Here is a 72,089-nt window from a genome sequence, read left to right on the forward strand (position 1 = left end):
TCCATGAAAATAAATCAATGGAAAGACTCGGCCTGGGGAACCAGGAAAATCTGTAGGGGAAACGGGTAGATCAAAACAAAGCTTAAATACTCGAATCAAACAGAAAAAGGAGATTCCTCTAAGGAAATACGCGCTCAAACTCAACTAGGGAAAAATGAACTTCAACACAGGAGTACCAAAAGTATATTATCTATTACCTGTTACTGGGTAGGAAGATAATTTACTCTGACAGAGGGACATCCCTTACCGGTTAGGATAAACATATCAAGGATGACTCGCTGAGAAGAAGGAGGTGTATTCAATACCGGTTACTGGGTAAGAACAACCTGTTGGAGAAAATATCAAATAGGATTTACATCTACCGGTTACTAGGAAGAAGACCAAAGAGACAATATCCGTCACCGGTTAAAGTGAACATATCAAGGATAAACTCAAAAGGAAGAATATCTGTCATCGGTTAGGATGAACATATCAAGGATAGACTGCCGATGAAAAATAGGAATTATATCTATCAGTTACTGGATATAATACCAAAGAGAGAATATCTGTAACCGGTTAGGGTGAACATATCAAGGATAGGCTCAGCAGGGGAAAGTAGGACTTATAACTACCGGTTACTGGGCAGAAGACCGCAAAAGGGAGAAAATCAGTCATCGGTTAGGATGAACATATCAAGGATTAACTCTGAGGGGAGAAGTAGGATTTATATCTATCGGTTACCTTATAGAATACCAAAGAGGAGAAAATTCTTCACCGGTTAGGATGAACATATCAAGGATTAACTCTCTGGGGAATGAAATAGGGATTACAACTACCTTTTTACTGGCATACAAGGATTTATATTTAGGTATTACATCTTCATGGAATAGATGACGAGATGACTCAACGGACAAGTATTCCCTTTGTATTTTTCAAAGTCTGGGACCTTAAATTTCACGGGAATTTTGACATTTGGAATCAAACACAGTTCAACAGCACTCTTCCCAAACAAATTATTTCCTCTTAGAGTCTTCAATTCCTTGCGCAGCTCAAGAAACTGATCCTTCATTTCGTCCATCTTCTCATAAACATCTGGACCTTCAGACGGCTCAGAGTGGTAAATGGTGTCCTCAACATGAGGTAGAGTGTAAACAATAGGAGGAGGCACAATCAGGACCGAGCTAGATATCGACACAAAAGCAAAAGTAGGCACATACCCTTTAGGTACAAAATTAGGTGGCATTCCCCACAAGAATCCAGATGGAATGGAAGGAATAGACTGGCTATCCGCCACAAGAATAGTTGATGAAGTAATCTCTAAAATGGCAGTCCTCTGAGGAAGAGGAGTTGCAGGAGGCGGAGATGGTTGGTTCTGAGCAGCTATCATAGATTCCAGCAAGACTGTAAGACACCTGTTATGCAAATGATGCATGAAATGCAATGTTTTTTATTGGTTTTAATTTCAAGGAACATATGAAGTCTTATTTGCAAATATAATAATAATAATAATAATAATAATAATAATAATAATAATAATAATAATAATAATAATAAACAATAGTAATAATTCAATTGATCATAAAATCTCTTTTTATTCATAAAATTTGGAAGGATTACACTGAGTACAAATCCAGAAACCAAAAATATAAATACAAGAGAAAATGAAAATGTCATCCTAAGGATCCTTAGAAACTGCATCAGATGATCTGGCTATGGGAGTATACTTCCTTCAGATGCGTCGAATCTCAGACTCAAAGGATGTTTTCATCTGAGCCTTCTCTAGGACAAGCTGGTCAACAATCTTCTTCCAAGCATCAGAGCGCTGAGGCATACTAGAGGAAAATAAATCCTTCGGCTCTCTCTGTCTCTTCACTGCACGCTCTTCAAGAATCTCAATAAGTGCATCTTTTTCTTTCGACTCAAGTTGCAACTCTTCATGCTTTAGGTTCAAAGCATGGAATCACTTTTCCCATAAATCTCTATCTTGGTTCATCTTGGCAAGTGCGTCTTCCAACTCCTCTAGATCTTGGTTAGGGAGGGTTGATGGCTCTGCCACAACCAAAGACATAGGTCTTTCACAAACGTACGACATCTTAAGCTCCAAAGCTCTCTTCTTCACCCAAATAGTGTAAGCTTCCAAAGTTACACAGTTGCATGGACCAAGCTCGGATATTCCCTTCTTATGCATATTATGCCCAACATGCATCATCCTTTTCTTCAGAAGTTCGGGATCTTTGCCCTCTTGATAGAACAGACCTTCTAACTGAGTGTTATTAGGCTTATCTCTCAAGGGAAACCTAAGTTGACAACGGGCCAATGCTGGGTTGTAGTTGATTACTCCTTGTGTACCAATAAGAGGCACATTAGAGAACTCACTATAACTATCAATAATGTCCAAACTACCCAATACAGAATCATACCAAATAATATCATCATTAATGAGAGACATAAGTCTCTAGGACCACCGTAGACATTGTCGGTTCTCCATGAAAGTGGGCGTCTGAGGCAAGTGAGAAATAAACCACTTGTACAGGAGAGGAACACAACACACAATAGTCACACCACCTTTAGAATTCCTCAAATGCAAAGAGAAATACATGTCACCCAACAGAGTAGGAACAGGGTTCCCAATAAAGAAAATTCTAATAGCGTTAACATTAACAAAATCATTAATGTTAGGAAACAAAGTCAAGCCATAAAGGAGCAGAACAAAAATAGCTTCAAAATCATCCACGCTACCGGCTTGATCAAAAACAGTAGCTCTACCAATGAGGAACTCAGAAGTCAACCCAAGAATACCCCCTTTCTTCACCAAGTGAGCATCAATCTCAGATTTCTTCAGATGAAGAGCTTCAGCTATGACATGAGATCTAGGAATCTCCTTCAATCCACTGAAAGGTACCTTGTTATAAGACCCTAATTTTGATCCTAAGATCCCTCATGCTATCTCATCATATGCATTAGCATTGGGATCACACCTTGACATCCTCCTTACCCCTCATTCATTGGGTTTGCATTGGGAGAGATCACCAAGCATATTTGATTGTATCTAATTTCATTTTTCTTTATTTACTAACCAAAATACCAAAAATATGTCAATGTATAGTTTGTTGCCTTTGTAGGTAGTGTGTATGTTCACCCATGCTCGATCAAGCTCATATCTAAGGTTTAAGACCCTCAATGCAAGGAGCACAATCAATAATTGGTTTACATTGGTTCTAAGAATCATATATGGATCCTGGTCGGGAAAATAGCAAGTGTACTATTTTTACCGATGTAGTAATGAAAAGGAATTATCCTGAGTATTGATCTCGAGGACTGCGTAGGAACTATCGGTGTTGATAACGATTCAATTAAACAAAAGAACCTGTGGTTGGTTAAGTGAAGAATAAATTTGCTCTGTAAAATATAAAGGAAAAGTAGAGAATTTGTAACGCAGTATAGTTAAGCATGCTAGGTCCGGGGTGTATGAATTTCTTTGAAATAAACTTAATCCTTATTTTATAACATCTATGTTAAAGTGATTCAATATGATTCTCAAGAGTAGTTTCTCCTAATTCCTTAGCCAGAAACCATTAACATTCAATTTTAAATCCTAATTTCTTAGCCATTCAAAAGACTATTAATCATATGTATGAATATCAAGAATTTCACATCATCACTATTAGATCCTCATTCCTAAGAGAAATTAGCGATGTCATTATACACATAGTGATAAAGGGATTTGTCCGATCTCCTTTACCTCCATATCAATACCTAATTTTCCAATACGGCAAGCATTACACTCGTGTATAACAAATTGAATTCATAAAAACATAAATATTCATAAAATTGTGGGAAGAAGGTTCATTACAAAAGCAATTCAGGGACACCCCCCTAGCATTGGGGGGTTTAGCTCGTCATACTATTCAAAGAAGGTACAAATTTAAGATTAAACATTACAAGAGATTAGATAGCTTCGATCTTCAATTGCTTCCGCGCTTGATGATCTCCGTTCTCCAAAAATCTTGATTCTCTTCTCTTTCCCGTCGTTCCCTTGGTTCTTCTTTTCATTAGGTCTAAATAGTGCAGTACACATTACAGCCAAGCCAAAACGTCAAAAATGCCCTCCGGGATCACTTTCATGAGTGAACACAAGAAAATAGAAAATTCAGCGCACCTGCCAACACCGGCCGTGCCAAGCAACACGGTCGGCCGTGTTGGCTCTCTGGTTTTTGTATAGGATGCTGTTAATCTTGCAGCACGGGCCTTGTCAGGAGACACGGGCCGTGTTTGGCTCCAGGATTTTGCTTTTCTTATTTTATTTTTTCTTTACTCTTCCATCCTCTTCCATTGTTGCCTTGGCACTTCCGACTCTTCAACTACTTCTGAAACATGCACAATACCACGGAAACGACATCAAACGCATCTAAAAACTTAAATTAACACCAAAAGCATAAAAAATACTCAAATATGAAATACTTAAAAATCAAACACTAAAACTCAAAATAAAGTGTTACCACATTGATGAATTTGGACCGAAAACATGATGAAAATCAAGTAAAATGGTGATCGATCGCAACCCCAAACTTATTTCATTTCTTGTCCTCAAGTGATGCAAGAGACAACAAACAGAGGTCACCCCAGAATTCCTCTTCACCACTTTACAGTCGATGTTATTCGCACCGAGTTTCCTACCTTCATGGTCAAGATTTCGGCCACCCGATCCGAACTACCCGCTACACTTCACAATCCAGCACCTTTTTACCTGCAAGCTTTTCATACATCTCACACAATCTCTCAGGGTTAGCACTCAAGATTCAGCATATGCAATATCGACTCTTAGCTTTTGAATAAATTCTACTTCTATTGCACAAACATATTTCACAAACTTTAGGAGGACTTAGGGTTGTAACGGGGCTTAGGACGGGTGGGATAAATAACAAACGGATACACAAGGGTTTTTGGGCTCGGCATTCATGCTATTTTTCTTGTACATGTGCTTATTTTGATATAAAGGGGTTCGACATCGACTATTTAACTTTACTCAACAGATTGAGTATTTCAAATGTACTCAAGTCGTTTAGTTGGGACAAGTGCGTTCTTATCAGTTCTATTTTTCTTTTCTCTCCTTTTTTCTCGGAGCATTCAAAAAGCCTCCAATTTGTTTTTCTTTTTTTCTCTTTTCTTGTAACAATTTTTTTCGCACGCTTGTCCCTTTTGTATTAGACTCACCACCCCAAACTTAGAATTCAACACAGTTTCAAAATCCACAACATTTATGCCGAGCAAGGGTAAAATAGATTATTATATTTTTTTTCTTTTTTTTTTCTGACCCTAGGGTAACATAAGTGGTTTAAAAACAAACAAAATGTTTAAATGCTCAACAGGGGTTTGCAACGGATAAAACGTACAAGGGTGGCTGGAAAGGCTCGAGGTTAACAACAAAAATGTGCCTCAGTGTGTGTCTTAATGCAGTGCTATGTCAGTAGAACGTACGCAAAATCAAAGCGTTAGAGTCATACCTGGATTAACTCTCATGATGATATCTTAGTATTTGGCTTTTTTGTAGTTTCACCATGTGGGGTAAACTTGCAGGTTCCAAAGCACTCTCTGTGTAATGTAGCTTCTTTTTGGTTCGGGTGTACCACAATTCTATCTCAATCCAGCTTTCATCACACTGCGTCCAACAATAGTTTTTCTTCGGTTGCATAAATTTCCAAGGTGCCTTGGGAGAGTAAGTTCGGGTTGTGTCTTTCATCCACTAAACATCATTCCATCACTCCTCTGGTTTTTATCCATCAATTTGTAACCCAACACCCAAATAGTTGAAAACAAAAGAAATCAAAGTTAACTTCAAAAATTGAAAAACCAAAACGGAAAATAAATAAAACTGAAACAGTGAAACAAAAACTAAAACAATGAAAAGAACCCCCCCCCCCCCCACACACACACACACATGAACTAAACATTGACCCCAATGTTTAAGCCCAAATGCAAGAGGGACTTACAGTGCCTACTGTAACACCTCAAAATTTGCCCTCCTCTCTTGGGACTAGCTTAGCATATTGCATTTTCATTTTGTAGGACATTAGGCATTACATCTTTGCATATCATGTGAAACAAGCAAGTCATCCTCTAAAGTCTTGCTCAGAAGATAGAGAGGTTAAGAGATTCAAGCCTGAGGGTATTGTTGAATTAATCAATCATTTGAGGGTTGCTCTTCAATTAGGGTTTTATTGGTTCCTCAAGGAGGTTGAGTATTATCTTGGTTGAAAGGGTATGTCACTATCATCATGGTCTTATCATCACCAAGGGGTTCATTATGCCTGATCATGTTCTTTAGGATTAGGGTTTTGACCTCTGGTCAACCCTAATCAGTTGCATTCTACCAGTCAGGGATTTTCAAGGAGATGAGGTCTTTCTTGAGAAGGAGATCATCATATGATGTTATTGAGCTTGTACAAGCTAGGGTTTCATTTTGGAGCCATTTCATCAAGTGGTTGAGGCTCAAAGTCATATGTGCATGTTCAAGTCATCTGAGGACCTAGGAAGTCAACTGCAAGTCAACTGAGGGTTGTGAGGTGGAGAAATGGTTTTCAACATCTCATTCATGTTCAAAAGAGGCTTATTTGTTATTACAAATGCATATTTTGAAGAATTTGAGGTCAGATCAAAAGTTGCCAAAAATGGAAAGTGACCTGTAATTGAAAGTTCCCAAAAATGGAAAGGTTTTGGTTCAAATTCAACTTGATCTTACATCATCAAATAAGCTTCAAATGAATTTTTGTCCAACATGAAAGTTGAATATCTCTCTCTCCCATTCCAAAAAGTCCAAGATCATGAATTTATGATGAATAGATATGATCAAATCATTGCCAAGGATGAATGGAACTTCAAATGGCCATATCTTTTGAACCAAGACTCCAAATTGAGTGGCTCTTCTTGCATTGTTCTCCTCTTGACTCATACTTTCCAAATACCTCATCACATTGCATGAATTGTCAGCACATGATCATTTGTTAATCCATGCCTTTTTTGGAGGGAAATTGCAAAATTCAAAAATGGTGCATTGTATGGACTTTCTACCATTGCCATTGTGTTTAAAAGATGATTTTAAGTGACTTTGATGAAGGAAGTGGTATTGTTCACGTGGGTTTACTACATGCACCATGCAATTTTGATTTTTTTGCAAAACACCTTATTTTCATTAACCAAACTAATTATGGATTAGCAAGTTGATTAGGACTTCATATAAATACTCTAATCTAACAAAATTTGGAGGGGTTAATCACAATTCACCATTTCTAGATCTAGTTTTCATCTCCCTCCAAAATTTTCTTCAAATCAAAATTCAAAATTCTTCAACATAACACCTTGTTTTTGTTGAAGATTCATGATCAGTGAGTGTGATTGAGTGTGAATTCATCATTTGTTTGGAGAATTGAAGCCATATTCGTGCAGTTGAAGTTCAAGAACCTTGCCATGGAAGTTGATTATTAAGCCAGATCTACACGATTTCAAGCTTCAATTCCTTCACCAAGCATCATCATAAGTATTCTGGAGTTGCTTTGGATCATTTAGAGCTCTAAATCGTGCGAATCCAGAACCTGCTCTTCAAGAGGTAGGTTTTTCGACCTTCATAATTTTCAAATCCATGTGTATATTCATGTAGATCTCTCCTTGTTGATGATTCTGGTGGAAATTTCGTGTGATTTGGTTAAAAATTGAGTGAGATATGATTGATTGAAGTTTTGAATGTTAAAATGATTTTGATTCGTTTTGCATGATTAATGATGAATTAGCATGAAATGTTTGTTGATCTATAATCTACATGACATGAGGATTTGAATGATGTAAATTTTTTTGAATTCTGAGCAATTCTGGGAAATCTGGAAAATTCTGGAAAATGTGTATGAACATTCATACTGTTCATCTTCATCTTCATGAGGAAGATGAAGATCTTCATGGTAGCGACGGCTTTGTGACGAATTAGCGTCCGTTCTGGGTTCGCTAGGGTTTTCAGGCAAAACGGCAGCGTATTGGCCTGGCGCGCGTTCATTTGAATCTGAACCAAGTTCGATTCCTGGCGCAAGCAAATATTTCAAATCATTTCATCATTTTCACTTTTCCCTCCATATTTCATGTATGCCTCATTTGTTTGTTTTCAATTTTTTTTCCAACTTCAAAAATCCATAACAAATTGAAAAATGGCTCAAATAATTCCAAATTTTTTGTAGCATGATCCTCTGTTTGTCTAGTTTTTTATGATGATGAATTTTGAAGTTGTGCATGGCTGGTTTTTGATTTGTGTCAGAATATGTGAACATATGTGCATATGTGACCTTGCCTTACTCTTTCTAATGTGAAATGTTTGACATTGATCCAATTGCTACCAAATTTTGCATGATGATTCTTGACATGATAATTGACATTTTGGTTTTGGTTTGACATTTTTCCCATGCTCCATTTCTGTTTTATGTACATGTTAACATGGTGTGACAATTTGTGTCACACAATTGAATGATCAACTTGTGCAATTTCATTTCCATATCAAATGAGCTTCTCTATTTATGATTTTTGGTCTGATGATTGATTTGGATGTGTTGAATGCTCATGAATATTTCCAGAATTATTTGAATCATTTCTGTTTTGATTTGGAATTTTCATTCATGATGATCATATGTGAGCTTTGAAATTGTCTTTGACTTCCTTTGCACATGAAATGCTTTTGCTTGATGATTTTGATGTGTTCCTTTTTAGGAAATATTCATATGTGTTTGAAGTTGCATTGTGTTGAATTTCAGCTCCTGTTTTGGATTTTTTCTTCACTTTTGACCCTAGGCTCTGACCTAGTGGTTTGTTACTTACATGTGAGCTTTGAATTTCAGGTTTAAGCATCCAAATGCCATGGTTGATGATGCTTCATCATTTGAATGTTGATATTTGCTATTGATTGCTAACATTTGCTGTTTCGTAGGTTGATGATAACTCACTTGAGTTTGCCTTATGGTTTATTTGTTGTACATTGGGATTGTCTGTTTGATATTGACTGTTGTCTGTTTGTCTGAGTTCTGTACTGATTGGTTTAGTTGTTTCCACAGGTACCTAAGTTGCTTTAAGTTCATTTGAACTTTGCTTTGCTTTGCTAGTGGTTGGCATACCACTTAGGTATAATTCCTTGACCTTCATGTAGTCTGGAAGACCTGTCATGTTACTTTGGCAGGCACCTGTCTGAAGCCCTCCTTAAGAGGCAATGTTTGTGGTTGTTTAATTTTGTGCCAAGCAGGTTAAATCCTCTTAAGAGGCAATTGGCGGATAAAAGGGATGTGTAATCCATCCCCTGCTATTCAATTGTGTCATTCACTTTGCTCACACCGTGTGTTGATGCACTTTGAATAAAAACCCAAAATCTTGTTGTGTCAAGTCATGTGGAATAGAGTCCCACATTCTGGACTCCCACACATTCTTTGATTCAAGCTCACCCAAGCCTGGGTTAAGAGCTATGAGGCATAACCCTCATCTCCATTTCATCTGCTCACCCTAACTCTCAATGTTAGAGGTTAAGAGCCTGACTACCCATTCCAGTATTTGGCTTGTTTGTCAAGGTCGATATGACCCCTTGACTAAAGCCTAACCTTGATTGAGCCCCCTTGGTTGTATATAGTGTGTGCTATTTGCTTTTGATGTTTATCTGCTTAGCTTCTCATCTCCTTTCTGTAGGAGTCGTATGATCAACTTTTGAGGAAGTTGACGTACGTAGAGATAAACTTGAGTTGACTCACTGCCTGTGTGAGTCAAACTCTTGTTAGAAACCTCAACCTAGGACTATTGTGGATTACATGATAACTATTAGGCTCGAGTCAGTCTCCCTTTTAGTTTGTCATTTCCCAGTCTCTGATTAGGATAGAAATTTCTCCCCTGTTCAGGGGAACTACGTCGCCCTGATCCTCATACCAGATGAGGTACGTAGGCAGGAGATGAGCGGATCTCTCCGAGCGCCCTTTTCTTTTTTCAACCCTCTTGTGTGTGTTTGGAGTCTGACGTAAGTCCAGCGATTGGCAGTCGGTTTCCTGTGTGTGGTTGTTTGCTTGGAGTCTGACGTAAGTCCAGCGATTGGCAGTCGGTTTCCTGTGTGTGTTTGCTTGTTTGGAGTCTGACGTAAGTCCATGCGATTGGCAGTCGGTTTCCTGTTTGCGTTTCTTTTGTGGAGTCGGATGTAAGCCCAGCGGTTGGCATTCCGTTTCCAGTTTGTGTTTGGGTGTTTGCTTTGACGTCTCAGCGTCCCCGTTTAGCGTTTTGTTTGGCGTGCGTTAGCCGAACTACGGTAGCTCTGATTCTCATTCCAGATGAGATACGTAGGCATAGGATGCGATATCCTAGCGAGCCCGTTCCCCTCTCTTTTCATCTGTGTTTTATTCTAATGTGTGCATTCTCTGAGCGGTTTTAGCAACCTTATTCTATTCTTTTGAGCGTGGATCCCGTCGAGTACGACGGACGTGAGGGGTGCTAATACCTTCCCCTTGCGTAACCGACTCCCGATCCTTGCAATCTCCGGTCGTAAGACCATTTCCTTTCCAGGTTTACTTCGAGCGTTTCCTTTCCCTCTTTTGGGATAAATAACGTACGGTGGCGGCTCTGTTTGTTTTGCTTTTTCCCGCCGGTTGTTTTTCGCGGTTGTGACACCTACTGCGGTGGAGGAGGGTGCAGTGAAAATTGCAACATCATCTGCTGCATCATCCTTTGAATATCATCAATGGCAGCCCCTTGACGGAGCTGCTCTGTCACGATCTGATCAATCTCCGCCGCTGGCGAGCCTGCTCGACACGGAACTGATCAATGTCCATGGGTGTCCATCCAGCAGAGGAGGATCCCATACCTCGGCGGTGAGAGTTGTAAGGGTGAGGAACACCCCTCTCCCTTGCCGGTGCATCTTCCTCCATTGTTTCACTTGCACGAAAATCATCTTCTCCCGCCTCTTCGGGGTTAACAGAAGTATACAACCAATTCTCATTATTATCAACATTAGCTTTATCAGTGTTCGGTAATCGGAACAGCCGGCGTGTCCGACTTACCAACACATAACCATGACGGCTCTGTTCGAGCATTCCCTGCGTGCACAGGGCATTGAGGTCAAGCTTACCCAACGCCTGCATCGGGGTCTCTCCGTCCAAAACCGACCTACACCCACACCATTCAGCAATTTGTATGATCATACCACCCACCGAAATGGCACCTGAGCTGGCACGCCCCATGGTACCTAAATGGTCGGCGGAAAATGCCGCCACATTCACGGGTTCCTCATTAACCATGGCATGCATCAAATATAACACTCTCTTTGCCGTTACCCCTGTACTATCTCCTCGTCCGAACAAGGTGAACGCTAACCCTTTTTGAGCATATCGGAAACACGGGTTTTGAATCCATGAAGCCTTTGCACTCCGGGGTTCATACTGCGGTAAACCTGTAATCGAAGACCAAAAGGAACCTGCAGAAAAGTCATTTGGCACTGCCCCGGGTCCTACCAATGGTAACCGGAGGCATTTCCCAAGTTGAATAACCAACATCAAATAATCTTCGTTATAAAGCCGGAAACTCATAGTACCAAAATATTCATAAACATGACCAGTCCAATTCTTTTCCAATTTAAATTTTACAGTGCTTAGGAACTCTAGAGTGATGCGCTCATAGGAAGTTACATCAGCATGCATAAATTCAAAAATACCTAAATTGTGGAACATTTGAGATACATCATCTAGAATTCCTAAAGCACTCATAGTATCATCACAAACATACCTAGTAGGTACAAGCTTCCTTTTAAGGTGAGTTTTGTACCTTTCAACATGGTCATCATCCTCAAAAATAATTTCGTGTGCATTTGGCATCCTCTGGGCCCTTTGTCACGGCCTTGAGGGCTCTACCACAGCCTTTCCTCGCTCGACTCTTTTGGGGGGCATAATGGTCACCTGAAAAGTTAGCGGGAAAAAAACAGTGGAGATAGAGAAAAAGATTACCGTCACGGTGTAGAGTGCGAGAAACGGCCCAACTTTTGTGAAGGGACTTTGAAAAAAGATGGTTGGATGATGATGAAAGTTGAGGTTTAAAGTGAAGGTGGTTATGGAGTTTGAGAGGTTTGAGAGAAAAATAGGGTTGGAGAAGATGGAGTGGCTGAAAAGTGAGTGGGATAGTGGTAAAAAGTGTTTAAAAACGTGTGGGCCCCACTTCAACGTCTTTTAAATTTAAAAAAATTCCGAGTTACGCACTGCAACACGGCCCGTGCTGGCCCACACGGCCGGCCGTGTTGCACCTTTGGAAAATGTATGGGATTCTGGCAATTGAGCAACACGGCCCATGCTGGCCCACACGGTTGGCCGTGTTGCACCTCTGGAAAATATATGAGGATTTTGCACGCACAGCAACACGGCCCATGCTAGCCCACACGGCCGGCCGTGTTGCCTTGTTTTGTCTTATATTTTTCTCTTTTCAAGTGTACGGCTGAACACCTCAGTTGTTACCCCATTCGAATTTTCCACCTTCACCAGTAGCGAACTGCGACTACCTACAAACATTCAAACTCAAAAACATAAACAAAAAAATTATTAGAGAAAAAAATGAAAACCCGTGGGTTGCCTCCCACGAAGCGCTTCGTTTAACGTCGCATGGCTCGACGGTTGTTCATCTCACCCTGTGAGACGAACAACATGTATTTGGCCACTCTCTTTCCCTTGGTAATACGGCTTTAACCTCTGACCATTAACTTTGAAGGTATCCCCGTTCGCTTGATTCTTTAATTCAATCGCTCCATGAGGGAAAACTTTGTGAACAACAAACGGTCTTGACCATTTGGATCTCAGCTTCCCAGGGAATAACTTTAATCGAGAATTATACAAAAGGACCAGTTGTCCTTCATAAAACTCTTTTCTCACTATTCTTTTATCATGCCATTTCTTCGTTTGGTCTTTATAGACCTTAGCATTCTCATAAGCACGATTCCGAAATTCTTCTAATTCGTGGAGCTGAAGGATCCGAGAGCTTCCTGCCTTAGATAAATCCATATTCAAAAATTTTGAAGCCCAGAATGCCTTGTGTTCTAATTCAAGAGGTAAATGGCATGCCTTGCCATAAACTAATTGGTACGGCGACATACCAATTGGCGTTTTGAAAGCCGTTCGGTAAGCCCAAAGTGCATCATCCAACTTGCTTTCCCAATCCTTACGAAATGAGTTTACGGTCTTTTCAAGGATTTGTTTGAGTTGCCTATTTGACACTTCCACCTGCCCACTAGTTTGAGGGTGGTATGGAGTAGAAATTCGATGCTTCACATTGTATTTCAAAAGTAGCTTCTCCATTAGATGATTCAGAAAATGTGTTCCTTCATCACTTATTAAAGCTCTTGGCACTCCGAACCTAGCAAAGATAGTCTCCTTTAGAAACCTGATCACCACTCGAGCATCATTAGTTGGTAAGGCCACGACCTCCACCCACTTTGAGATATAATCTACCGCCACTAAGATGTACTGCTTCCCAAAAGATGGTGGAAAAGGACCCATGAAATCGATACCCCACACATCAAAGAGTTCAACTTCTAGCATGGCATTTTGGGGCATCTGATTTCTTTTTGAGATGTTGCCCGTTCTCTGACATTTGTCGCACTCTTTAATTATTTGTTGAGCATCTTTGAGCAGAGTTGGCCAGTATAACCCAGATTGGAGAACTTTGGCGGCAGTTCTATCACCACTAAAGTGTCCTCCATAGTCGGAGTCGTGGCATGCTTTTAACACATCCCTTTGTTCCTCCTCTGGCACACATCTCCTAATCAGTCCATCCACTCCTCTCTTATACAAGAAGGGATCGTCCCACAAGTAAAACATGCAATCATGCAAAAACTTTTTCTTCTTGTTAGAATCAAAATCATCGGGAATTACCCCACCTACCAGATAGTTCGCATAATCTGCGAACCAAGGCACTCCATTGACAGCGAGGATGTGTTCGTCGGCGAACTCATCCTTTATTGGACGCTTGTCTTCTGTCTCTTCTATAGGTGACATTCGGGAGAGGTGATCGGCAATAGTGTTTTCACATCCTTTCTTGTCACGAATCTCCACATCAAACTCTTGAAGGAGTAAGATCCACCTAAGAAGTCTTGGCTTAGAATCCTATTTAGCAAAAAGATACTTCAAAGCAGCATGGTCAGTATAAACAATGACTCTAGAACCCAACAGATATTGCCTGAATTTATCAAAGGCATACACAACAGCTAACAACTCCTTTTCAGTAGTTGCATAATTCATCTGTGTGGGGTTCAGCACATGACTAGCATAATAGATGACATGTAACAATTTTTCTCGACGCTGCCCAAGAACTGCCCCGACTGCAATATCACTTGCATCACACATTATCTCAAAAGGTAGAGACCAGTCCGGGGCTACAACAATTGGTGCTGATACTAATTTTCGCTTTATGGTTTCAAACGCTACAGCACACTCTTTATCAAAAGCAAAGGTATTATCCTTAACTAAAAGAGTCGTTAAGGGTTTTGCTATTTTAGAGAAATCTCTTATGAACCTACGGTAAAAACCCGCATGCCCTAAGAAACTTCTAATACCTTTTTGATTCATCGGTGGGGGAAGCTTTGAGATGACTTCAATCTTTGCTTGGTCCACTTCTATTCCTTTGTAGGAAATTTTGTGACCCGAGACTATGCCTTCACGCACCATGAAGTGACACTTCTCCCAGTTGAGGATTAGATTTGTTTGTTGGCACCTTTCTAACACAAGAGCAAGGTTAGTCAAGCAATTATCAAAGGACTTACCAAAAACTGAGAAATCATCCATGAAGACTTCCATATGCTTCTCAAGCATATCCGCAAAGATTGATTGCATGCATCTCTGAAAGGTTTCTGGTGCATTACATAACCCGAATGGCATCCTTCTGTAGGCAAAAATACCAAAGGGGCATGTAAATGCGGTCTTCTCCTGATCCTCTGGTGCAACAGCCATCTGATTGTATCCAGAGTAACCATCGAGGAAGCAATAATAGTCATGACCGGCTAACCTTTCCAACATCTGATCAATGAATGGTAGGGGAAAATGGTCCTCCCTTGTGGCAAGATTCAATCTTCTATAATCGATGTATACCCGCCATCCAGTGACTGTCCTTGTGGGTATCAACTCATTCTTCTCATTTTTTATCACAGTAGTTCCACCTTTCTTTGGCACCACATGAACTGGACTTACCCACGAACTATCAGATATTTGGGATAAATCATCCCTGCATCTAACAGTTTAACCACCTCTTTTCTGACTACTTCCTTCATTGCTGGATTAAGTCGTCGTTGAGGTTGGACAACCGGCTTGTGATCATCTTCCATGAGAATTTTGTGCATGCATATTGTAGGGTTTATTCCCTTCAAATCTTTAATAAACCAGCCGATAGCACTCTTATGTTTTTTTAAAACTTTGACAAGCTTATCTTCCTGAAGAATTTCTAGATGTGAACTTATGATGGTCGGGCACTTACTCTCTGTGTCTAGGAAGACATATTTGAGGTTCTCCGATAGTTGTTTCAATTCAGTCCCCTTCTTTTGTTCGTCTTTCTTTTCTTCAACTAAGGGTTGCCTTAAATCTTCCCACCGGTTGTGTCGATAACCTTTAAAAGGTGCTGATGCTTCCATCATGGCTACTACTTCCATATCTTTCTCGTCAACTACTTCCTCTTCGTTAAAAATTGATAAGCTCAACACCCTTTCCAAGGGTAATTTCTGTGTTGTCAAGCAATCTTTCTTCTCACATATTTGATCAATTGTCTCGATATGTTGACTATGGCAACCTCATCCTTGTACTTCATGGTGTTTCGCACATCAATTTTTAACTCTTCATCATACACTTTCAAAGTCATCGTGCCTTCTTCTATGTCAATCAAACATCTCCCGGTCTCTAAAAATGGTCTCCCCAAAATGATTGGTATCTCTTCATCTTCCGGCATTTCCAAAATGACAAAATCCACCGGAAACACAAACTTGTCGATCTTCACTAGCACATCTTCTATTATCCCATACGGTCTCTTCACAGAGTGGTCAGCAAACCGGAGTGTCATTCTTGTATCTTGAACTTTACCTATCCCCAAACTCTTATAGATGGATAGCGGCATAAGACTTACACTCGCTCCCAAATCAATTAGAGCTTTCTTGAAGGATCTATCTCCAATGGTACACAGAATAGTCACAGACACTCGATCCTTCTTTTTCACCGGAACCTTCATACCCTGCAAAATGGCACTACAAGTTTCCGTTAGAATAATCGGGTTAGTCTCTATGGTCCGCTTTTTCGAGATGATATCTTTCATGAACTTTGCGTAGGTAGGAATTTGCTCAAGCGCCTCCAAGAATGGAATGTTTAGCTCAAGCTTTTTAAACATCTCCAAGAACTTCTCAAAGTTTTTCTCATGCTGCCCTTTCTTCTTATTTCTTGTTGGGAATGGCAGTTTGACGGCCGGTTTTGGATCAATAACTTTATCTTTGACCCCTCTTTCATCACTAGTAACCTCTTCATTTGCAACCTCATTTTCTTTTATCTCTAGATCAAGTTCAAGCAATAAGTCTTCTTCTTCAGAACTCTTCTCAGGTACTTCTTTCGACTTACCATTCCTTGTGGTCACCGCATTCACATGATTATTTTCTCTTAGATTAGTAACCATAGAACTTGGTAAAACGCCCTGTTGTTGAGAACCCGCTAGTTGTTGGGCTATCTGACTCATCTGTATTTCAAGATTCTTAATTGAAGCACCTGTGTTTTTTAAATTACTTCGAGTTTCTTCTTGAAATTGAGAGCTTTGAGCGGCCATCTTCTCAATGGCAAGCTCCCAATCAGCTTTTCTTGGTACCTGTTGCTGAAACTGTTGGTGAGGTTGTTGATACGATTGTTGTTGCTGAGGTCGAAATTGTTGTTGCTGTGGTTGGTTCTGCACATTTCCTTGTTGATCCTTCCATGAGAAATTTGGATGGTTTTTCCAACCCGGATTGTATGTATTTGAATAAGGGTTGTTCTGCCTTAGAAACTTGATCTCCTCAATTTGTTGTGCGGTTGCAATGCAGTGTGCGGTAAGATGAGGTCCTCCACAAATTTCGCAATTACTAGCTTGAGTTAGTTGAACCGGTTAAACCTGTGCCACAGTTTGAGTATCAATAGCCATCTTCTTCAGTCTCCTTTCTACTTCAGCTGCTATTTGATCTTCCATCTTCACCACTTGACTTGCCAATTTCAGGTCAATTATCCCTTCGGGTTGACTAACACTGCGGTCATACAACTCCAAGTGCTCATTGGCTGCAATGGCTTCGATAATCTTTTTAATACCAGTGGCTGTTGTAAAGTTTGTTGAGCCACCAGCTGTTGTGTCAATGAGTTGCTTAGTCTTCATCCGAAGACCATTTACAAAATTCTGCATTTGCTCCGTTGCATCCATATTATGAGTAGGACATGCAACCAACAATCGTTTGAACCTCTTATACGCATCTCCAAGTGACTCTCCTTCCTTCTGTTTAAAATTCACTATGTCGTACCTCTTTCGGATGTATACAGAGGCCGGAAAGTACTCGTTGAGAAAAGTTGTCTCCATTTATTGCCAAGTTGTGAGGCTTCCAGCAGGTAAAGAGTAGAACCACTCTTCAGCGTCTTCTGACAATGTAAACGGAAACATGACCAGCTTCTTGGCTTCCTCAGAATGCCCCTCAATCTTTAACGACGTAGTCATAGTCAGAAACCTTTGCAAATGCTTGTTGGCATCTTCGTTAATTTTTCCTGAGAAAGGTCTCCTTTCTAGTTGCCGTATCGTTGAGGGGTGAAGTTGAAAGTGGGCAACATTAACTGGTTGATTTACGATTGTCATCCTTCCAAGCGGGGCATTTGCTCCGCCATAATCACCTAATAGTCTCTCCACAGGAGGTGGGGCAGCTGCCATAGTTTCAGACTCGGTATCCGAATTTTCAGAATCAGAGTGTTCCTAATGAATTGAAACGGTTCCCTCTTTCTCAAAATCAGAAACTATCAGCGGTTCTTCTGTCGCTTCCAGTCTGTCGTGTCTGGCTTTTCTGATTCGTGCTCGCAATGATCGTTCTGGTTCTACAACAAAAAGAAATTCAGTTGAGGCCTTACCTCACATAAAAATATTAGACAATTGTTAGGATAAGCAAAGTGAAATAAACAAATAAAATAAAATAAAGTAAAATCTTAGTTGCAGAGCAACAAAATTCCAATTGAATAATTATTAACAGATAGTTTGGCAGTCCCCGGCAACGGCGCCAAAAACTTGGTCGGAAAAATAGCAAGTGTACTATTTTTACCGATGTAGTAATGAAAAGGAATTATCCTGAGTATCGATCTCGAGGACTGCGTAGGAACTATCGGTGTTGATAACGATTCAATTAAACAAAAGAACTTGTGGTTGGTTAAGTGAAGAATAGATTTGCTCTATAAAATATAAAGGAAAAGTAGAGAATTTGTAACGCAGTATGGTTAAGCATGCTAGGTCCGGGGTGTATGAATTGCTTTGAAATAAACTTAATCCTTATTTTATAACATCTATGTTAAAGTGATTCAATATGATTCTCAAGAGTAGTTTCTCCTAATTCCTTAGCCAGAAACCATTAACATTCAATTTTAAATCCTAATTCCTTAGCCATTCAAAAGAATATTAATCACATGTATGAATATCAAGAATTTCACATCATCACTATTAGATCCTCATTCCTAAGAGAAATTAGCGATGTCATTATACACATAGTGATAAAGGGATTTGTCCGACCTCCTTTACCTCCATATCAATACCTAATTTTCCAATACGGCAAGCATTACACTCGTGTATAACAAATTGAATTCATAAAAACATAAATATTCATAAAATTGTGGGAAGAAGGTTCATTACAAAAGCAATTCAGGGACACCCCCTAGCATTGGGGGGTTTAGCTCGTCATACTATTCAAAGAAGGTGCAAATTTAAGATTAAACATTACAAGAGATTAGATAGCTTCGATCTTCAATTGCTTCCGCGCTTGATGATCTCCGTTCTCCAAAAATCTTGATTCTCTTCTCTTTCCCGTCGTTCCCTTGGTTCTTCTTTTCATTAGGTCTAAATAGTGCAATACACATTACAACCAAGCCAAAAAGTCAAAAATGCCCTCCGGGATCACTTTCATGAATGAAAACAAGAAAACAGAAAATTCAGCGCACCTGCCAACACGGGCCGTGCCAAGCAACACGGATGGCCGTGTTGGCTCTCTGGTTTTTGTATGGGATGCTGTTAATCTTGCAGCACGGGCCGTGTCAGGAGACACGGGCCGTGTTTGGCTCCAGGATTTTGCTTTTCTTATTTTATTTTTTCTTTACTCTTCCATCCTCTTCCATTGTTGCCTTGGCACTTCCGACTCTTCAACTACTTCTGAAACATGCACAATACCACGGAAACGACATCAAACGCATCTAAAAACTTAAATTAACACCAAAAGCATAAAAAATACTCAAATATGAAATACTTAAAACTCAAACACTAAAACTCAAAATAAAGTGTTACCACATTGATGAATTTGGACCGAAAACATGATGAAAATCAAGTAAAATGGTGACCGATCAGATCCCCATTATCTTCACATGTTATTGTGATCAAGAAATTATCAAGAGTTTGGAGTTGGTTTGCCTTGGAAACCCTAATTCATCTGGGTATCTTGTGTGACTTCTTCAACAAGTTTCTTCAACAATTGATCAAATTTTTCAAGGTGTACTTCACATTAAATCCTCTTATGCATATATGATCCTCCATGAGTCCCAAAAGTCAATATAATGTCAAGCTAGCAAGATGGTTCATGGTGGTTGACCAGAGAAAGTCAACTGGTCAAAACTGGGGTTCCCTAGATCCTATCTCCTACAATTTTTGTCATATGAAAATGATTCCAAGAGAGAAATTAATCAAGATGACATTTAAAACAACTTTCATGTTGAATTATAGATCTATTTTTGCTTGAAAAATCATGTTTTATGGTGAAAGACTATAGGTCATTTTGTCTGAACCCTAGTTTGGAGGTCAACTTCCCAAGATCATAACCTGCTCAATTTTTATGATATTAAAGCCATTCAAATTCCATGACCAATTCAATATGTCTACTTCAACTTTTATGCTTGGAGGAAGTGAAAATTCAACATGCAACTGCATGTTCCAAGAGGAAACATTATAGGTCATTTTGGGCCAATACTATTGAACAAGTGATTTTCCTCAACTTCTAAAATGCATAACTCCTTCATTCCAAATTCAAATAAGGTTATATTTATGACTAAATTTAATAGGTTTGAAATATATACAACTTTCATGAAGGAACTTTTCTCATTTGAAGTCCATAGAAAAAGTTATTCAAGGTGGAAGAAGTGAACATTTGACTTGGGACTTAGAAAATTTTCAAATATGTTTGATTTCCCAAACTTCCACCTCAAAATTAATCATTCTCCAAGCTTAAAATTAAAAAGTATTAAACATGAAAATTTTTCCCCTTGATCTCACCTTTCCAAAAAGTCCAAGATCATCTCATTTGGATCATAATTGAGGGACTCGCACATGGTTCCATTGTGGGAAGTGTTTTGGCAAGTTTTGAACTCAAATGATCATTCTTCTTTGCATGCTTCCACATGATGAATTCAGTACACTTTGCACACGAATTGGAAGTGGATTACATCATTCCTTAGGCCCAAACCATTGTCCATGCACCCATGCAAGAAGGTTTCCAAATTTGGCCAAAATTCAAGTGGTGCAAAAATCAAATGCATTGCCTATTTAAACAAGCTCAAGGCTTCAGAATCATCATCAACACCTTGCCCAAGCTTTGCTAGACTAATTCAAACCCCCAATACCATACAATTTTTGAAGATTTCTCTTGCAATCGAGCTTGAACTTCATCTTCTGTTTGGAAGTTCAAACTCCAGAAATTCACTTCCCGTTTCATCTCAATTGGTTCATGCAAGCAAGAGGAAGAGAAATCAATCAAATCCAGATCAAGATCAAGTGGAATTGGATCAACTCGAAGGTGATTTTTCAGAAACTTCATCTCTTCGATTCTCTCTCGATTCTTCACCATTCTTTGTGATTTTTGGTTGTCTGAAGTCCTATCAATGTGGGCAAGAAGATTGAGTTGCTTTGAGGTCAAATTGAAGCAACTCAATTCATGATCCTCAAAATTCAAATCCATGTATCTTTTTATATACTGAGAATTGGAGAAAATTGAGGCCAGATTCGTGTTCATGAGCATTTTTCATTCAAATTAATGTATTCACTTTTCATTTTCCATTGAGTTGAACCTGAACCAGACCGGTGGTGCTCACCGGAGAAGATGACCGGAGTCCTAGCTCCGGTGGTGCGCTGGAACAATCCAGGCCATCTGATTTGGTTCTCACGTTTTAATCTCATTCATCCAATTTGATTACCACGTGTGTAGCACAGTTGACTGGGGCATTGGTGGAACATGCGTTTCTGGCCATCTGATCTGCCACCTCAATTAATGAGGGAGATCAGATGGCTCTCCTTTTTTTATTATCTCATTTAATCCCTTATTTTTAATTAATTCATATTTTTTTTTAATCCAAAAAATATGGGACTTTCGCCAAAAAATTTCAAACATTTTTCTCTTTCATTTTCTGAATTAAAATTATTTTTTGAATTAATTTTGATATTTTCATGATTTAATTGTTTTTGTGCATATTTTTAATTGTTTAAAAATACTTCTGACTTTTAAAAAATCATGAAATTTTTTGTCCAAAGTTCTTTGACCTTATTTGACCTATGATAAATCTCTTGACCATTTATTTGGTATTTTTAAGAGGTTTTAGGTTTTTGATCAAACATAATTTAATTTAAATGCATTTTAATTTGATTTTTAATTGATTAATTGTGTAGAAATTATGTTGAGTCATTTTTATTGACTTGTGAAGTTTGACTATGTGTTTTGGTCTTGGTCAAGGTTGATTTAACTTTTGTTGGATTAAAATCATTGGATTTAGGGGATTGATGAAATATACATTTCATCTCCCAAAATAAATGAATGATTTTAATTTGATAAAATTCCTTTCATGACCAATTTGTGTTGATCCCATCTCCCCTCCCTCTTCATGTTCAATCTCAATCTATCTCATCCCTTTCATTGACCAATGAAGTCTCAATATCCTAAGGCTAATTGGTTCATCAATAACTTTGTGTTAGATGAATTAATACAAGTATGAATGAGATTAGGTCCATCCTTTGATCATTTTCTTTTTGTGTGTGGTATGTTTTAGGAGTATGGTTCATTATACCATATCTCTAACATGCATTAACACCAAAATTTCTATTGCCCGACCTCAGATAGTTGTGACTTCTACATAAGTCCAATTACGATTGCTTAACATAACGCTAAATTTTGACACAAAGGCATAACATTCTAGTAAATGAGATTGTAAGTCTTCCCCCTTTCATGGTATTGGGAAAAAATGATGACACATCTGTCAAATACCGCTGGAAGTTCCTCCGGACCTTCATACCAGTCATCATTCGATTTGATCAACATACAAAGACCCCAAACACCTCAAGAGAATCGTGGGAGACCTCGGAGACAAACTAGCACACCTGGATGTGGAATAGGGGGACGTTTCGATCGGGTCAGTCATTAAATTTTTGTCAATCAAATGTAACATTAATTATAGCATAAATAATTTTTTTTACATTATTTTTTATTATTTCATAAAAAAAATTAAAAATTAAAAAAATAAAATAATACAATGGTGTATGCGTCAGATGAATTGACGTATACACCACATACACAATGCATGCGCCATAGGCATTGACGCCTCCTCATGAGGCACAATGCAAACGCCATGGGCACTGACACCTCCTAATGAGACTTCCAATGCAGGCGTCAAGGTCTTAGGCGCCTCCTCTTGGTACAATTACGATGCGACAGTTCATCTGACGCATCTTTTTTAAAATGTGGTTATTTCGAAAAAATATTATTAAATTTATTATTTTGGAATTAATTTTGAAAATGTTGATTGTTTTAAATAAAAAAAATTAATTTTTCAAATTGTTATACTCATACGATAATCCCAATACTAAAAACATTCTTTAGGGAGAAATGAGAAGATATTGTTATTAGACAATGGTAGAAACGTAATTTTAGACAAAATAACTAAACAAATACGCAAGTTGGTAAGTAGTAGTAACCAGCTCAAATTATTCTTGTTTATTTATTTATAATAAAGGCCAAGCTGATGATAAGAGTGAAGAGCTTCTCTAGCTTGTAATTGTTTTCTCGCGAATTGAATTCCTATTTTCTTCTTGACTCTTGTTTCATTTCAACTTTCATAAAGAATCATTCCTATGAACATTAATATCAGCATCGGTCATGGCATTCTGATTTTGTTGCGCTGTTAAAAAACAAATCAAGAATCCATGGCATCTTCAACCTCAATATTCTATCTTCTCGCAATGTTATTATTATCGGTAATAGTAATGGCTTTGGCGACCAAAACGACTTACATAGTTCTCATGAAACACAACCACAATGCATATGATTCTATGTACTCTTCCATTCTCCAATCTTTTTCTGATTCCATACTATATACCTACACTACCTCTTACAATGGTTTCGCTGTTTCTCTTGATACTCAACAAGCGCAAACGTTGCGTAGTTCTGAATCTGTTCTGGGGGTGTACGAAGATACCGTGTACGAGTTACACACTACCCGCACCCCTGAGTTTTTGGGTCTGCTTCAAATTCAAACCCATTCACAGTACCTTCATCAACCTTCATACGATGTTGTTATTGGTGTGCTTGACACTGGAGTGTGGCCAGAATCACAGAGCTTCCATGATTCTCAAATGCCCCCAATCCCATCTCGATGGCGTGGAAAGTGTGAGACTGCACCAGATTTTGATCCTTCGCTATGTAACAAAAAGCTTATTGGTGCTCGAAGCTTCTCCAAGGGTTATCTTATGGCTTCTAACCGAGGTGGTAGAAAGAAAACCACTGACCTTCTTTCACCTCGCGACAGAGAAGGACACGGTACCCATACGGCCACAACTGCTGCTGGCTCCGCCGTTTCTAACGCTACTCTTCTCGGTTATGCTACCGGTACAGCACGTGGTATGGCACCTCAGGCGCGTATTGCCACTTATAAAGTCTGCTGGAGTGACGGTTGTTTTGGCTCTGACATACTGGCAGGTATAGATCAGGCGATGCAAGACGGTGTTGATGTTCTATCGATTTCCATCGGCGGTGCAACTTCCACTCCTTACTATTTCGACACCGTCGCAATCGGAGCCTTCGCGGCGGTGGAGAAGGGGATATTCGTTTCTTGTTCAGCGGGGAATACCGGACCTCGCAGTGGTTCTTTGTCGAATGTAGCTCCATGGATTATGACCATCGGAGCAGGGACGCTAGATCGGGATTTCCCAGCTTACGCTACAATCGGAAACGGAAAACGTTTCTCCGGAGCTTCGCTTTACAGCGGAGAAGGAATGGGAGACGAACCGGTTGGTTTGGTTTATTTCAACGAACGGTTCAATTCATCAAGCAGCATATGTATGCCCGGTTCACTTGACCCGGACATCGTGCGCGGGAAAGTGGTAGTTTGTGATAGAGGTGTGAACTCGCGTGTGGAGAAAGGCACGGTGGTGAGCATCGCCGGCGGAGTTGGGATGATTCTCGCAAACACGGCGTCAAGCGGCGAGGGATTGGTGGCCGACAGCTACTTAGTACCCGCCGTAGCTGTGGGAAAAAACGAGGGCGATGAGATTAGAGAATACGCATCGTTGGATCCTAATCCAACGGCTGTCCTTAGCTTCGGTGGAACTGTATTGAACGTGAGACCTTCACCCGTGGTAGCATCTTTCAGCTCTCGTGGGCCCAACGGTGTGACTCCTCAAATTCTGAAACCGGATGTTATTGGGCCTGGCGTAAACATCTTAGCTGGATGGACCGGCGCTGTTGGGCCCTCGGGCTCACACGATAGTCGCAAAACCCAATTCAACATCATGTCTGGTATATAATTTAACACTATGATATTTGATATTATAATTTATAATTTATAAATATATATATTTTTAAATAGTTTAATGACTAAAATTCCAACTTTCAAAAAGTGAGATCTTGCCTATTTAAATCCACTCTCTGCATTTCATATTTCTGCACATGCGCAGCTACCATTTGAGCTGATTAAAAAAACTTAAATAACTTGTATTGAATTGTCAATTTTGTTAATGTGATTAATATGTTAAGGTACATCAATGTCATGTCCGCACATAAGTGGAGTAGCTGCGTTGTTGAAAGCGGCACATCCAGAATGGAGTCCAAGTGCCATCAAATCAGCTTTGATGACAACAGCATACACACGTGACAACACTGAGTCTCCTCTAAGGGATGCAACGGGAGAGGCTTCATCCACACCATGGGCTTATGGGTCCGGTCATGTCAACCCACAAAAGGCCCTATCTCCTGGCCTTGTTTATGATGCAGACACCGACGATTACATTGCATTCTTGTGCTCCTTAAACTACACACTTGACCATGTGAAACTCATTGTCAGGCGTCCTAATGTTAATTGTTCTAACTCTTTGTCCGATCCTGGTGATCTCAATTACCCATCATTTTCTGTTGTTTTTGGAAACAATAGTGCTGTTGTTCAATATAAGCGTACTTTAACTAACGTTGGGGAGACAGAATCCGTTTATGATGTGGCCGTTAGTGGACCATCCACGGTGGGGATAACGGTGAGTCCTACAAAGCTTGTGTTTGATCAAGTTGGGGAAAGGCAAACATATACGGTGGATTTTGTCTCCAATAAAGATACTTTTGATGATTTGGTTACGTCTGAATTTGGCAGTATTACATGGAGCAACAAACTACACCAAGTTAGTAGCCCAATTGCTTTTACATGGACCAATTTATGATGTTTTGGCTCTCTACAAGCCCAATTAGCAGTAACCTAGTTCTTACACGACATAAGAAAAACAGTTGATCTGAGCTGAAAGATGTCGGCATCAGTATTATAGCATTATGATGAGATTAATTTGTCACACCCTGTAAAAGCTAATGTAACATGACATCTATTATAATAAGTGTAATATATTAAAAACAGCTTCCAAATTAATCACTGACACATTAACTATTTATATGCCATGTAATCTCATATGTACCACTTCTTTTATAATTCTAAGTGTCATCTCTTATAATCACTCTCTTTTCATTTTTTTTTCTTTTTGTAAAAGACATATTTATTAATAATTAACGATGATAAAGACGCAAGAGAGAGAAAAATCTATAACAAACTTTCTAACAAAATTGATAGAAAGATATGGATCAAGAGTTATTTCAAAAACTAAATCACACTTATACTAATAAGAGCTTAAAATGAAATTTAAATGCAATTAATATGTATTTGGATTATACTTTAAGACTAAAATCAACAACATCAATTTCATCTCTCAAATGAATAAAGTATCCAGTCATGATTGTCTTGGTCAGCTCATTTGTCAGCTGCTTCTGAATGCTATAGTGAACAACTTCAAACACTCCACTCTGAACTTGATTCCTCAGAAAATAAAACTTTGTGCAATGTGATAGCTTATTCCATGCAACACTGAATTCTTGGAAAGTCTTATAGCTGATTTGTTGTCAATCATCAGCTTCACATGCTTGCTCACCTTGATCTTCAAACCCTGCAGCAAGTTCAGAACTCACACAGCTTGACAAGCAGACAATGCACCTGCAATGTACTCAGTTTCACAAATTGACAATGCATCCACTGATTGCTTTTTGGAGCACTAAGATATAGGACTTCCCAGATACTTGAAGAAATATCCAAAAGTACTTCTTTTGTCAAGTATGTCTCCACACCAATCAAAGTCTGAATAACACATCAACTTTGAATCAGATTTAGCATCAGAGGGGAACAAAACTTCTTACCTCAGAGTCCCCTTAATATACCTCAGTATCTTGACAACAACTTGGTAATGTGACCATTTTTGTTTGTTCATAAACTTACTCATCATTCCAACTGCATAACAGATATCAGGTCTGGTATTACATAGATATCTCAATGAGCCTGCCAACTGTTTAAAAATTATAGCATCTACAGCGACACTCTCAACATCAGAATCCAACTTGTGATTTGTTTCAGCAGGTGTAATTGTAGACTTGCAACTCATCAGCTCAAATATCTTTAGAAGCTCAAGTTCATACTTCGGTTGATGCATGATTATACCCTTATCATAATACATAATCTCCATCCCTAGAAAATATGTCACATTTCCTAAAAATATGTCATCAACATAGAGACACACCATAATCATACTATTATTAGATGTATGCTGAACATAAACACCATACTCCATCTCACATTTTCTAAATCCTTGAAGCTTGAAAAATGAATCAATTTTCAGATTTCAGGCTCTAGGAGCTTGTTTCAGTCCATACAAGGCTTTATGAAACTTATACACCATCCCTTCCTGATTCCTTTTCACAAATCCAGGAGGTTGTGAGACATAAACTTTCTCCTGTAAAGAACCATTGAGAAATGCAGATTTTACATCTAAATGCATCAGAGGCTAATTCCTATTAATAGCTATAGCAATCACCAGTCTGATTGTTTCATGTCTAGCTACAGGTGCAAACACCTCAAAGTAATTTAGTCCAGCTTTATGTAGAAATCCTCTAGCTAAGAACCTTGATTTGTGTTTGCCAATTGATCAAGACTTTAGTTTCACCTTTTACACCCTATGACACTGATGGATTTATTATTCTTTGGAAGCTTAGTCAACTCCTAAGTATTGTTTCTTTATATAGCCTTAAGTTCTTCTTTCATGAACTTCAGCCGCATTTTCTTCTTGAGATCTTCTTCAGTACTGAATGGTTCAGAGTCTACTAACATGGAACATTGGATTACTTCTCCTTCAAAGTTTATCTCAGTATCTTACAATATGTCAAACTCTGCAAATCTTCTTGGTATTTGTCTGACTCTTTGTGGTTCCTGAACTTGTTCAGAATCTTCTTCAGATGCTATAACATTATCAAATGTTGGACTACCTTCAAATTCTGGTCCACCTTCAGAGGCATGATTACCACTAGAGTCTAAATCATCATTAGAATCTATATCATAATCAGAAACACCTCGGGTTCACCTTCAGACTCTCCTTCAGACTCTGACTCATCTTCAAACTCGGAATCTCCTTTAGAGGCAGATTCTTCTTCAGAGTCTGAAATATCTTCAGAAGTTAACTCAGGTGTTAACATTGCACCAGAGTTGGATTGAGGCTTATTCCAATCCCACACTTCTGATTCTTTCACAATGACATCTCTTATGAATTCAACTTTATTGGTAACATGACAATAGAGCTTAGAAGCATATGTGATGTGATACCCTGCAAGCAACATGACCCTGCTTATGTCATCTAACTTCCTTCTTTTAGCATCTAGGACATGTTTGTAACAAACAAAACCAAACACTTTCAGATAGCTCACACTTTTCTTATCTCCAATCCACTTCTCCAAAGGAACAATTTCCTTCAACTTCTTTGTTAGACACTTGTTTAGCACATATGATGCAGAAGCAACAGCTTCTCCCCACAAGGTGTGAAGGAGGTTCTTCTCCTTCAGCATACTCCTTGTCATATCAAGCAAAGTAATGTTTCTTCTTCAGCAAGACCATTATGTTAAGGAGTGTATGTAGCATTCACCTCATGCTCAGTTCCATTCTCCTCACAGAAGCTTCTAACTGTAGAGTTATACTCACCTCCACCACCAGTTCTAAGAATTTACAGCTTCTGACCACTTTGTTTTTCAGCCTTTACCTTGAACTTTTGAAACTCGGCAAACACCTCATGATTAAACTTTATGAGTACTACTCATGTCATTCTTGTGAACTCATCCATAAATGACATATATTACTTGTTTCCTCCAAGTGAAGGTACTTCAAATGGTCCACATACATCATAATGCACTACTCTTAAAGCATGTTTTGCTCTCTGAGCTATTTCTTATGCAAATGGCAATCTAGGTTGTTTTCCTTTCATGCATATCTCACATGACTTATCAGGCTTCACAATCTTAGGAATGCCATGTACCAGCTTCTTAGAACTCATATGCTCTAAGCTTCTGAAGTTCAGATTCCCCAATATCTTGTGCCACAACTCACTATCACCTTCAGTACCTTTTCCACTAAGGAACTTAGTTTCAGCTGTTTCCACATTAATCTTGAGTGTTCTGTTGCTTCCCTATTCAGACTGCATAATCACCTTCTGATTAGAATCATACAACTTCAAGAGATTGTCCTTCATAGTAATAGAGAAACCTTTCTCAATCAGCTGACATACCCTCATCAAATTGCTCTTCATGCCAGGAACATACTGTTGATTGTAATTTTAAGTGTCGGGTTTTTGTTATCATCTCCACAGGGATTGTGAGATATCGCCGCCTTTCGACAGTTGTTTTAATTCTTAGCTTAAGGTAACAATGGTTTTTGGTTTTAGTCACGGTATCTTGCATAAAAGTGTAAGAAAATGCGGTAAAAGATTTGGTTTTAATATTTGAGAAATATTGCCAAAGTTAGGGTTCGACAATCACTTTGCATGCATATGTTCGATCAACAAGACTTATAAACTCCTTTAGATGATAAACTATTTCACAAAGTCCTCCCAATGTGTTTATCTCTAACACACATTGTGGGTTTTCCCATTTTGATCCATTGTTTATCTCTAACACAATCTATCAAAATGACAACTTTTTGGTTCAACTTTATGGTGAACAAAATCATTCATTATTATCTCTAGCTAACAAACAAGATTGGATGAAAACCTAGGTAAAGAGTTGGTAAACATCTCTCGATCATAAACCAACACAAAGAGTTATCGATAAAACAAAGTTTTCACCATATATTCATCATTAAAGAGTTTACAAATGAAGATCATCCCATTTACATACAAAGCTAATGATTATCTACATCTAACCTTGACAAAATGAAGAACTTAGCTACTCATTTTCATGGTAGCTTGGTCAACAAGTTTCGGAAGAAGGTTGATCAACATCCGAGTCGAATAATCGAGATTGGATGGGAATCCACCTTCTTTTTGTGAAAGATTGTTAAGAGATGAAGAGAAATGATAAAATGGGTTTCTATGTCACACGATGATCCAAAAAGCAATGCAGGAAAATATCTAGGAAAATCTAAGTTTTTGTCCAAAAAGTAGCCCTTGCTACTTATAGTACTATGGTCTGAGCTGTCATGCTCGCTAGGCGAGCAGAATGGCTCGCCTAGCGAGCCCCTAAAATAGGCACCAGAGGCACCTGCGCCCAGAAATATCTAACTTCAGACTTCACATGTTCGCTAGGCGAACAAAACCTTCGCTAGGCGAAGCCCACGCTTCCACCTTTGCTCCAGCGAGCTTAGGAGGTTTTGCTACTGGAATTGCTCGCTGGGAGCTCGCTAATGGCTCGCCTAGCGAGTGAGTGCTGGCTACGTTTTTGACCAAGTCTGGACGTGTTCGCTACCACCTTCGATGGTTGCTCGCCTAGCGAGCATGCTGATGAATGCTTTCTTTTTCTTGGTCCCTTGCCATTTTCTTGTGCCTTCATTTTCTATTATTTCATGCCTAATTCCTGCACAATAACGCACAAATCAAAGGTACCAAGATCGTTTAACATTGTATTGCGATTCATCTAAAACAAAGGCGGTTTTGAACGTTTTAGCAACAAAAAGGAGTGAAAAATGCCCACATTTGATAGCTCAAATAAGCACTTTTGGGCATCTAACACATACCAAACAACCTTGATCAGGACAGTTTTTTCATTCTTCACTCTAACCTTGACATTTTTCATTCCTTCAACATTCAGATACTTATCACCAATACATCTGATTTTTATCCTCTTTCTAGAGTCAAAATTAATCAGCTATTGTTTGTTTCCAGTTAGGTGATTTGAGCAGCAAGTGTCCATATACCACCAGTCTACCAAATATCCACCATCATATTCATAAGCCATTAATAACACAGATTCATCATCAGATTCTCCTCTAGCTATGTTTGCTTCTTTTTATTTCCTTTCCTTGTTTGACCAACAGTCAGAAGCAATGTGGCCAAGCTTCTTACAACAGTAGCATTGAACCTTCTCTCTGTCAAACTTCTCATTTCCCTTTTGATGTTTCTTCTTATCAGAGTTGGAGACGTTTTACTTTTGATAACCATCACCGTGTCTCTTCTTGGCCTTTGACCAAGACTGTTTTTGGTTCTTCTTACCATAAGACGCCTTCAGAGCATGCTCTACCTCTCTTTCAGAGGTTCTCTCAGTCAGACGCAACTCTTGTTCCTCTAGACTGCTTTACAGCTCTTCAATTCTCATTGTGCTTAGGTTATTAGAATGTTCAATTGCTACAACAATGTGATCAAAGTGAGGATTAAGTGATCTCAGAACCTTTTCAATGATTTCTTGTTCAAAGAGAGTCTTTCCCCCATATTTCATCTCATTTGTGATCAGAATTACCCTGGAGATGTAATCTAGTACCTTCTCATTGTTCTTCATGTTGAGATTCTCGTACTACTTACATAAATACTGAAGATTCACCTTATTCACTGATGCATGACCTTCATAGAAACGTACCAATATGTCCCATACAGCCTTCGTCGTTGTCGAATCAACGATCTTCTAAAAAACACATTCACATCCACACACTGAGTGATGTAGAACAGAGTTTTCTGATACTTCTTCCACATATCTCTATACGTGTTCCTTTGTGCTTTAGTTGCATCTACTACAACAACTGCATAATTGTCATTGACAAGATCAAGAACGTCTTAAGCGCGAAATAATATACATATCTGGATCATCCACCGATTCCAATTCTTTCCATCAATGACTGGAAGCTTCGTGTTAAAGCTACCATTTCCATCATCCATCTTTGATATTATGCAAGAATTCACTCAGATCTCACCAAAAACTCATGTTTCCCAATCCCTCATAATCAAGAAATATGATTTTGTTACAATTTTGAACTTCAATTCACTATGAATTTCAGAATCGAAATCAATAATATACGCCTCACGTTCACTCCTGTTTCCCTTGGTGTTTCCCTTGGATATGAACCAGAGCTCTAGATATCAATTGTTGGTGCATAGGAGGAAGAAGATGAAGATGGAAGAGAGAGACAAAAATCAGTAACAAACTTTCTAACATGATTGATAAAGCAGTAATGGATCAGAGTTACATTACAAACTAAACCACACTTGATTTACATACTAATTAGAGCTTGAAATGTAATTCAAATGCAAGTTAAATGCAACTAATATGAATTTGGATTACACTTTAACAACTCATCAAATAATCTTCATGACAACATTTTTATGTGTTTTGGATTTCTCATCCATTACATTTCATAATTTAATGACTCATAAGTTAATCTTCATTATAGTATTTTTTATGTGTTTTGGATTTCTCCCCCACTACATTTCATAAAATGCATATAGCATTCAATAAAGAAATATTGTCTTAGTATCACTATCTTTTCAAATAATCTATTTACACATAATTATATTATTATTTATTATTATTATTATTATTATTATTATTATTGTTATTATTGTTTTATATATATCATGTTCTCCTTTGGAACTAGATAATGATTGGAAAGAATGGATCCACTTCTGGTAGTTCATTGTTTTCAATGCAGTAGAGAGGGAGCTGATATAAAAAGTTAACACTTTAATGCTTAAAAGGAGTGATAAGTAGAGTTTGAATGGTGAAAGATTTGAATATCTGAGAAGTGACACGCTTTCTTCTTTAAATTTGAGAACTGGTTAGCAATCAAATGTGAGTGATGAGGTGCACTATGCGATCATCCATTGGATCAATTTGGACGCTTGAAATAACGCTTAAGAGGAAAATTTCCAGTTCTTAGGGGAGAAGAGGTCCACCCGCTCTTTGTTAAACATTTCTCCATGTTTTTATTGGGCTTTCGTATCCTTGGGCCTTGTTGGAGGCCTATAACTTTTGTCCCTAAGCCCTTGTCTCTGCTTCGTAGGGCGAGGGTTTGCGAAACGTATTTTTGCACGACCAAGGAATCAGAGGACATTGAGGTCTTTGATGGGACATTGTCCTTATCAGGAATGAACTCATTAAATTCTTCCCTCGTAAGATATATCATGGTGATATGAATGATTGACACGTCTCCATACGCCTGTCAGTAATGATGTTTCTCTTACTTAGATTGCTCACGTGCCTTTCAAACTATTTTTAAGGAGATCTCAACCGTTGATATAGTGGATAATCTTACTATTTGGGATTCTCGAATAAGGTATATAAGGTTTATCAAGCATAATTTTATCTTTACATTTGTTGTTGATCTGTAAAATATTTCTACTTCTTTTATCATTCTTTGAAGGGAACTCTTTTTGCTCAAGTGCAAGATAAAATTCAGCTGATCTTGTGGAATGGTATTGGCCTTGCATGTTTGGTTTTTCTTTCCCCTGAGTTATGAATTTCAAGATTCTTCTTTGCCTATGTTCAACTTCTTAATGTTTATGATAAGAGTACATTTTGGCTCGCTCTCTTACCACATTGTACCTACACCTTTTTATAACATAAATTAACTATGGTTAATATAGAAAATTCAACCAAGAATTTCGGTAAAGATATTCCGGAGAACTCAGTGGATTCCGAGATATTGGATATTTTTCCGCCTTTGTTCATGAGGAAGCCTTTGACCAACCTGTAACTGACGATGGTCCTGCGATTAACTGAGGAGTGTTCCCCTTAGACAAGGATAAGTGCATTCAATATGATGGGTGTGCGATACCTTTCCTAGAATCAATGTTTTCTCACATAGAGTATCACCTTCCCTTTAATGAGTTTGAAGTTATTATAATGAATCATCTACTTATCATCCCTTTCGTAGTTACATCCGTTGAGTTGTACGTTCGTCAAAGATTTTCAACCATTTCAAAACTTAAAATAATGCCAACTATGCGAATGACTCTAGTTTTCTTTCTTAGAGGCAGCGCATCAGATACTTTGAAGCTTATTTTGATAGTGTGAAAAATTTCAAGGATCACTTTTTTTCTAGTCACTCCTCTTAGTAAGGAGGTTGATGCGAAGATATGTCACCTAGAGTCAAGTCATATGTCTGTGTGCATGAATATCTTTCATAAGTATTCGACCCAAAGCCACTACTTGACAAAATCCATGATATATCGCTGCCAGGAATGGGACTTATCCCAGGAGGAACTATTCTTGAAGAATCAGTTGGTGGTCTTGTCACATGAACTTGGCTATGTTGGTGGGTTATCCCTCTGATGTGACGTCCAAAAACGATTAAAAAGGTGTATTCAAACCCGTTGGGTGGTGGATCTCAAATCAAACGAGGAAAGGAAGAACTTGTTTGGTAAGTTTCCTCAAGGTCTTTCTTTTCTATTTCATATCCTTGAATCTTCCTTGACGCCTCCTTTCTTGATTGTATAGATATGATGAAAAGAAAAGATGACATGTAATGACTCTAGAAAAAAATGTTTTGCTGCCACTTTAGTGGGTATTATGAGTAAGCCTTCCCTTAGGGTAGCTTCTACCTTGGGTGCACCTATCGGGACGCCCTCTGGTCTAGTTATAGACCATATAATTCATACTACTACTCCTCCAGCTCGAGATGAGATATGGGTTTCCCTTAATCGGGCCATGGTATATGAAGTTTCACTGTCTTTTTGTCAAGGAAGGGACGAAACATTGGCCTCCATTCCTGAGTTAGAAGATATTTGAGCTGATAGTCCTCTTCATAAGTGTCTTCGACCTAGGTCTGCATGTGGGTGGGCTTCTATGCGGTTTGAGTTAATCCCTATGTTATTTGAACATCTAGGTCTAGGGAAGGATAAAAAAATTATATCCTTAATTTTTTATGAAGATTATACTTACTTATTGAGGCTCTCTAAGGAAGTCTATCAAAGGGAGTTAGCCAAAGTTGAAGGAGAATTGCCATCCAAGGCGCAACAGAATTTTAAAAATTTCTCCTTTAGTGATCCTTACGAATGGGCATGATCAGTGATAGAATCGTTACCTCTTGTGGCGATTCAAACCTTTGGTGCAGATCTCTTGTAACAATCAAAACCTTGGATACAGATCCATGGGGCGATCACGAACGTTGAACGATGACAACGTCTCTACTCAGTCCACACGAACGGGTTCCTTCAATCTCAGTGCTAGCTGGTACGAATGAAGGCTTTGAGAGAGAGAGAGAGGGAAACGAAATTCCAAGTCTTCACTTGAGTTCTAGTCTGAGTGGAGTTACAATGCTTCTACCCAAGGGGTTCTATTTATAGAACCACTTTTGTGGGCTTCAAGCTAAAAAGCCCACTTAAGTGTATTTTGGCCCATATCTCATAATATACCAAAATCACTTAAGTATTTGGTACCTTACCATATTTCATATTCCACTTAAGTGCGTCGTACCTTACGATGTTCCTTAGTTACTCTATCTCTCATCAATCCGTCCTTTGTGTGTGACCCTGTAGGTTTTCACGACGTTGGCAATTATATTAAATCACGCATTTAACATAATAAACAGTGAGCGGTATCTAGCAACACATCACTGCTACCCAAGACACGAAAATATCATGTAATTTGACAAAACCTCCTGTGATAATAATTATGTGTATAATTACCCCTTTGCCCTTATGTCTATATTGAACACAAGGTATAGACCGTGTCATCCTTATCCAGTTCAATATTGGGCCCTTAGACATTTATCCTATTACGCAGGATGGGAAAATTCCATCTAGGACACTCATGTCCCTCAACATGCTTTGTGGAGTACCCATCAACTGTCTTTATGGTTATCCAGTTACGGACAACGTTGGATCGGCAATAAAGCACTCGACTCTACATCTAGGGTCCATAGTGGTTTCAGGTCGAAGAGTGGTATACACTATTATCACCATGAGAATAACTTATGACACTTTGCATAACTTTCTATATAGTATTCTCATAGCGGGTCAATCCGGTATAAATATTACTCTTAATATTCATACCTATGTTTAAGACTTGATAACTCTTTATCCATGATCCATGAGATGTGATCATCAGTCTACAAACATAATAGTCTTAATGCTTTAATGTTATCCCACTTCATAATAAAGCTCGACTACGGATACTTTAAGAATAGTATCCTTATGTTTAATGTGGTCTCATGATCAAGTCACACTTGATACATTAAATGGACTATCTATTCTAGGTACTTTATTAAACAACCATAATAAAGAAAAAGCCTTTTATAATTCGATACAAGTACCAAAAATATTCACCTTTAGGGCTTACACCAATAATCTCCCACTAGCACTAGAGCCAATCAGGCATACCCCTAATGCCCATTGATCTAGTATGGTCATCATGCTTCTGCTGCGCAAGAGGCTTTATTAGTGGGTCAGCAATATTGTCAAGTGTTGGTACTCTACATATTTTCACATCTCTTTTATCTATTATCTCTCGAATGAGGTGATAGCGCCTGAGTATGTGTTTGGATCGTTGGTGAGATCTAGGCTCCTTAGCTTGTGCGATAGCACCATTGTTATCATAATAGAGACCAATGGGATCCACAATGCTAGGGACTATGCCAAGTTCACTAATGAACTTTTGATCCAAACAACTTCCTTTGCTGCACTTGAGGCAATAATATACTCGGCCTCGGTTGTAGAATCAGCAATTGTATCTTGCTTTGAACTTTTCAAGCTCACAGCGCCATCATTTAAGCAAAACACATAACCATTGGAATCATTCATATTAAAGCGTCTCAGCACTTTGTCTATGTACTATGAATTAGGCCAATCATTTTATGATCTATCTCTATAGATTCTGATTCCTAATATATAGGCTGCTTCACCTAGGTCCTTCATAGAAAAGCATTTCCCCAACCAAGACTTTACTTGTTGCAGGGTAGGGATATCGTTTCCAATGAGTAATATGTCATCTACATATAATACCAGGAAAATGATCATGCTCCCACTAACCTACGCTGGTCTTGTTCTACTTGAGCAGGTTGCTCTTACAGAACCATTTGTGTTTCCTGCTCTAATTCCTCCATAGGTGTATCGATGCTTTGTGATTCTTGAATTTCTTCAAGCTCTATTTTCCTCCCACTGATTCCTTTGGAAATAAAATCCTTTTCTAGGAAAACTCCAGTTCGAGCGACAAACACTTTGCCCTCAGAAGGATTGTATAAGTAATACCCTCTTGTTTCTTTAGGATACACCACAAATAAGCATTTGTCAGATTTGGGCTCAAGCTTAGTTGAAATTTTTCGTTTCACATAAACTTCGCAACCCTAAATCTTCATGTAAGACATATGTGGTTTCTTACCACTCCATATCTCATATGGTATCTTTTCAACCTTTTTGGATGGAACACGGTTAAGTGTGTAAGCTGATGTCAATAGTGCATGTCCCCAAAAGGAGTTTGGAAGATCGGCGTGACTCATCATGGATCGGACCATGTCTAACAGGGTTCAATTTCTTCTCTCAGATACACCATTCCATTGGGGTGTTCCAGGAGGAGTGAGTTGGGATAGGATCCCACACTCTTTTAGATGGTCATCAAATTCTAGGCTTAAATACTCACCACCTCGATCTGATCGAAGAGTTTTAATATTCTTACCTAGTTGGTTTTTATACTTCATTCTTGAATTCCTTGAACTTTTCAAAGGACTATGATTTGTGTTTCATTAAATACACATAACCATATCTACTGAAATCATCAGTAAATGTGATGAAGTACTAAAAACCTCCTCTGGCTGGAATATTTAGTGGTCCACATACATCAGTATGTATGAGGGCCAAAAGATCATTAGCTCTTTCACCTTTTTCTATGAATGGAGACTTTGTCATCTTTCCAATTAAACAAGATCTGCATGTCTCATATGATTCATAATCAAAAGAGTCCAACAGTCCATCTTTATGGAGTTTGGAAATGCGTTTCTCATTTTTGTGGCCTAATCGACAATGCCAAAGGTAAGTTGGATTTAACTCATTAGGTTTCATCCTTTTAGTATTAATGTTATAAATAGGCATTTCAAGATCAAGGACATATAGTCCATTGTTCATTTGTGCAGTAGCATAGAATATATCATTCAAATAAATTGAGCAACAATTGTTCTTTATTATAAATGAAAAACCAAACTTGTCCAAACAAGAAACGGAAATAATATTCCTGCTAATTACAGGTACATAATAACAGTTCTCTAACTGAATTATTAAACCACTAGGTAAAGTCAATACATAAGTTCCTACGGCTAAAGCAGCAACCTTTGCTCCATAGCCAACTCGTACGTCGACTTCACCTTTTGCCAAATCTCTACTCCTTTTTAGTCCCTGCACATTTGTACAAATGTGAGAACCGCATCCAGTATCTAATACCCATGATGCAGAAGTAGATAAATTAATTTCAATAACAAAAATACCTGAAGTTGAAGTCTCTACTCCATTCTTCTTATCTTCCAGGCACTTTGGGCAGTTCCTCTTCCAGTGTCCGGTTTTACCGTAATGGAAGCAGATGCCTTCTTTTGCTATGCCTCCACTAGGCTTCAAAGCAACAACGGTGGGTTTGGGTTTGGCAACTTCCTTGCCTTTCCCTTTATCACCCTGCTTAGTGGGCCTTTTGTTCTGTCTCTTTCCATTTCCGATCATCAGAATGGACTTCCCTTTTGACTTCAGATTCTGCTCGGCAGTTCTTAACATGGCGAGCAGTTCAGGAAGCGATTTGTCCATATCATTCATATTGAAATTTAGGACAAATTGACTGAACCCATCTGGCAACGATTGCAAGATCAAATAAGTCGCAAGTTCCTTTCCGAGGGGAAAATCCAATCTCTCAAGGTTTTCCACATACCCAATCATCTTGAGCACATGGGGACCTACAGGGGCTCCCTCAGCTAACTTGCCTTGAAAAAGGGCTTTTGAAACTTCAAACCTCTCATGCCTTGCTTGCTCTTGATAGAGCATTTTCAGGTGTTCGATCATATCAAACGCTGCCATGTTCTCATGTTGCTTTTGCAATCCTGAGTTCATGGTAGCTAGCATGAGACAAGCAGTTTCATTGGCATCATCGACATGCTTCTTATAAGCATCTCTTTCTGCCTTAGGTGCAGAACTAGGAGGTTCCTCTTCAGGAACAGGTGTCTCCAAGACATACAACTTTTTATCATGTTTGAGGACAATCCTCAGGTTTCGGTGCCAATCCAGAAAATTTGTCCCAGACAATTTTTCCTTATCAAGGATTGATCGCAAAATGTTGTTAGAGGTGTTTGCTGTCATGGTGATCTACATAAGGATTAATGAAAATATAAGTATCAATGACATATTTAATTAGGCCTTTAATTAAATATGCTCCCACTATTTTACTCAAAACAAATGATCCTCATCATCTGATTCGGAAAATCCTGTTGGAAGATTTTCTAGTGGGTCGAGATCCATATATCACTTCGTTCTAATTCCGCGTTGGCGGATTACACAAAACTAGGTTATTTAGGTAGGAACTCCTTCCAATTGTATCTCATACAACTATCGAAATTTCAGTTGGGTGAATAACTCCTTATTACAATGCATCATATGGATCATTCCCAACTCTTGCTTCTAAACATATATAATAAAATTATAATTAATTTTCACTCATCGTTTTAGCAGTTGGATATTACAATTATCCCATCGCACCTTAACTAATACAAAACATGCACCTCGCGTAGGCGAAACCTACATTATTCGATACTAGTCTTGATGAGTGCTAAAACTTGGAAAGCAAACATATATAATATTCTTATAATTTGTTTAGTTAAGTTTGACCCATTGTTTTAACAGTTGGATATTTTAATTATCCAATCGCACCTTACTAATATATAGATCATGCACCTCGCATAGGCGAAACCTACCTTATCCGATATTAGTCTTGATGAGTGTTAAAACTTGAAAAGCATAAACTTAATATTTAATTTGAGGGAATTGCAATTTTTCTGATCTCACCGGCTTGTTTATCATATAAACCGTCTCTCACATGCATCAACATACATTCACATGCATCAACTTACATACATACATAATGAAACAGTTATGGCCCCTAATGCAATTGTTCTCCCAAGCCAATGAGAGAACCTAAGCTAACCTAACAACGATCTAAGCTTCTCCAAGCAAGATCTTCAAGGTTGTCCTCCTTTGGCACTGACTTCTTTGCTTTCTTCATATCATTACATTACATAAAGAAACTCGTTTTACATACGAGGGAGTGAGATGAGAAAAGAAGTTACATTTGGGAGATTAAGAGAGAGGCACGACACGCAGGTCGTATTTTAAAAACCCAAATCAGAATAAAGGAAAACTAAGGCCATAACCGATCACCACAAGACAATAATAAACACTTTATTATTATTATTATTAATTCCTTTAATTAATTAAAATCAAATTAAATTTTGACGACCGATCACACTACGCAGAGTTAGTCGGGGGTCCGCTGCCCGGTCAGCGGGAACGGGTGTTCGTATCAACACTTGTGCCTTTAATACTTTTCGTATCAACGTCGCTTTTCGTATCAACACTTGATACTTTTAGAGCACTGAGTTAGCCGAACGGGTGAATTTTGCCTTGCGTTAACCGGTTAACCATATGCGTTAACCGGTTAACAGTGTTTGAAAATCTGTTAAAAAATTGTTGTTAATACCTTAGGATTGGCATTAATTTTGTAAAACAAATAATGTAATCACTTCTGTTGTTTTAATATGTTGGGTTGAAGAAGTTCAACATCTGGACCAACATGTTATGTACGATGTCACGACATCGTGACTGTGACATCGTACATGTGTAGAAAACTGAATTAGTTAATTCAGGTATATATTCTAGGATTAGTGAGGATATTTGGTGAATATCCTAACTCCCTTGTGAGGTCTTAAAGACTCAATCAGAATATACAGTTTCTAACTGTGGAGATATATATGGAAAAATTAGAGGTGTGTGAGATAAACCTCCCAACCTGTGGGAAGGTTACCATGTGTGTCTCAGTGCTCAAACCTGAGATTAGTTGTAACTCAAAGCCTGTAGGTAAGAGTTTGTTATGGTCTTGAACAAAGCTGTGAAGCAAGTTCAAGTTGTTTAGCATTACATTGTATTTGTAGTGATAGGAATGGAAACTGGAGGTTTCTATCTAGGAGTTCCTATGTATAGATTGCATTGGGTAGGGATTAAGTGAAGAGTTGTAAACAGAGGAGTTTAACTCTGAATTAATACTACTGATAGTGGATCTTCTTCCTGGCTTGGTATGCCCCCAGAGTAGGTGATGTTGCACCGAACTGGGTTAACAATTTCCTGTGTGTGTTTTCCTTCTGCACGTTATATTCATGTCTGTTATAACTCAGCATGTATCTCAGTCTGTTTATCAAGAGAATAACAGACCTAGTACATAGCATACTGGTTGAATGTCAATCAGAATGTTTTAACATTCATCATTGACAGCATATACTGAATAATAGGCAGGTTGGTTTTTCTGCTTCAATTCAGTATTTATTTCAGTCTGTTCTTCAGGAGGATAACAGACCTGGAAAAAGGCTCATTGTGAAAATGTCAAACTGGATGTCTTGACATCTATTACTGTAGGCTGATACTGAAGTATAGACTGGTTGGTCTTTTACAGTACAGCATTTAGCACAGTCTGTTTTCAGGAACAGAACAGACTTAGCATGTGGTATATGTTCTGGTTGACAAACTGAATGTTGTGACATTCATTCCTGACAGCATGTGCAAAATTGTAGGATGGTTAGTTTTTATGTTTCAGTATTTTTCTCAGGCTATTCTTCAGGAATCCATCAGCTGAGCTAAAATCCAGGAAACTAACAACTGAGCTACAATTAATGAACCTAACAAATAGCCTATTTGTTAGCACCCTAATATATGGAAATTAGGTTAACTTGTTCAACCTTTATTTTAGGAAGTACAAGTACAAGGCCAGCAAATTGTACTATTGTACCAGGTGATGTTCAACTCACTATCGAGACATCATGCTGATAACTGCGCTGGCTCAATAGGAGTACGTTCTATGTTTGATCACCCTTGTGTCTTTGTACCAGATGTACAGAACTGGGTGTTCTTCCACTCCATGGTGATATAGTAGCAGATGTCGTGACATCTGTGAATGTGTGCACATTAGTACTGGGGTTTAATTGTATAACTATCTTGCTGTATTAGTAACGATGTTGGATCAGATGTCATAACTTGGAGTAGAACATCTGAACTCTGACTACACCAGAATTTAAATTGGTATCAGAGCAGGCATCCTGTTCTGTTTATGGATGAGGTCCATGGGTGATACTTTCTGGTATCTTGCAAGGAGTTATGTTAGTACTGATGTTGGAATCTGTGAAGGCTCTGTGAGTTCCCTGAATGGTCCCTTGAAGTAGGTGGATGGACTATTCATGACAAGAACTGTGTGTACCTGTCTCTAGAGGTTGGCAATTGGCCCTTGTGTGGGACAGCTGTGCTAGTATTGAATCATATTCAACCTTGGTATGCTCTTGAAGGCTGATCTGATGAAGTCTGTGTTCATAGGTTGAGTTGTATTATGATTTCCGCTGCATAATAACTGGCAAAACTCAAACTCTGATGTAGTTTCCCCTCATGTGGATGAAAGGCTATTGTTTTCAAGATTTCATCATAACCCACTGAAGATGTCAAAGATACTTGAGTCTCCTCAAGTCCACTCATCATGACGTTCTCACTTCAGGATGGTAAGAATCACCAGAGCATTGATTCTTTTACTCGCTTGGGTAGCGTATATGAAGACCTTGAAGATCTTCAAGGAGGGTTTGTTCCAAGGAGGTGGAATTAATGTTACATGCGATGTTAGAACATGTTGTTCAACTAGTATGCAGCTACTGGGTGAAGAGCTGATGACTTTAGGTGACAAACGAAGGGATACTTTTGTTTGGAACCTACTCCTGACCTGGAAGAGGAGACATCTGTGTGTGCGAAGTTGACAAGGGTAGGGTCAACTGGGTGTGTGCTCGAGAAGATCACTTTTAGAAGCCTGATATCTAGAAGTGGAGCCTGTTGAGATGTGACTTTATGCAAATTCCTGATGCTTGTCTTATTCCTGTAGATTGATCAGGGTTGGATAGTTGTTCCCTGAAGTACTATGTTGGTTTGGAAGACAAGTCCCCTGGATGTTAGAAGTCAATAATGGGGTAACCTGACTGCTACTTCATTTAAGAGGATTGGGACCATGAATCTTGTTATTCAAACACCATGCTCAGAAGTGGATGTTCTTTCAAGGAGTGAGAATATGAAGATTCAGAGGTTGGTTGAGGAAGTATACTCTGGCAATGCATATTTACTATTGACTGGTTTTTTATGGTCAGCTGGAGTCTGATTGGTGTGATTGGAGTATGTATAGGTATAACTCATAGAGTTAGTTACCACTGGTAGGGATGATGTATGTCATGTTGAGACATTTGTATACAATGCATGGATATTGGTGTGGAGTTTCCATGATTGTTAATTTGAGGGGGAGTTTTGGTTAACCTCCTCACGGTTGGTCAACCTAGGGTCTGGTTGGCTGTAGACCTGTGTCACATGGGTTCTGGTTGTTGGGTGACACATTTGCAAGGAAAGATTCATCTCTCTCTTTCCTAAGGGTGAATCTAATCTGGAAAGATTCTCAAAACTGTTGAGGTGCTCGCAAGCAGAAGATGTTGACACAAGAAGAGTATTTTCAAAGTATTCTTATGGTGGAAGTATCTGAAAGGATAAGTAGGAAAGGATTTAAGATCAATGTCCACTTGTGCCAAGTACAAGTATTTAATTGATTATCCTTGGAGCTCAAGATAACTGATGTTCTTAAAGATGTTGGAACATCTCTTCTTCAAGACCCTGTGCAAAGTCACAGGAAGGATAGTACATTGGTTTATGATCTATCTCTTTGATGGAAGTAAACATGTTCAGCCTTGGTGTGTACAAGAAGAAGAAGACATCATAGTCTTGATAGTGGTTACGTGGATCAGTCTATTTCTGATCTAGGTAAGGAAGTGCATTGGCTAATGCACACTGTGGAGTTAAGAACAAGTGGCAGCATTCTTGACATCATGGAAACAACCTTGCTTTAGGAAGTGGAATCCTTGGTATAGCTGAAGGGTTAGTTTCTAACTGGTCCTTCTGAAGACTCATGCATCAGAGTGTCTGATGTCTTTGGAGAAGAAGCAGGGATTCATCAAGGTGTGAGCTTGGATGACGTAACTGCAAACCTGCAAGATGGAGGTTGTTTACTCAAACTTGGTTCCACAATCAAGTCTATGAGAGCTTTGAACTCTTGTTCTATGTAGGGAGGAAGTTCCTTCAAGTGGGAGAAGAAGGAGCTGAATTCAACAACTAGATGTTAAAACACAATGTTGTGACATTTGGTTCAACATCAGAATCTTAGTTGGTGAAGTGGCACATCAACTTAAGATAGAAGGGTCTACTGAGTTGTAGATTGGGTACTTCAAAAAGATCGTTCTCATTGCAGTCCGTTGGAGTTGCTGGATGGAGAAGATGTTACATGTTCAGGTCTTAGAGAATCTAAGTTTTGTTTAACATGTAGCTTGAAGTTCAAGTCTCACTTGGAAGGTCAAAATATCTTTGGGAGAAGTCTGATAAACTTGGAGAGGTCAATAAGTGACACTTGACTCTTTCATATGAGGATTCATGAAGGAGGTAATCAACCAGTGGCATTTGGTCCCTCTCAAAAGTGAGTTCGAAGAATCAAGACAATCAACATATGGCAGCTGATTATTCTTGAGGAAAGTCTGAGACAAATTTCTTTTGAGCAGAAAAGTAGTTAGTTGAAGACAAAGGGAGGTGGTGTCTATTCATCTCTTGGAGCTTGTGGTAGGAGTTCTGAGCTATCTATGGAAGATTATCTCTTGTAATGGGATGAGAATGCATATGTCCCAATTTATGTTTGGATTCTTTTGAATCAAGCTGGTGACTCAGTGATATCTGAAGATTATCAGATGGTGTTCTTTGTTGTGAAGGATGTCCTAACTAATGTTATAACATTTTGTGAAATGACTTTCTGTTCTGGTTAGAAGAGAGATTGACACAGAGTGTGGATGTGTTCAGCCAAGAAGGTTGAACAGAGGGAGTGCTCTTGAAGACATGAAGATGCGTCTTAAGTTTTCCATTCATCAAGTGGTCTGAGTTCTCTTTGAATCAGGAAGTATGTGAAGGTCTAACTTTGGGGTGTTGGATATGTTCATGTGTGATCTCCAATTTTCAAGAGGAGAGTTGGTTGTTCATGACAGGGGGAGTTCTATCTTTGCGCTGCAAGTAATCATCAAGCTTGTGGTCTATGTGATATCAGATAACTAGGTATGGACCCTTGTTGGTCATTGGGATGATGTGGTGTGTGTCAAGGCTGAGTGAGCAGAAGAATGTCTGACCGGATGTCATGACATTGTCTTGGACAATATTGTTAGTTCCTTCTGAAACTTACAATCATAAGGAAATATGGATGTGGTGTAGTAGAATAAGCCCGAGTGTTACAGTTGTGTGGTACAGGGGGAGTAACCACCTACTGGTGTTTGTGATTTTGGCTGTAGTGGTGCCAGATGTCAAGCTACCACTGGAGGTACGAAAGTGGTCTTAGGAAATGATGATAGGAAGAATACATGAAGAATGCAGACAAAAGCCGCGTTGAATGTTAAGACATCGCGTGCAACGTGTCTGACTGCATATATGGAATAGTCTTCATGTATTGGAAATGTTGTTTCGGAAAAGAAACAGTCAAGAGCTATAAAAGGTATTCAAAGATAGTCTGAGATTTTGTTGGTGATTCTCTGACTGTTTCTCAGCAAATATTAATGAATCTTGACCAAGCATTTATTCCTACCGTTAATTCCTAAGCACGGTCTGGTCTATTTAAAGGATGCATCAGCGCTCCTCCTCTCAATAGAGCGACATTCCATTCTCTCTAAACCATGGGGTTTGTTAAGATTTGGGCATACTGCACCTGGATCTGGTTTTGCGAAGGCTTCATTTATAAATGTTTAGCTAAAAAGGGGGAGAGAAACACTATATTGAGGATGTACCAAAAGCAAGCAAAATATGGTAGCAAGCAGAAGTTGGTCTCAAGCACAAAAGTCACTAACCGGGTATACCACTTGTGTCTTGTGATTTGAGTTAAGAGGACAGTTGTGTCTTGTGATCTGAGTTACATCATCTATGTACTCAGCATTACATATTCTTCAGGAAGCTCTACTGTTGAGGGGAAGGGTTTTTATGCAACTGATTCTTGTATATCTACTTCCTCATGTACACCAACTTTGGTGTTTGTGGTGGTGGAGATAATGACAGAGAGGAAGTGCATACCCATATTGGGATGTAGTGTCTGGTGTAAGGTTTATTTGTTTTAGCTAAAATTTGCCAAAGGGGGAAATTGTTAATACCTTAGGATTGACATTAATTTTGTAAAACAAATAATGTAATCACCTCTGTTGTTTTAATATGTTGGGTTGAAGAAGTTCAACATCTGGACCAACATGTCATGTACGATGTCACGACATCGTGACTGTGACATCGTACATGTGTAGAAAATTGAATTAGTTAATTCAGGTATATATTATGGGATTAGTGAGGATATTTGGTGAATATCCTAACTCCCTTGTGAGGTCTTAAAGACTCAATCAGAATATACAGTTTCTAACTATGGAGATATATATGGAGATATGTTAGGAACTAAAAGATTGAAGACCTTGATTGTAGCAGAAGTTTTCTGCTGACTTTGTAACAGCAAAGAAGAAGTATGCTGCGATTTCTGAAGGACCAAATCCAGTTGGGTGCTTAGGTTATAAATAGCATATTGTAACCTAGGTTTTGTAAGCCTCAAATAATGAAAAATTAGGGGTGTGTGAGGTAAACCTCCCAACCTGTGGGAAGGTTACCATGTGTGTCTCAGTGCTCAAAGCTGAGATTAGTTGTAACTCAAAGCCTGTAGGTAAGAGTTTGTTATGGTCTTGAACGAAGCTGTGAAGCAAAACTCAAGTTGTTTAGCATTACATTGTATTTGTAGTGATAGGAATGGAAACTGGAGGTTTCTATCTAGGAGTTCCTAGGTATAGATTGCATTGGGTAGGGATTAAGTGAAGAGTTGTAAACGGGGGAGTTTAACTCTGAATTAATACTACTGATAGTGGATCTTCTTCCTGGCTTGGTATGCCCCCAGAGTAGGTGATATTGCACCGAACTAGGTTAACAATTTCCTGTGTGTGTTTTCCTTCTGCACGTTATATTCATGTCTGTTATAACTCAACATGTATCTCAGTCTATTTATCAAGAGAATAACAGACCTAGTACATAGCATACTGGTTGAATGTCAATCAAAATGTTTTAATATTCATCATTGATAGCATATACTGAATAATAGGCAGGTTGGTTTTTCTGCTTCAATTCAATATTTATTTCAGTCTGTTCTTCAGGAGGATAACAGACCTGGAAAAAGGCTCATTGTGAAAATGTCAAACTGGATGTCTTGACATCTATTACTGTAGGCTGATACTGAAGTATAGACTGGTTGGTCTTTTACAGTACAACATTTAGCACAGTCTGTTTTCAGGAACAGAACAGACTTAGCATGTGGTATATGTTCTGGTTGACAAACTGAATGTTGTGACATTCATTCCTGACAGCATGTGCAAAATTGTAGGATGGTTAGTTTTTATGTTTCGGTATTTTTCTCAGGCTATTCTTCAGGAATCCATCAGCTGAGCTAAAATCCAGGAAACTAACAACTGAGCTACAATTAATGAACCTAACAAATAGCCTATTTGTTAGCACCCTAATATGTGGAAATTAGGTTAACTTGTTCAACCTTTATTTTAGGAAGTACAAGTACAAGGCCAGCAAACTGTACTACTGTACCAGGTGATGTTCAACTCACTATCGAGACATCATGCTGATAACTGCGCTGGCTCAACAGGAGTACGTGCTATGTTTGATCACCCTTGTGTCTTTGTACCAGATGTACAGAACTGGGTGTTCTTCCACTCCATGGTGATATAGTAGCAGATGTTGTGACATCTGTGAATGTGTGCACATTAGTACTGAGGTTTAATTATATAACTATCTTGTTGTATTAGTAACAGTATTGGATCAAATATCATAACTTGGAGTAGAACATCTGAACTCTGACTACACCAGAATTTCAATTGTTTTCTGCCTTGCGTTAACCGGTTAACCAAATGCGTTAACCGGTTAACACTGTTTGAAAATCTCTTGGAAAACTGGTTTTCGTCTTGCGTTAACCGGTTAACCAAATGCGTTAACCGGTTAACACTGTTTGAAAACCTTAAATTTTTTATTTCGTATTGCGTTAACCGGTTAACCATATGCGTTAACCGGTTAACACTGTTCCAAAAAGTGTTTAGAAAGCACAACTCTTGTGCAGTCATAACCCCAATCGCATAACTCTCTGACAACACAACCCTTGTGCCGTCACTAACCCTGATGCACCAATTTCAGACCGTCAAACACATCTCGATTGTTAATTCAGTATGATTGATCAACACGTCATTGCTTCACCATACTAATGTTGGATCAAGAAGCAAACGACCATTGATCGCTCAAAGGAAAATAATCATTGAGTGTTTGAATGAACGAAACGAGAACACTATATCATATATAATGTATTTTGCATCAGGATTACATATATCATATATATATAACTTGATCGATCTCAATTTAATCTTTGATTCATTCTGTCTTTAATCATATTAATACAGAACAAAAACAATTATCAGATTCATGGTTCCGTAAGTGGCTCTGATACCACTGAAGGAGAATTGCCATCCAAGGCGCAGCGGAATTTAAAATTTTCTGCTTTAGTGATCCTTACGAATGGGCATGATCAGTGATAGAATCGTTACCTCTTGTGGCGATTCAAACCTTTGGTGCAGATCTCTTGTAACGATCAAAACCTTGGATACAGATCCATGGGGCGATCACGAACGTTGAACGATGACAACGTCTCTACTCAATCCACACGAACGGGTTCCTTCAATCTCAGTGCTAGCTGGTACGAATGAAGGCTTTGAGAGAGAGAGAGGGAAACGAAATTCCAAGTCTTCACTTGAGTTCTAGTCTGAGTGGAGTTACAATGCTTCTACCCAAGGGGTTCTATTTATAGAACCACTTGTGTGGGCTTCAAGCTAAAAAGCCCACTTAAGTGTATTTTGGCCCATATCTCATAATATGCCAAAATCACTTAAGTATTTGGTACCTTACCATATTTCGTATTCCACTTAAGTGCATCGTACCTTACAATGTTCCTTAGTTACTCTATCTCTCATCAATCCGTCCTTTGTGTGTGACCCTGTAGGTTTTCGCGACGTTGGCAATTATATCAAATCACGCATTTAACATAATAAATAGTGAGCGGTATCTATCAACACATCACTGCTACCCAAGACACGAAAATGTCATGTAATTTGACAAAACCTCCTGTGATAATAATTATGTGTATAATTACCCTTTTGCCCTTATGTCTATATTGAACACAAGGTATAGACCGTGTCATCCTTGTCCAGTTCAATATTGGGCCCATAGACATTTATCCTGTTACGCAGGATGGGCAAATTCCATCTAGGACACTCATGTCCCTCAACATGCTTTGTGGAGTACCCATCAACTATCTTTATGGTTATCCAGTTGTGGGCAACGTTGGATCAGCAATAAAGCACTCGACTCTACATCTAGGGTCCATAGTGGTTTCAGGTCGAAGAGTGGTATACACTATTATCACCATGAGAATAACTTATGACACTTTGCATAACTTTCTATATAGTATTCTCATAGCGGGTCAATCCGGTATAAATATTACTCTTAATATTCATACCTATGTTTAAGACTTGATAACTCTTTATCCATGATCCATGAGATGTGATCATCAGTCTACAAACATAATAATCTTCATGCTTTAATGCTATCCCACTTCACAATAAAGCTCGACTACGGATACTTTAAGAATAATGTCCTTATGTTTAATGTGGTCTCATGATCAAGTCACAATTGATACATTAAACGGACTATCTATTCTAGGGACTTTATTAAACAACCATAATAAAGAAAAAGCCTTTTATAATTCGATACAAGTACCAAAAATATTGGCCTCTAGGGCTTACACCAACAAAAGTAGCCTATCATGCTCTCTAAGCATCAATTATTTTTCCCTTCGATGAGGTTGGTCGGGGAGTTATTTTCTTACCTGATCGCTTTTTCCATGAGGGAAATAAGCTCAAATATTAGTTTGATAGCCTCGCAGTTGAGCGAAAAATATTTGGAGGAGATACAAGGTGGTTTGGATTCGTTTCTGGCTATGGAGGCAACCATGGAGTCTTTTGAGTATCCTGACACTCTGGTCAACAAGGCGAGGAAACTTGCCTAAGAAGAAACTCAGAGGAGCGAGAGTTTAGAAGAAGTGAACTGGTTTTTAGATCATGCTTGAAAAAAGACAAAAAGATGAATAAGTCTTTAAAAGATTCTCAAGAGAATCAAAAGAAGGTCGATGATGACCTCCGTTCCAAGAAGGTTTTTTTGTTTCTTAAAATTTATTTAAAAGTGGTTTAAAGAAAGTGGAATGTTTTTATCCCACTATATCAATTTACTAAGATCTTGGTCGTCTCAATCAGGTCATTGAAAAAGGGAAGGTGGTTTCGTTGGAGGACTTGTGTGTGTGTTTTTGACCGGCATGCACGTACCTAGCATATATGCAGCTTTGACTTTTTTGTCTTGCAATTTTTATATATTTCAGTTCATTATTTATTCATATTTTACCTGATTTACGCTTAAATTTTTGGTCCCACGTTCATTTCTCTATGCTTGGCTTTTCCTTCGAATTTTGTGCTCGAAGTTTATTGGAAGTCTTTGGGGACCTTACCCGACCAAGGGTCGGTACCCTTTCCCATTCCTCCAGGTGAAAACTTGGTTCGAGATCGACGTATTAGATGACCCACTACGACCTATAGAGTGGCTAGCTACCAAAAGAGGGTGGGTCAGTTACTTTCCATTTTATAGACTTGCTTTATTTGTGTATTTGTGTTGGCATTATGGGGATTTTTTTACTTCTTTAGTCATACATCTGGGGTGTTTATGAGAATACCCTTGAGTCTTTGTGGTGGGTCTTTTATCTTTCTGGCCTACCCCAGATTCATCGTTACCTTTCATAATCTCCATGGATTTAGCTTCACCTTTTTTGTCCTACTGCAAGGATTTGTAGATCCTTTTTGCTCCCAAAATTTCAGCGTTGATTGTCTTTGACTCATCATGCATGTTGTAGTACTTCAGCTTGAAGTGGACTAGGGAAGCCATCGCATCTAGTGCTGCTATAAAAAGACTTACATATGATGTAGTTGTAGACACTCTTACAAGGAACGACTACAAATTGAGAATTAATGGTCCATGTATCTCTTCCCTCCCTCAAGGTGTCCATCAACTCTATATAACCCCACAAGCGGGTTATAGTGTCGTTGAAAGCTTGTAGATTGGACACTTCATAGGGCTAGAGATTTTCCTTTTTCAATTCCATATTCTCGAAAAGATCTGAGTACATAATTTCGTTGGAGATACTGCAATCAATCAGTATACTAAAGACATCAAAGTTGAAGATTGCAGTCGTTATGACTAGAGGAAAGATCTCGTTAGGGATTCCCCTAACTTTTTCGCTATCCTGGAATTCGAGGATCAACTTTTCTAGGTTTACAACCAAAGTTCTTCTTTCCTTCTTGTTGTCACCCATGAGTTTAGCAATATTTCTCTTTAATGTGCTTTTGGAAGGTTTGCTTACCCTCAGGGAACCTCCCATGATGCAAGCGATTTATTGGAGCTTTCCTTTATGTCCTTCTCCCTCCCCACTACTAACCTCTTTTCCTTTGCTCCTGGTCATGGCCTCTATGGTTTTCTTTGAGGATTTCCTCTTCTTGGGGGAGTCTTCTTGACTTCTTTTGTTGTTCATAGTATACTTAGACAGTCTCCCTTTCTTGATTAGTCATTTAATTGCATCCTTCATCTGGATGCAATCATTGGTATTATGGTCGCAACTCTTATGGAAAGAAAATATTTGGACTTATCAGTCAGTGTAGACTCCCTGACTGGATATGGGTTCCTTATCCCCGAATCCTTGAACTCTGTGTTAGAAAACTCCTTCAAGATCTCCTCTCATGAAATATTCAAGGGAGTGTATGATTCAAACCTTGAGTGGGGTATGTGTTCACTTTCCTCTTTGGACCGCCTAAAATCCTTGTTTGATGCCTGACTAGATCCAACGTTCCCCGGTATTTGTCTACCTCCATCAGGAAACATCTTTTCTTCATTTATGTAAGGTTGCACACTACTCAACAAATCCTTTAGATTATGGGCCTTCTTACTCCCTAACTTCTCCTAGAACACACTATTTGGTATGAGGCATTCCCAAATTCTAGCATTTCATGCTCTCAATTGAGCCTCCAACATCTATCGCCACCTTGGTTAAATGATCAATATATACACACATAGTCTATTTCTTACCCTGCATGGCTCTGCTAAGAACGACCATGGTGGTTAGTTGTCTCTTCCTAGCGGTGAAATGGGTGGTGAAAGCCTTGCACAGGTCGATCCATGAATATATGATTCTCTTCGGAAGGGACTTGTACCCAACTCTGGTTGATTCAGTTAGGGTTAATGCAAAGAGCTTGCACTTCACATCTCTGTTAGTATGATATTAATATAGTCGGCCGTCTAAATGTTCGATGTGCTCATTTGGGTCCTTAGTCTCAGCATAACTCTAGAGCTTCGAAGTCGTCTTCAGTGAACTCAAGATTTTGATGTCTAAGATGTGAGCGAACATGGGGTTCTTCTTTCGCATCTGGGTAAGAGCATCTTCTTCACGCATTTCCCACATCCTAGGAGGGTGAGCCTCATGAGGATTATGGCTACCTTTCCTTCCTTCAGGACCAGGAGAATGAGTACGGTGCCTGTGGCAGAGGCTTGGAGATTTATGGACCTCTTTTGGATCCCTCATCAGCTCAGGAATGATGGTTTTGCGTGAAGTTGCCTCTTGCAGAATGTTGTTCCTCAGATTAACATTGTGTATATTTTCTCCAATCAGAGTCAACCTATCAGCCAAGGCATGGGAATTTTGTTGTTGAATCATTTGGTAGACATTGTTCAACATTTAGTTCGCTTCTTGCAAGTCGATATTAGCTTGCAAGAGTTGAAAGTTGGGGAGTGTTTCTCGTTTGAATATTATAGGAGGTAGCGGAGTTATAAATGAAGGTTCGCCTAGATATAACAGTAGTGTAGATCCGAGGAATGAAGGAGGTGGAAACGCTCCTAGATCTACCATTGGTTAGACATAACTCTGTTGTGGGGGAACAAATGGAATAGTTGTTAAGACTTTATCGCCCGTCCCTTGAGGTGGAGGTAGAAGATTTCTGGAAGCTTTAGCAGCTGCAACAACTTATCTTTGGATGGAAGAGTAAAAAGCTTTTGAAACTACCATTGTTAATGGATTTGTAGGCAAAGAACTTGAATCTGAATATGATGGAATTGATCAAGAAATGGAGATATGCGCTTCGATCGAAGAAGATCTAGATTTTGATTAAAATAATTTCGGTCAAATAAAGGGAAGTTAGGTCGTGGAAAATCGCAAGAATCAAGTCGATTCTTGCAGACTGCACAAATATTTTGCTCTGGAACTAGATGATGATCAGAAATAGTGGATTCATAATCAACTATCCTGGTTCGTTGTTTCCGATATGGTGAAGAGGGAATTGATCTACAAGATTTGAATACTTGAGAATGAAGCACTTTTTTCTTTAAAAAGGAAAATTGGTTAGCAACTTGGAAATTGATCTGCCATTACTAATACCCCTATTTTATATGTTTAATTATTATTATTTTAGTACAAAACCTTAATTATTGTTTTAGTATTTCTATTGTTTTATTTTTTTTATCAAATAATTTAGCTTAGTGATTGAAATTCACATTTTAAAAATAAAAAATGAAACATCACATGTTTGAATTCACGTTCGTGCACTCGATATCCTTACACAACTAACCATTAAAATGACTTAACGAACGAGGGTATTTCTAATTTTAAGTCAATGACACTTTATCCTCAACTTTTTCAAGTTATATTCAATCACAGAGGATATTTTATTTTTCTCTTATATTCTAGACATTTCATCTAAACATATATAATCATTTCTGTATCAGAATAAAAAAAATATAGAAAATTGGATTCCTTAATTTATTTCGAACTAAAAAATTAATACCGTCATCCAAAATAAATTCAAAAATATATATATCCCTTTAATAATTGTTTATTTATTATTATGGTTAAACATCTATTTATTTTTTATTAAATATAACAATTGAAATTTAAAGATAAATATTTATTTAATTATTATTATTATTTGACTTAATTACAGTATTGGTCCTCTTATTTTACTTGATTAAGGAAATTGATCTTCCTATTTTAAATTTTAACAGTTTTGATCCCCACTCAAACTTTTGCATTTAAAATTATCGACATTTCCATTTTGTAAACGACAAGTTATTTGTGATAAATTATCGTATATAAACATATTGTTGAACTTCATAAATAAAAATATACTACTTGAATTTAAAATAGAGGAATCGAAATTGTTTGAATTTAAAATTGAAGGACTAATTTCTTGAATCATAAAAAATGAAGGGGTCAAAATTGTAATTTAATCTAATATTTTTTCTATGTTTGACTTATCAAAAATAAGAGAGTATATGTACCCATTCTTAGTTGGTCAAGTAATATGAATAATAAATCAAATGTGAGTTAGAGTCTCATATTTGTTATAAATGTGGAGACTTGAACATTTAAAATATGGTGACTTAAGGTTTTGGATGAATATATGATGTCTCTCATTGCTTTTAGTTCAATGTTGATGTTTCTTCTCGTGGCCCAATTAAAATGGTATCATGAACCTTTGATTCGAGAGAGTGGTCGACTTACTTGTATCAAAATGCTCAGAAAGAGGTGTTCCGTTGAAATCGAAATTCTCAAGAAGATGCGTATCAAAATGCGTAAGAAGAGGTGTCAATGACGATACATATGTAAGTGGACAAAAAAGAGTTAGGGTTACAACTGTGGAGACTTAACCATTTATAACTGAACCTTAAGATTTATGGTAAATATGTGGTGTCGCTCTCACTTGTGTATTAATAGGGATGACCTAGGTTCGATCCCCACAGCTACGATCAAGAGGGGACATGAATAATTTGATGACAAAACTGATTACCGAACCAGATTAATCGGTCTAGTAGATGGATAGAAAAAAACAATAGAGTAGATGTAGTAAAAATTATACAATTTTATTAATTCCAACATATTTTGTATATTCTAAAAATTATAGTCTTAAATTATCGATTAATACATTAATCATAATTAACTTTTTTATAAACTTAAAAAAGTAATAATTATGCACTTATTAAGAACATCATAATAAAATTTTATTTAAAAATACAATCATGTATTTACTTATGAAATTAAATATGTACATTAGTTATTACAAAAACATAATCAATCGTTATCAATTACATAAATTCTATTTTGATTATAAATTTCTCCAATAAATTCATGTAAGCAAAAAAACTCATTTCAAAACAATAAATTTATAGATCTAACAAATGATAAATTAGAAGATAGTTTTACTAATTATAAAACTAAACAAAATCAAATAGTCAAACTTTATGACTACTTTAAATATTTAAAATATTACTTTAAAAATCAAATAGAATTATTTTTCTTTATTAATCAAAACTTTCAAGAGTGATTATCACTTATAAAGTTATAATTACTTACAAATTTATCTATTTTTAATTTTAATTAATCTCAAATTCAACCGAGACAAACAAAGGCAGAGATGCACGTAAATGGGTTCAGTAGATGGGTCAATTTCAGAATATACGGAAACATCATCACGAGACAGTTTTTGCTTTTGAATACTGAAAACCCTCATCCCCATGTGTGAATTATTTCTCTCTTTTCCTTCTGTTTGGTACAAGCATGCAGTTAATCAGAGAAGCAAAGAAAGAAAGAAAAGAAGAAGACACTATTAGCAACTTCTACCGCAGTACTGCACACAGTCATTCAAACTCAACACTTCCTTTGAATTACTATTACTAATTACTGGTTATTTTCAAGTGCCTTACTCCAAACGTTTTTGGTGGTGAATGACACCACTAATCGGTGTACCGAATGTAAAGTCATTTCCCGTGTTCTGTGCTCTCTGCGCTCTGCGTTTGTCAGTTATGCAGAAAAAAAGGCAGCTCACACCCCTCACTTATTTTCCTGCCGTGCACCCCATTTGATCATTTCATATATCATCAACTTTCATGTAGGACCACTTACATTGAAAAATTTAAAACTCGGAGGTGAAAAATAATTAATAAGACAAAAAAGAACACACTTTTTTCTCTTCTTTTTCCGCAGATAAAAACACTATTCTTATCATGATTTTAGGAAACTAGCAGAACTCACCATCTGCCAAACACCCCCCAACAACAGCCTTTAACGATCAGAAAGTCTATCATATCAAACACTAATACTATATTGATCCTTCACTGAAAAATAGAGTAACAACGCAACGCATCTGGTTCTCCGTTTGCCTTCTATTTCTGTATAAACTTTATTGTAATATCGGAGAATGCAAACACAAAGGATGGAATGGAACATATCATAACCACAATTAGAACTTACAAAAGGAGCTATTACATTTGCTTCAAGTATCATCCACTGTCCATATACTGCATAGTTATAAACATTTATTTTTCCAAAAATTATACTCTAGCTAATATAAATGCAATTTTGAAGACAAGAGCTTCTTCACACTTTTTCTCCTTTGGAAAGAATTGAAATATACTGGCTAGCAACAGAAACAGGGATTAAAACATGACTCTGTACAACAGCAACATGAGCTTACTTTTGGACATTTTGGACATTTTGGACATGTTGGGCAAGAGCAAGTGCAGGTGCATTTGCAACTGCATAAAGAAGGGCATGATAGGCACCCGAAATTGCAACTACTTGGAAAAGTACAACAATTTCCCGAAACAAAGCTATCTTTACAGCAATTTGATTTGGGACAAGAGAAACAACAGCAGCAGTTCCACTTAGGTAAGGAGCAACTGAAGGATGGAAAACAGTTGCTGCAACTGCAACAACTGCATGGTTTACAGTCACTACAGCAGCGCGGCAATTTTAGATGTACAGATAATCCGTCGCAGCAGCAGCAGCAACAGCAGATCCAAGATAGATTAAAACATGGCATGCGACTGCACATAAAAGTTAGTTCCTCATGTTATCTATGGAATTGTGAGTACTAATTGCTGTTTCCATAAATGAAAACATATCAATCATTATGTGGTGCCTCCTATTTATCTCATATACATACAAATACCAACCAACGTTAGATGAATTTAAGGCTCAGAGCCACATGATGCAAACAAAAAAGACAATAAAATTTCTATAATCTTTGCAATTAGGCATAGCAATTTGACATTCCTCAAAACCAAGCTAACCATAGACCACATAGTTTTTCAATTGAATTACTACTTAACAGTTACTTAGTATAAGCAAATAAATTGTGAGATAAAGAAATTCATACCAGAGCCATTTCCAAAAGCGACAAGAGCGGCGATTCTTCTTGTTTCTGCTTGAAAGAGAAAGGCATAAGAATCATGATCTCTTCTAAACTAACAAAAGGATGATTCATTGATGAGAACAGTTCTTACGAAGGTAACAGAGGATCTGAATTCACCACCACATAATCAGCAACCCTGAAATATATTTTTTGCATTCAATCACTAAAATTCCAAAATCAACTATGAATAATTTAAACATTTTAAGCAATCAAACCCCACAAATAAACATACTCTTTGCAGCATCTTGAAGCTGGTTGAAGACCTTCCACAGATTTCAACTCTTCCTGGTAAATTCAAAATTAACAGTAAATTTGGTTTTAACCGTACTTAAAAAAAACTCTTAAACCAAATTTCTATGAGAACAAGGTACAAGGTTATTGATTAATTAATAATTAATTCTCTAATAATACATATAACTCCATACAAGTAAAAAAAAATGTATGTCCTTCAAATTGGACAATGAGTCACAGACAAAAAGATTCTCTGCAAATTGAAAAAGAGCATCTTCACTTTCTGATTCTAAAATTAGTTTAATCTAAATTTTGAAGTTTGAAAACATTGTCTCTGAATTTAAAATTAGCACAAAAGAGAAGCTAGTACATTTGTTTGAAGTTGAAATGAAAGCACAAATCAACTCAGTACTACTCTGTAGTACTACATTTCCATACTCAAATTTAGCATTGCATTGATCATCACAAAAATGCCATATCTAAATCCAAACCATTAAGAAGCATTCATACATAAAACCGAAAACAAACCTCTAGAAAACTTATCTCTCTTTCAAGCATCTGAACCTTGGCCATTTCACGGCGTTTGCCATACAAATCTGGATATTCAGGAGGAGACTTAGGAGAAGGTGGAGGAAGAGAAGGGATGGAAGAGGAAGAAGAAGAAGAACGAAGCATGGGAATGGCCATTGAAGAGTTTGCAGGTAGAGGTAGAGACAGTAACAGCAAAAGCAAAAGCAGTAGAATAGAGTACTAGAGGTGGTAAAGGCAGAGGCACAAGTAAGAATAGTAATGGTAAGTGAGAAAGAAGAAGCGGCAAATGAGGTTGGTTAGGTGTGATGTGAGTGTGAATCAATACAATACTTTACTTATATGAATACTGTGGCAGAGGCAGTAAATACTATCTCTGACAAGGGATAATTAACTAACACCACCAAGGATAGTAAATAAATTAATATTATTGTTTCAAACTTTTTTTTATCAACTTGCTCAGAGTTTTTTCTTATTCTTGTATTCGTGCAAACAATAAAGGATGGAGTTAGAAAAATGCAACAAGAACTGAAAAGTAAAAATGCAAGAAAGACGGTCATTATTGTCTACCAAAATATGCGCATTCTTGACCGTCTGATTAAGATGGAGGGTTTAGATGTGTTATGTGATTAAAAAATAAAATGAAAGATATTTTTGAAATTTTAAATATTTTAAAAAGAAATATTAAGAGAAGACTGAGGGGATGGAAGGCACGAGTTTCGTGAATGGTAAGGTTATGGTATTAATGGTAATAAAGGTGAAGGGCATTTAATTATAAATAGTAAAGACGGCTGAGAGAAAGCCTGCAACTGCTTGTGTCTGTACAAACCCTATTTAGCAAAACTGATCGGATTTTGATTTTGACTGTCATTTTAGGTGCTAGGTTATGTTTCTTTTATCTACTCAGACTAGTAGTAACATGTGAACTAAACATACTACTACATGTTAAATTAAATTTTGTACTATCAAAAAATATCTTTTAAGTTTCTAATGAATTGAATATGAATATGCAATTTAAAAAAAAAATACTACAGGTTTTTTTATTTTATAAAGAATGTGGTAGATAGTTTAGAGGAAATCACTCCTCATAAATAGTTGAAAGTTAGACTGTTGTAAATGTCAATCTTTAGTAGTAGAAGAAGTTTGCAGATTCGTAATCAGATGGAAGTTTTTACCCACGTAAGCAACTCTCCCAATTTTATTTTCCTAATATCCAACTTTCCTTTACATCTTTCTATAAAAAAAAATTTGCTTTACATATTTCAAAGTCTTCATATTTTAAATAAAAAAAATCAAAGTCGTAATTGACGCATGCATTCTGGATTATAAGGACATGATAATCCAATTGAAATTGAAGTGTCTTCGTGCCAATTTCTATCATAGAAACTCTATTATATTTTTATTTTTTATTTATATAATAAAATATTATTATATATTATATTTTAATATGATGCGTCAATTGGATTAGAGCAAATTTATGATAAAATTTTATATAAATAGAGGTGTTTTGTGAATCATTTTCTCACCCCTCTTCTCAATTTCTTCTAAGAATTTCGTATTGTTGGGCATGTTTTTTTATTCAATGATCAAGCTTGCCATGAAGATTCCTTCTATGGTTTATTGGAATTTTAAGGAACTTCATGCTAGTTTGAATCATTAGTTACACTAAGAACTTAATGGAGGTGGAAGAATGATTAGAAGAATAGCCAGACTTATTTCATACATATCTATTATGGAGGATAATGACGACATCTAACATCGTTGGTGGCTAGTTAAGACTAACAATCATGTTAGGGATATGATATCGAACGCTCTTGATGGAGCATATGCTATTGTTTTGATAGTTACATGCTATTAGATATTTTTGTAGTGTTAAGAATTTTTATTTGTTGTTTGTGTTGTTGTTTTAGCCGCATTGGTGCTCCATTTTGTTGTAACCAAAAGTTATCATTTATATTAAATTTGAAGTTTGCAAGAAATTTAACAACAAAATTAACTTTTTATCTAGAACTGATTCAAACATTGGAACAACGTTTTCGTGTGTGACGGGTAAGACGACATATAACACACTTTGTTTTCACTTTGTTAGTCGTATCCATTTCAGTTCTAATATGTGTGTTGTTTAGGCAACCTTTTTTCTTCCTTCTCATATTTTCGTCGTGGAAAATTACATCCCCTTGATATATAGGTCAATATACCTCGCTAGCTACCAATGAGAAGCTATTATTGTAAACACCGAATAAGTTTACAATCTTGTAAACATCGGATAGATGCAAGAATGTGTCTTAGCGTACACTTGAACATGCCACAATGACATGGGAGAAAGGCATAAATAAGGCTTGGAACTTTCTGCAATCGCACCAACCTTTATGTAGTTTGACCTGATAGTGTCCCATTACCCGCCTCTCATTGTGGTCCATTGTCTTCTAGACACTAAAATTATAATTTTGACGATAAAATCTTGTGACCAAATATGTGTTAGATTTGTTAGTTTCCTTTTTCATAACTTTCATGAGGTTTTCGCTACGTAGTTGCTCCAATTCTAACATTGAACTCCACTTTGAAATTTTGTTAGCGAATAATGATCCTAACCTATAATAGGTTGCTCTCACCAACACATTTATGTGTAAGTTTCTAGTATCTTTTCTCATACCCCAAAATTCACCCTACCCTTCACAATGTTCACACAGGTCACTAATCCTAATCATGTGCATACCTTCATGATCATTCATTCCATTTGCATAGGCATTATTCAATACAAGAGAATCAGTATCTTGGATTCAAAGCCTTGTGCTTGTACCTAATGGAAACTAGGGTTTCCTAGCAACTTGAGGTTGCTCAGTCAACCAAACCCTAATGGGGATATCTTTGAGTCTTGTGTGTGTGCTTGTTATTGAAGATTCAACTGTGGCTTCTTGATGAAGCAAAACCCTAATTTGGGGGTTCCCACTTGATCATGGCCCCATAAACCCTAATTTTTTCTAGCACTTATTGGGTGTGCTCCTAACCCTAACTTCATATGATTTCTTCATCATCCATTGTGCTTAATCCCCTTGCATGGTCAAGATTCATTCAATATCCATTTGTTTGTGGCCCTTTACGTTGGCTCCTTGTTTTGATTTCATTCACTTTATGGTCTTACATGCTCATCTCGTGCTTGTTTAAGTTCATTGGCTCAACATGGCCCCATAACGTTCATTTGCTTCCATTAATCCATATCATTTCATTTGATCATGCCTAGCCCATAGCTCGTTCATGTCTTGTTTAGATCCATTTCATCTGGTCACTTCAAGTACATGGTTCATTCTTGGTTTGATTTCATCTGGTCATTGGTCATACAAATCCATCTCATGCCAGTTTTAATACCTTGGTGTTTTGTCCATGGGTCTTTGGTTCATTCGTAGTCATTATCCATTTTGGGTCATTGCTAAGGTCTAAGGATTCATCTAAGTTTTATATCATCCATATACATTCATTGGTTTGGTCATGTTTCTTTCATGGTTTATTCATGGATCTTTGGTTTATTCATGTCATTGTCCATTCAAGTTTGTTATGGTTCATGTTAATATGGTTCATTCAAGTCATATTCATGGATCTTTGGTTTAATTTAAGTCATGTTCATCCATACGATTCATCCAAATACCATACAATTCATTCGAATATCCATTTCAAGTCAAGTTAATTCAAGTCATGTTCATGTCAATTCAAATACCAATTTCATACAAAATATCAAATTTCATTCATTACATATTCATTACAAATGTCCATACATGAAAAAACTATAAAAATGGCACTTTGACCAAATGTTGACTTTGGTCAATAATTGACTTTTTTGTCAACTTTGACCAAAGTCAACTGACCAACCATGACTATCCTAAACCCTAACTTTTTGTGCCATTCTTCCATGATCCATAAAAATCCCATGCTCTTGAATTTTCCTTGTCTTCACTAGCTTTCTTCATGTGCAAGTCACTTTTTTCAAGCCATACCACTATCACCATATATGTACCCTACAAAACCAAATCATAGCATATTACACATGTCAATACACCTAGCTCATGTGATTTGTGCAAGCCAAAATACTAATGCATTACAATGGCAAACCATTCATAAACCAAATGAAACCTTACCAAAGTGCAAACAAGAGCATGCCATGAAACTAATGCCATAAAACAATGCAACGCAGACCTGCAGACCAAATCAATTATGAATCACAATCCTGCAGCATTTCAAGAACAACAAGGAGCCTACATCATACCTACAAAGCCAAGTTAGAACGTGCAGCCAAACCATAAGCCATACCTACTTGAAATGCAAACCAAGACCAAGCAAATGCCAACCTTTTGTAACAACCATGGGACCAAGTAACTGACCTGCAAACCATGCATCTTGCTTGCACCGGAACCTGCTATAAAACATGAGCAAACATCAAACCAAAGGCATTGTAGCATACCATGAAACCAAGGCCGAATGCCAACCTTTTGTAGCAACCATGAGACCAAGTAATTGACCTGTAATCAAGCCAATTCCACCTAACAAACCATGCTATCAAGCCAGTGCAGAACCATGTAAACTTGCAGCAACAAAAACTATATAACTTAAGAAATCCACGAGCCTTACTCAAACCTTGCAACAAACATCAATTCAAAGCATATCAGTCCAATATCACAAGCCATGCTTACCTTCAATTAAACACACCAAAACCCTACTGCAAAAGGGACTTGCAACAATGAATCTAATAGCTAGCATCCAAAGTTAAACATATCATAAAATAACATTCAAGCAATCACTCATCTCAAATTAAAAATAACCTATCACATTTCAATTTCAACTAACTAATTAAGCTGAACCTAACACTGAACTAACCTAACTGAACTAACCAAATAATGTTAGTTGGATTGTTTGGGGATCAAGTTCTCCATCATTTTCACATAAATCCATCATTTTCAGACAAGTTCTCCATTATCATCATTGAGCTACAAATTCTAAACCACTATCTCTCTTAAATCTAGGAGCACTCACATTCATCATCATCATCATCAACCTCTCTATCTTCAATTCAACAAATCATCTCCCTGATTCGACCAACCCCTCATTTCATCATGAAATTTCAGAATAATACAACAATATCTCAGAGGGAAGAAAAGAATAACAAATAGAAGAAGATGAATTCGAGAAGCTAAAGCAAGAGAGAGAGAGAGAGAGAGAGAGAGAGAGAGAGAGAGAGATTCAAAAACATTTACCTGGAAGGTCATCGTCGTCGTCGTCGTCATCTCAAACAAGGTAAACTCTTGGAGCCTCGTTTTCTTCAATTTCTTATTACTATGATGTAGAGAATTAGGAGGGGATTCAAATCCCCAATCCCATGGGCTTTGAATCCTCAGATTGAGGGTTTAATTTAAGTTATTATGGCTAGGGCTCTTGAGGTTATTCAATTCGGTTAGGGACCTAAGCTTAGAATTTTGAGAAGTTGAGGGGAGATTCAGGAAGGGCTTGAGAAGATCAGTAGAAAGAGGTGTTCAATTTTCATTTTTGGTGGCCACCGCCATCGGAGGTGATTTCTGGTGTCATGGACCACAATGGATCATCACCCGAGTCATGACTGAGCTGATAAGTGACCTGGTGTGTTTTTAATTCATTTTCAAATTCATTTTGAATCTTTAATTCACACGTGACCAATTGATCCATGTGTTGATTATTCACTCATTGCCTTGGTCTGTTGGGCTTAGCATAATGGGCCCAAGTGTAACGGTAAATTCATGATCATCAAGCTATGAATAAGCTAGACATCAATAAAACCAGAGTCGCCACTGCGCTTTTATTGTTTCCAAGGGAAAAGGGAAAAGTACGAACAAAACCCAAAAAGTAAGAAGTTTTAAAATCAAAACTAATAAAATGTCAGAGATTACAGGTAAGGGAATTGGTTACACAGAGGGAAGGTGTTAGCACCCAAAGTGTCATAGGTACTCCTAGGGAGCCCTTTTGGTGTGCATATGTATTTTGTACAAAATGATATTTACAAACAAATAGAATGGGGGGATGAAAAAATAATTCATTAATATATTTTTGTGTTTAACAAGACCTTCGGACTTGTGCCTACGTACCAACATAAAAATGAGGGATCAAAACCTCGTAGTTCGTGATACAAATTTCAAAGTGGATGTATTGCTTTTAATCAAAAATTAAGTTTGAAAGGCACAAGGGCCTAAAAAATGGTTTGAATGAGTCAGTTCTTTTTGGCTTTTGAAATTTTAGGTCAAGTATAGTTAAGTCAATTTACAAGTTTGATTTAGAAAAGAAGTTTGAAAATGCAATGGCATAAGGCCAAGGTTTCTTCTAATTTGCAAAGGGTCTAAGTTTTTAAAAAAAACACTAGCACAAACAAATAAGATTTTTAAAAAGAGAGGGAGAGATTTTGAAATTAAAGAAATGGGGAGAAGATGAAGAGGCTAACCCTAAGCACAAAATTGAAAGTTAAGAGTTGAAAAGATCTGACCAATGGGTAGCAATCCAATAGACAAGAATGTCATATAGAAACCCCAAATTCCCTTGGACATTAGAATCAAGCCACAAATAATGCGTACAATATTATCTTGAAGAGCAAGGCATCAAATAAAGATAGCCCCATCCAAGCCTTAGCCACTCCATGATCTCCTTCAAATTTTCCCATGTAGCAGATGAATTCCACGAGTCACAGGTTCAAAATAACAACTTCATAATGATCATGTTGCAGATGAACTCAAAGGGATCTTCAATGATGTATCAGATGAAATTTTAAATTGCAAGCACTTGGTTACATGAAAGTTGGCATTGGCCAAATCCTTTAGCATAGGGAAGTTGCCTATATTCTAAGTCCAATTGTCCAAGATCAAGCCAATAGTCCACACAAAAGTTTTTTAGGGTTCTTATTATGTACATTAATGGCCAAAGACCACTCAAACAAACAAAATATACACAAAACAAGATATATCACATAATATGGTCCAGATGGACAAAATGAAAATGGCATTAACGTAAACAATTAGAATGGTATGAATAATGGCAAATGAATAAAGACTTAAAATTAAATTTCATTAAAGTAAATGGCTTGAAATTAAAGGTTAGTTGTTAATGAGTTAGAAGTTAGTATTGTTTTGCTTTTTATTTTAAGTCATTCTTTGGAGAACACTCAACCCACTTATCACAAGCATGGATCCTTGAACCAAGACATCTTCCAAAGGAAGGAAAAAAGGCCAAGTTTCCACACAATACCATGAAAGAGAGGAGACTTACAATCTCACTAACTAGAATGTTATGCCTTTTGTGTCAAAGATTTAGCGCTATGTTAAACAATCGTAATTGGACTTATGTAGAAGTCACAACTATTTGAGATCGGGCAATAAATTTTTGGTGTTAATGCATGTTAGAGACATAGTATAATGGACTATGCTCATGAAACATACCACACACAAAAAGAATATGCAAAAGAGGTGACATAATCTCATCCATACTTATGTCAATTTTTCAATCAACTAGCCTTAGGATTTAGATACATCATAGACCAAATGAAATGGATGCATAAAGAAGGGAAATTAGATGAAGAGGAAGGGGAATGGATCAAAACTCAAATTGGCCACGAGATTTATCATAGGTCAAACAAGGTCAAAGGACCTTGGAGAAACAATTTCAGAATTTTTAAAGACTTAAAAGTATTTTTAAACAATTAAAAACATTCACAAAATCAATTAAATCATGAAAAATATTAATAATGATCCAAAAAATAATTTTAATTCAAAATATGAAATAGGAATTTATTTAAATTTTTATGATGAAACTCTCATATTTTTTAGATCAATATTAAAACTAATATGAATTAATGAAAATCAAATGAATTAAAATGAAAATCAAAAATCAAAAAAACGTGGACCACTTGATCTCCCTCATTAATTGAGGTGGCAGATCAAGTGGATGGAAATGCACATTCCATGGTGGAACTCAGTCAGCACGCCACATGCGTGGTAATCAAAACCAACGCCTAAGATTAAAACATTTGAAATGGATCTTGTGGTCTGGAGACATGCCAACACACCGCCGGAGCCAGAGCTCCGGTCTTCTTCTCCGGTGGACCTCACCGGATTGGTCCACCCTCAACCATCACCAAAATAAAAAATGAGGACACGATCTGAAAGAAAAAATGGTGTAGAGCACGAATCTGACCTCAATTTCAACTAACTCCAAATATATAGAAAGATATGAGGAGTTGAATTTTGAGGTGTGTCAACTGAGTTGCTTCGATTTGACCTCAAAGCAACTCAATCTTCTTGCCTACATTGGTAGGACTTCAGACAACCAAAGATCCAAGAGAATTGATGACAATTGAGTGAGAATCAAAGAGAAGAAGTTTTTTGAAAATTACCTTCAATGCTGTGCAGAAATGGATCTTGCTTGCTTCAACCTTGATCTGATCACACTTGAAAAGCTTGCAGAAGAGGTTTGGCAATGGTACAAAGCTTTGGATCCTGAAGTTCTTGAATCTCCAAACAGTGAGATTCAAACTCAATTTTCAAGTTGAAAAATCTCAAGTTTTCCTTTGAATTGTGAGGGTTTTGATTGGGAGGCAAAGCTGACGCGCAAGGTCTGTTTGAATTGAGCTCCAAGGCCCTGTATTTATAGCATTTGAGAGTGATATTTGCACACTTGAAAAATTGCTAAATTTGGATATGGTGATGCACAAGCTTGCATGGGCGTGTACAGGCTCATGAAGCAATCAAATTTGATCCATGTACACCTATTTTGAAGTTCAAATGAGGCTTGGATGTCAAGGCAATGTGAAATGGGATTTTGAACATTTAATTTCTTCCAATGGTGTAGACCTATTAAAGCCATGCGCAGCACTAGCAAACTATTGGTGTAAGCCCTAGAGGCCAATACTTTTTGGTACTTGTATCAAATTATTTAAAGGCATTTTCTTTATTATGGTTGATTAATAAAGTCCCTGGAATAGATAGTCCGTTTAATGTATTAAGTGTGACTTAATCATGAGAACACATTAAACATAAGGACACTATTCTTAAAGTATCCGTAGTCGAGCTTTAGTGTGAAGTGGGATAACATTAAAGCATTAAGACTATTATGTTTGTAGACTGATGATCACATCTCATGGATCATGGATAAAGAGTTATCAAGTCTTAAACATAGGTATGAATATTAGGAGTAATATTTATACCGGATTGACCCGCTATGAGAATACTATATAGAAAGTTATGCAAAGTGTCATAAGTTATTCTCATGGTGATAATAGTGTATACCACTCTTCGACCTGAAACCACTATGGATCCTAGATGTAGAGTCGAGTGCTTTATTACTGATCCAACGTTGTCCGTAACTGGATAACCATAAAGACAGTTGATGGGTACTCCACGAAGCATGCTGAGGGACATGAGTGTCCTAGATGGAATTTGCCAATCCTGCGTAACAGGATAAATGTCTATGGGCCCAATATTGAACTGGACAAGGGTGACACGGTCTATACCTTGTGTTCAATATAGACATAAGGGCAAAGGGGTAATTATACACATAATTATTATCACAGGAGGTTTTGTCAGATCACATGACATTTTCGTGACTTGGGTAGCAGTGATGTGTTGCTAGATACCGCTCACTGTTTATTATGTTAAATGCATGATTTAATATAATTGCCAACGCCGCGAAAACCTATAGGGTCACACACAAAGGACGGATTGATGAGAGATAGAATAATTAAGGAACATCGTAAGGTACGGTGTACTTAAGTAGAATACGAAATATGGTAAGGTACCAAATACTTAAGTGATTTTGGCATTTTATGAGATATGGGCCAAAATGCACTTAAGTGGGCTTTTTGGCTTGAAGCCCACACAAGTGGTTCTATAAATAGAACCCCTTGGGTAGAAGCATTGTCACTGACTGAGACAGAAAACACAACTGAAGAGTTGGAATTTCGTATCTCTCTCTCACTCAAAGCCTTCATTCATAACAGATAGCACTGCAATTGAAGGAATCCGTTCGTGTGGACTGAGTAGAGACGTCGTCATCGTTCAACGTTCGTGATCGCCCCGTGGATCTGTATCAAAGGTTTTGATCATTATCAGAGATCTGCACCAAAGGTTTGAATCGCCACAAGAGGTAACGATTCTATCACTGATCATGCCCATTCGTAAGGATCACTAAATGGAGAAATTTTTAAATTCCGCTGCGCCTTGGATGGCAATTCTCCTTCACAAACGTTATCCAAAATGCATGAAATTGGGTTCTTTGGAAAGCTTAGATCAAGGGGAACAACTTTGATGTTAGACACTTTTCCATTTGGAACTTTTATCATGATGAATTTTGAGGTGGAAGTTTAGAAATTTCAACATGTTGAAATTTTTTCTAAGTGTAAAGTCATATATCTCAATATTCCACCTTGCTTAACTTTTTATGTGAGCTTCAAATGAGAAAAATGTCTTCATCAAAGTTGTAGCTATTTCAAATACCTTCAAAATAGTCACTAATTTCATGTAATTTGGATTTATAATAATAGAGTTATGCATTTTTGAAGTTGAGAAAAATCACTTGTTCAATGGTATAGGGCAAAAATGACCTATAATGTATCCTCATATCACATGCTCATAAAAGTTGAATTAGATCTCACTCCAAACATCAAAGTTGAAGTAGACATATTGAATTTGATTATTAAACTTGTAAATCTTTCATCTCATAAAAATTGAGCAAGTTATGACCTTGGGAAGTTGACTTTCAAATTAGGGTTTAGACAAAATGACCTATAATGTTTCAACATAGAAAATGATTTTCCAAGAAAAACTAGCTCTAGGTACCAACATGAAAGTTGTTTAAAATGTCATTTAGAGTAACGTTTATCTTGGAATAATTTCCATATGGTGAATTTTGTAGGAGATAGGGTCTAGGGAGACCCAATTTTGATTAGATGAATTCATCTGGCCAACCACCCTCAACCAACTTGCTAACCTTTAATTCTCTTGACTTTCTAGGCTCTTGGTAGGTTATATATGCATAAGATTATGAATTTTGAAGTGTCCCTTGAGAAATTTGATCAATTGGTGAGATAGCTTGTTGGAGAAGTTACTCAAGATACCTAGTCAAACTAGGGTTTCCAAGGCAAATCACCTCCAAACTCTTGAAGAATACTTGATCAATATAATATGTAGAGATCATTGGGACTCATATGATGCTTATAACCATTTATGGATCAATCCATGGTTGTGCTCTTAGTCATGAGGGTCTCAAACCCTAGATATGAACTTGATAGATCAATGAGGATTATGCCCTTCCTACAAAGAGTTAGGCAAATGAAAAGATATATTTTTGGTATTTTGGTTAGTAAAATGATAATATACAAGTATGATATAATCACATGGTGCTTGGTGATCTCTCCCAAAACAAACCCAATGAAAGAGGGGTAAGGAGGATGCCAAGGTATGATCCCAATGCTTGTGCATATGATGAAATTGCATGAGGGATCTTAGTGTCAAAATTGGGGTCTTACAGCTGCCCCTATTTAAGGACATTCTAACTGAGGAGTTGAAGGTTAAAATCTTCATATCGACTCAGTAGAATGGGCTTAAATAACAACATATAGAAACAAATTTTGGTCCCTAAGATACCTCATGATGCATATGATATGAATGTAAAAGTAAATTCTCTGTGGGGAAATGTTGCCACAAAGGAAGAGAAATCAGAGAGATCGAAAATCCGTAGGAGTATAATGCATTCCATAAGGAAACCCCACTGGGGAGACATAGACTCTAGGGGATAACGGGGTTATGCGTAGGCCATGCTACGACTTAAAACTACTGGGGGAACTAGAGGAATTCCATAAACATGGAAACACTCAGCCGGGGAAACAAAACATCTGCAGGGGATTAGAGTATATCAGGATAAAACTGAAGTACTTGAATCAATGCAGGAAAAGCAATTTCACTAAGGAAATGCGCACTCAACTTGTTGATTCTAAGTGTTGGCAACAATTTTGGTAAAACAAAGAGTGTTCACAAGATGTCATGTGTGATGTCTTAACATAAGATATCCTATGTACCTGCTAGAGTTAAAGAACATATGCAAGCAGGATTGTTTCAGAATGCCACATAAAATAACAGGGCTTCTGATATTAGTTGTACCTGTTGGAGCTTAAATGGAAGATATGTTCATGCAGGATTGTTTCAGATGACATACATAATGTCATGATATCTGATATGGTTGTACCTGCTATAAAAAGAAATATGGATTATACAGGATTTTTTCCAGATGTCAGACCCGATGTCATGATATCCTGTACACAGAACATTCAGTATGAATGTCTGGTGTTTTTTGATTGCACAATTAATGGCAATCATTGGTTGATTGAAGATATGGCTAGCTGGCGCATTCTATCAGGGATTTCAACCAGATTTACTTATTTTCCAGGGAGATCTATACAGCTGTTATAAAAAGATTTGATTGGAAAATAGATTTAGGGTTTTCAAGATGTCCAATGTTTCTATAAAAAGGGACTCAGAAAACCTGTTTGAACACACAACCAAGACTGAGCGAAATTTAGAGAGAGAGCTAGGGTTTGTGTCTGTAGGTCATTCAAGTCATCCATTGATGATTGAATTGGACTGATTTGTCTTCTTGATCAAAACTTTGAAGCAAGATCAAGAGTGTGTCTTCTTGATTGAAACTGTGAAGTAAAATCAAGAGTTTGTAATTGAAAAGTATTTTCTTTTCACAAGGGATTGTTGTTTAAAATCACGGGTGTGTGATTGTAAGGGAAGTGAGTGGGTTCTCATATCTAAGAGTGCTTAGGTAGAAATTGCACGGGTAGAGATTAGGTGAGAAAGACTGTAACTTGGTGAAGTGTACAGATAGTCTTTGAACTAATTCTATTATAGTGAATTTCCTTCCTGGCTTGGTAGCCCCCAGACGTAGGTGAGTTGCACCGAACTGAGTTTACAATTGCTCTTGTTATTTGCTTTACCATTCTGTTTTTGTTTATCCATTGTTTATAACCAGATATCAGTGTCGTAACATTACCTTCGATATCTTATATCTGATACCAAAATTTCAATTGGTATTAGAGCAGGCATCCTGCTCTGGTTCTGGGTGAGATCTAGGGGCAATACTTTCTGGTATAATGGAGAGAGATGGAGGATCTGTTCATAGGCCACATATTTTGGATGGTTCTAACTATGACTATTGGAAACCTAGAATGGTAGCGTTTCTGAAATCCCTTAATAACAAGGCTTGGAAAGTTGTGCTAACAGGTTGGGTGCATCCTGTCATTACTAAAGAAGGAGAAGCCACCACTGAGAAGAAGCCTGAAGAACAATGGTCCAAGGAGGAGGATGATCTTGCTCTTGGAAACTCTAAAGCATTGAATGCAATATTCAATGGGGTAGACAAGAATATTTTCAGGCTGGTAAATAACTATGAAGTGGCCAGAGATGCTTGGGACATTCTCAAGGTCACTCATGAAGGCACCTCTAGGGTAAAGATGTCTAGACTTCAGCTGCTCACCTCCAAGTTTGAAAACTTATGGATGAAAGAAGATGAAAACATTCATGAATTTCACATGAGTATCCTTGAGATAGCTAATGCTTCAGGAGCCCTGGGAGAGAA

General features: G+C 37.7%; 3 protein-coding genes across 3 annotated transcripts; 1 reads left to right on the top strand and 2 right to left on the bottom strand.

Moving 5' to 3' along the window:
- The first annotated feature begins 23,192 nt into the window (after positions 1 to 23,192).
- On the top strand, positions 23,193 to 26,098 carry LOC127138685 (subtilisin-like protease SBT1.8). Its single transcript, XM_051065183.1, has 2 exons — positions 23,193 to 25,003; positions 25,241 to 26,098. Exons 1-2 carry the CDS (start codon positions 23,413 to 23,415, stop codon positions 25,909 to 25,911), a joined length of 2,262 nt encoding a protein of 753 aa, XP_050921140.1. The 5' UTR covers positions 23,193 to 23,412; the 3' UTR covers positions 25,912 to 26,098.
- Positions 26,099 to 26,635: 537 nt separating this feature from the next.
- Positions 26,636 to 27,354, bottom strand: LOC127135877 (uncharacterized mitochondrial protein AtMg00810-like). Its single transcript, XM_051062505.1, has 2 exons — positions 26,927 to 27,354; positions 26,636 to 26,726 (listed from the first exon to the last, which is right to left on the bottom strand). The coding sequence occupies exons 1-2, from the start codon at positions 27,352 to 27,354 to the stop codon at positions 26,636 to 26,638; spliced, it is 519 nt and encodes a 172-aa protein (XP_050918462.1).
- A 29,358-nt stretch (positions 27,355 to 56,712) lies between these two features.
- Positions 56,713 to 58,945, bottom strand: LOC127138686 (guanine nucleotide-binding protein subunit gamma 3). The gene is made up of 5 exons (XM_051065185.1): positions 58,455 to 58,945; positions 57,928 to 57,980; positions 57,787 to 57,831; positions 57,660 to 57,704; positions 56,713 to 57,327 (listed from the first exon to the last, which is right to left on the bottom strand). The coding sequence occupies exons 1-5, from the start codon at positions 58,611 to 58,613 to the stop codon at positions 56,919 to 56,921; spliced, it is 711 nt and encodes a 236-aa protein (XP_050921142.1). The 5' UTR covers positions 58,614 to 58,945; the 3' UTR covers positions 56,713 to 56,918.
- Between the last annotated feature and the right edge of the window lie 13,144 nt (positions 58,946 to 72,089).

Source organism: Lathyrus oleraceus, chromosome 4 (genome assembly GCF_024323335.1).
Source record: "Lathyrus oleraceus cultivar Zhongwan6 chromosome 4, CAAS_Psat_ZW6_1.0, whole genome shotgun sequence".
Lineage (NCBI taxonomy): Eukaryota > Viridiplantae > Streptophyta > Magnoliopsida > Fabales > Fabaceae > Lathyrus > Lathyrus oleraceus.

What these genes read in the sequence shown, in the direction of transcription:
- LOC127135877 (XM_051062505.1), bottom strand. Translation starts at nt 27,354, where the DNA reads ATGGAGTATGGTGTTTATGTTCAGCATACATCTAATAATAGTATGATT. An exon ending in TATATTAAGGGGACTCTGAG is followed by an intron (nt 26,727 to 26,926) that starts GTAAGAAGTTTT and finishes AGTACATTGCAG; the next exon opens with GTGCATTGTCTGCTTGTCAA.
- LOC127138685 (XM_051065183.1), top strand. Translation starts at nt 23,413, where the DNA reads ATGGCATCTTCAACCTCAATATTCTATCTTCTCGCAATGTTATTATTA. An exon ending in CCAATTCAACATCATGTCTG is followed by an intron (nt 25,004 to 25,240) that starts GTATATAATTTA and finishes TAATATGTTAAG; the next exon opens with GTACATCAATGTCATGTCCG.
- LOC127138686 (XM_051065185.1), bottom strand. Translation starts at nt 58,613, where the DNA reads ATGGCCATTCCCATGCTTCGTTCTTCTTCTTCTTCCTCTTCCATCCCT. An exon ending in GAGAGATAAGTTTTCTAGAG is followed by an intron (nt 57,981 to 58,454) that starts GTTTGTTTTCGG and finishes TGAATTTACCAG; the next exon opens with GAAGAGTTGAAATCTGTGGA. An exon ending in TCAGATCCTCTGTTACCTTC is followed by an intron (nt 57,705 to 57,786) that starts GTAAGAACTGTT and finishes TCTTTCAAGCAG; the next exon opens with AAACAAGAAGAATCGCCGCT.